This window comes from Lepidochelys kempii, chromosome 9 (assembly GCF_965140265.1).
Source record: "Lepidochelys kempii isolate rLepKem1 chromosome 9, rLepKem1.hap2, whole genome shotgun sequence".
NCBI lineage: Eukaryota > Metazoa > Chordata > Testudines > Cheloniidae > Lepidochelys > Lepidochelys kempii.
The window spans coordinates 54206368-54277692 of NC_133264.1; the positions used below are offsets into that span (position 1 = coordinate 54206368).

At 46.0% G+C, this 71325-nt stretch overlaps 2 protein-coding genes across 11 annotated transcripts; one reads left to right on the forward strand and one right to left on the reverse strand.

Annotated features, from left to right (window-relative positions):
• Window positions 1-623: 623 nt before the first annotated feature.
• On the reverse strand, window positions 624-15857 carry PIGX (phosphatidylinositol glycan anchor biosynthesis class X). Of its 2 annotated transcripts, none has more exons than XM_073360383.1 (7): window positions 15554-15857; window positions 13484-13586; window positions 11983-12046; window positions 11306-11447; window positions 9799-10012; window positions 8304-8404; window positions 624-2127 (listed from the first exon to the last, which is right to left on the reverse strand). In XM_073360383.1, the coding sequence occupies exons 1-7, from the start codon at window positions 15680-15682 to the stop codon at window positions 1969-1971; spliced, it is 912 nt and encodes a 303-aa protein (XP_073216484.1). In that variant the 5' UTR covers window positions 15683-15857; the 3' UTR covers window positions 624-1968. The 2 variants fall into 2 exon arrangements, with proteins under 2 accessions (XP_073216484.1, XP_073216485.1); XM_073360384.1 differs by lacking the exon at window positions 15554-15857 and adding an exon at window positions 15400-15546.
• On the forward strand, window positions 15039-32969 carry CEP19 (centrosomal protein 19). 9 transcript variants are annotated; one of them, XM_073360386.1, is made up of 5 exons: window positions 15057-18087; window positions 20517-21121; window positions 21949-22176; window positions 25549-25749; window positions 26108-27144. In XM_073360386.1, the coding sequence occupies exons 4-5, from the start codon at window positions 25620-25622 to the stop codon at window positions 26467-26469; spliced, it is 492 nt and encodes a 163-aa protein (XP_073216487.1). In that variant the 5' UTR covers window positions 15057-18087; window positions 20517-21121; window positions 21949-22176; window positions 25549-25619; the 3' UTR covers window positions 26470-27144. The 9 variants fall into 9 exon arrangements, 6 of the variants coding, with proteins under 6 accessions (XP_073216487.1, XP_073216488.1, XP_073216491.1 ...); XR_012160848.1 differs by lacking the exons at window positions 25549-25749; window positions 26108-27144 and having other exon boundaries at window positions 15039-15821; window positions 17981-18087; window positions 21949-22778; XR_012160847.1 differs by lacking the exons at window positions 25549-25749; window positions 26108-27144 and having other exon boundaries at window positions 15040-15827; window positions 17981-18087; window positions 21949-22778.
• The last annotated feature ends 38356 nt before the right edge of the window (window positions 32970-71325 follow it).

Genomic DNA, 71325 nt, shown 5'->3' on the forward strand with positions numbered 1-71325 from the left:
TCCTACTCCAGTTTACCACTGTGAACTTTGTTTTCCATTTTTATTGTCACCTCTGTACATTTCTCAGCCACTCACTCATTAAGTTCCACAACTAGCAGTATTTTCCTAATTTGTCCCATGGAAATTCAGTTTTCTTTCTCTAGGCAATGATATGAGGTGGGCTAATCACTTTAAATAGTTCACACTGAACGTTATCTAACTGTCTTCGAGATTAATATAACCTTGAACAAGGGGAGGGACTTCAAAAGAGAACTATCTGCCAGAGCTGGGGGCCACTTGTGATGGCACAGTTCCAAGGTTCAGCACGCAGGATGTGTTTGGACATAACACAGCAAAAAAACCCAAAAAACTCAAATTTGGAAATTAAAACAAAAAAAACCCATCCCAGGACAAGTTAAACAACAGACACTCACAACTGATCTCATCATGGCACAGCTGCTCAGACACAGCTAAATAAGTAACAAATAAAGTCTATCTGAATTTTTTTTTAAATATCTCCCTTCCCCCAAACAGATGCAGAGGAGTCAGAAACTGAGGTAGTGGATGAAGTACTGGTGCAGCCATCATCATTCTGCACTTTGTCAAGGGAAAACAAGAGACCAGAGTCAAATCACTTTCCAATCTGCGGTAGAAGTCACAAGACAAGCTCTTTATTGAGTTTCAGAAGGAGATGAACAATGCCCAGGAATTCCAGAAGCTGTAACTGTGGAGGAAGAGGAAAGGCCAATTCTGCTGACAGAGGAAGGACTAGGCTGCGCAACTATAGGCCACGTAAGAAGGGTATAGGAATAGAATTTGAAAGACAGGACTTTTGCTTTTTATTGCATCTGTAATTTCATAAACAGAATCACTTATATTTAATATCCTCTAGATATATGGGAAATAAAACAGTCTTCTGCACAAATCTGCTTTAGGAGTTCATAAAGCTCATAATGCCCCCTACTGACAGACAACAGAAACACAAGTTATATTTGGGGCAGCTCAGTTTTTCCATTAATGAAGCAATTTCCTCCTTGTTTCCTTGTATTTCTTAATAGCTCCGATGATTACCTCCAGTCTTCCAAGTATTCAATTCCAGCTTAGCATCATTTCATAGATTCATAGATTCCAAGGCCAGAAGGGACCTCTGTGGTCATCTAGTCTGACCTCCTGCATAACACATGCACAGAACTTTCTCAAAATAATTCCTATTTGGATGAGGCTCTATTATTTCACAGGCTCTATTATCCTCTGAAAAATCAGAATTATTAGTCCAGCTTCTGATTTACTCATTAAACACCTGGAAGTTTCTTCCAAATTTGTAAGGCCTCTTTAAAATCATATAAATCTGGCTGCCTCCTGAAAGTCAATGTTAATAAAATAGGGACCATTGTGTCTTTCCAATGCTTGGAAATCCTTTCCTGTTCCAGGTTAAATGTACAGCCTCACAAACCAAATTCAAATACAACAGAGCTTAATTATGTAACAGTTTAAAATTCAAACGACCAGGGAACTTCTTTATCTGATAATAATCAATCTACCAAGTCAGTTTGTTTAAAATCTTGGAAGAAGAATGCGTAACGAGAGGCAGTGTGGTCCAGAACGTAGGGCACACTAGATTAGGAGACAGGAGACCTGAGTTCTGTTCCCAGCTCTGCCAATGAATTGGTGCATAACCTTGGGAAAGTCACCTCATCTCTCTCTGTCTTTGTTCTCCCTCCCATCCTTTGCCTGCTTTGTCTAAATAGAATGCAAGTTATTTAGTGCAGGGATGGTCTCTTACTAGGTGTATGTACAGTGCCTGGCACACGAGGGTCATGATCTCAGATGGGTCCTCTAGGCATTACCATAATACAGGTTATAGATAATAAACTGCATTCCATTTATGGAACCCTAAATGGAACAGACTAGGTTTGCATTCAGTTAAATTTAATGCATGGTACTCATCATTGTTTCGTACTGACTCCAGCTATAAAGTCTTTCTCAGTTTCATTCTGAGCAGTGCACCAAGGAGAAGTGTCCATATTTGTATACAGCTGCAAGAACCAGACCGGAGCACAGGACGGTGGTAAGAAAAGTCACTGCACATACCAAGGCACCGTGTTGTTTGAGTCCCACTGGAACCTGCAGTATCACTTCCTTATTTACCTATGAAGAGAGAGTTGGATGTTAAACCCGAGTAAAAACATATTCTTGAGCTATTATTCCATTTTCAATAGCTTTTGTTTCTCGTTTATATATGGTAATTAAGCAAGCTTCACAGCACAGTCTATTTAATGTTAGTAAACAGCCTTCAACATCATTTAACCACTCTAGTTGCTCAGGCACTCTCCATTCATTTACAAGATTTATCCTTTCATACAGTATTGGAGTTCAAAAGTCAAAGGGGGTGGGGGGGAGAGACATTTCCATTTAGTCTGTCTGCCCATCTTGAGAACTGGCTTCTTCTTGAACTTCTGGGGCATTTATCTGGTACACAGTACCAGAGGCACTGTACTGTTCATTTATTTTCTCTACAGCTTTGCTCTTATATTAACCTTGACATTAGGGACATTATGCAACTCCCGCACACTATAGGACTGGAGAAATAAGCTTATGGAATGAATACCTGGATAAATAACTCTCATGTAACTATGACCTGCAAAGACAAAAAAAGGGCTTGCATCCTTTTATGCTCCTTATTATTAATGAAGTCCTGAAGATTTTTGTCAAGAACAGTAAACAAGAAGTCCTCCAGTAAAAGCAGGTGACCAGACACGATATTCCCGATATTTCCGTGTGGAAAAAAGCAAAAAGACTTTTTTAAAGAACAAAACAAAAGAAAAACTGACCAAAAGCTTCCATGCCGTCTTTATATATAAAGAAGCAAAAAAGGACACAAACACCACCTTCTTTAAATCCTTTGCAGGTCACCTTTAATGTTCTGTGGCCTCCAAAGATTTCCGAGATGCAGAGTTGCTCAAATTACAGTGCCAGGTCACTCTAATTTCAGAATCTCTGCACTACTGCAGCACTGTTGAGTTTCAAATCAAGTGCTGACTGTATCAAGGACTTGAATCCAGAACCAGTGTAAATGAAATTAAAAAAAAAAAAACTTCATCAGAGACATAAGCCATAGGTTTGCATCCAGATTGGCATGAAAGGCCTTTCTCTTTATCGTTCTTTAAACTTTTCTCTAAAAATAATCATCCAACACAAAATGTATAAACCCAAGAACATTCACATTCACCTTCCTCCTTTTGTTCTTCAAACTAGGAGTAAAATCCTTATGCATAGGCTTGGAAGGATTAGATTTTTATTGTTAAATGTCAGTAAGCGGCTATTTCACACCAGATGAAAAAATATTTCCATAAATGGTAATAAAAATTTACAGAGAAGTAAAGTAAGAAAAATGATGCTTGAGAACTTATTAGAATAAGGATATTTACTTTGTATATTCTGACATGTGATGTTGACAATTTGTATTTCAGTGGTTATAGAGCTTTAACTTTTTGAATCTCAGCATCTCCTATAATTAAATAATTATTGTCTGACCCTCAATTTCCCACAACTGTGAAAATTTAAATTGGTAAAAACTGAGAAAATGTTTAAAAGTAAACATCTATATTATCCATCAAAATTATATATATAAAAAAATAGAATTCTGCCCAGCCTAGTTATGAAGACCAATGCATAACATCAGTTATACCTCAGGGCTCCAGGTAAACCACTACAGGAGGGGGAAAGGTCCAGAGACAGCAACAGTCATCAAGGAAACGGACAGCACAGAATGTACAGAGGGAGCAAAAGTGGAAACTAGGTAAAATTATGAAGGATGAGTATTAAAAAACAACACATTTAGGAACAAAATTAGAAAGGTCAAGGCACAAAATGAGATTAAACTAGCTACGGACATAAAGGGTAACAAGAAAACATTTTACAAATACTTTAGAAGCAAGAGAAAGACCAAGGACAAGGTAAGCCCGTTACTCAATGAGGAGGGAAAGACAATAACAGAAAATGCAGCAATGGCAGAAGTGTCAAATGACGTTTTTGTTTTAGTTTTCATCAAAAAAAGTTAGCAGTTATTAGACAACGAACATAATGAACATCAGTGCAAATGGGGTAGGATCTGAGGCTCATATAGGAAAACAACAAATTAAAAATCAACAATATAGATGTCTTCAAGTCAGCAGGGCCTGATGAAATACATTCTAGAATACTCAGGGAACTGGCTGAAGACATCTCTGAGCCATTAGCGATTATCTTTGAGAACTCATGGAACACAGAAGAGATCCCAGAGAACTGGAAAAGGACAAATATAGTACCTGTGTATAAAAAAGGGGAATAAGGACAACCCAGGGAATTATAGACCAGTCAGTTCTCGTAAGGGGATATGCAAGAAAAATCCTTTAATGGAAGTAGAGCATGAGTTGAGTTGTTGGATCATATTAAAGAAGTTCTGTATTAAAATCACAAATGAGTTTGATTCCCCACAGTTTAAATTCCAGGGTATTACTAATTAAGAGGTCTCTTGGTTTTTGGTACTGTTTCTCTCCCTCTATGTGTGAAACTTGCAAGCTGCTAATTGCATTAGTACATTCTAAGACAGAGTCTGTTCTCAAAGCAATTCACACAGAGAGAGACTCAAAGCAATACTCTGTAACAACAGAAACAACACCCAAAGACTCCCCACCCTTTTGTTGTATTAACAATTGTGATTAAAATAGAGATAGAGGATGTATGTGGATGGATGCTTGGTGTGGATAATAACTGAATGATCAGGGAGGTGCCAGCCTAAGAATCCAGTGTCCACCGACTGAAGAAGGCGTCAAGTGGAAATAACCAGAGGACCCCCCCCCCCACCGGAGGGCAGACTGGAATCCACCCAACAGCCTCAAGAATGGGAGAACCAAAGAACAAGATAACATCTAGCAGCACGGAGCCGTCAGGAATGTGCTATCGGCTGATTGATTCAGCAACAGCATGATGAAGCAATTCCCATAGACTGGCATAGGAAGAAATTCCTATAAAAATAGACTCTAAAAAGTGAGAACTTTGGGGTCTGATTCTGCAAACCAACTTCCAGGAGCATCAGATGAGCATCTGACAAGGCCCTGCTCCCTCCTCATGTCCAGGCCACCTGGCCAGTGGCTTGGCATGAGCAACTCTAAGGCTGGTAACTATGATAACAACCTTGCAGAACCTGTGTGTGTGTGTGTGTTTGTATGATTGAATGTGTGAATAAATATGAGATTGAATGGAATGTTATAGCTATAACTAACTTCTTACTATGATTCTTTCTGTTTTCACAATAAATGTGGTATTTTGCCTTTTCCTCTTTAATAAGATCCTGCTGGTTTTTATTTTATTGGTATAACAGAGTTCCACCATTTTTCCCACTCCCCACTGACCCCAGCACCAAATATGCTAGACATTGTTAGGAGTAGTTATGGGCAGATAAAATTAAAGAATAATCAAATAACTATGTCTCATTTAAGCTGGGGGCTCATCAGTTGAAAACACAGAAGAGGAGAAAGACCTAGGTGCATAAGCTGATCGCAGGGTGACTATGAGCACCAATGCAATGTGGCCATTAAAAAAAGGCAAATGCAATCCTAGGATGTATCAGGCAAGATATTTCAAGTAGACATTGGGAAGTATTAATGCCATTGTGCAAGGCACTAGTCAGACCTCACTGGGAATACTGTGTACTGTTCTGGTCACCCATTTTCAAGAAACATGGATTCAAACTCAAACAGATGCAGAAATGATTAGGGAATGTAGAGTCTATCTTACAAGAGGAGACTAAAAAAGCTTGGCTTGTTTAGATTAGCAGAACAAAGGTTGAGAGGGAATATGACTGCTCTCTATGAATACAAGAGTTGGGTAAACACCAGAGAGGGAGACAAGCTATTCAAGAAAAAGGACAACATTGGCAAAAGAACAAATGGGGACAAACTGGATGGGAACAAGTTTAGGCTGGAAATTAGAAGGTTTCTAACCATCAGAGGCATGAGGTTCTGGAACAGCCTCCCAATAGGAGTAGTGGATGCAAACAACCTACCTAGTTTTAAAATGAAGCTTGACAACATAATAGAGGCTCAACTTAAATGCATACCCCAAATTAAAAAAACATAGAGAATCAAAAAAGTGCCACCGTGGCTAAACCACAAAGTAAAAGAAGGAGAGAGAGGCAAAAAGGCATCCTTTAAAAAGCGGAAGTTAAATTCTAGTGAGGAAAAAAAAAGGAGCATAAACTCTGGCAAATATAAAATTAGGAAAAATATAATTAGGAAGGCCAAAAAATATAATTAGGAAGGCCAAAAAAGAATCTGAAGGACAGCTAGCCAAAGACTCAGAAAGTAAAAGCAAATTTTTTTTTAAAGTACATCAGAAGCAGGAAGCCTGCAAAACCACCAGTGGGGCCACTGGACGATAGAGATGCTAATGGAGAGCTCAAGGACAATAAGGCTATTGCGGAGAAACTAAATGAAATCTTTGCATTGGTCTTCACGGCTGATGATGTGAGGGAGATTTCCAAACCTGAGCCATTCTTTTTAGGTGACAAATCTGAAGAACTGTCCCAGATTGAGGTAACATTAGAGGAGGTTTTGGAACAAACTGATAAATTAAACAGTAATAAGTCCTCAGGACCGGATGGTATTCATCCAAGAGTTCTGAAGGAACTCAAATGTGAAATTGCAGAACTATTAACTGTGGTTTGTAACCTATCATTTAAATCAGCTTCTGTACCAAATGACTGGAGGATAGGTAATGTGACGCCTATTTTTAAAAAGGGCTCCAGAGGTGATCTCAGCAATTACAGACCAGTAAGCCTGACTTCAATACCGGGCAAACTGGTTGAAACTATAGTAAAGAACAGATTTGTCAGACACAATGGATGATCATAATTTGTTGGGGAAGAGTCAACATGGTTTTTGTAAAGGGAAATCATGCCACACCAATCTACTAAAATTCTTTGAGGGGGTCGGCAAGCATGTGGACAAGGGGGATCCAGTGGATATAGTGTATTTAGATTTTCAGAAAGCCTTTGACAAGGTCCCTCACCAAAGGCTCTTGGGCAAGGTGGGCTATCAAGGGATGGGAAGGAAGGTCCTCTCATGTATTGGTAACTAGTTAAAAGATAGGAAACAAAGGGTAGGAATAAATGGTCAGTTTTCAGAATGGAGGGAAGTAAATAGTGGTGTCCCCCAGGGTCTGTACTGGGACCATAAATGATCTAGAAAAAGTGGTAAAAAGTGCGGTGGCAAATTTTGCAGATGATGCAAAACTACTCAAGAGCTGCAGAGGGATCTCATAGAACTGAGTGACTGGACGGCAAGGTGGCAGATGAAATTCAATGTTGATAAATGCAGAGTAATACACATTGGAAAGCATGATCCAAACTATACATATAAAATGATGGGGTCTAAATTAACTGTTAACACTCAAGAAAGAGATCTTGGAGTCCTTGTGGATAGTTCTCTGAAAACATCCACTCAATGTGCAAGGGCAGTCAAGGAAGCTAGCAGAATGTTGGGAATCATTGGGAGGGAAATATATAGGAGGACAGAAAGTGTCATATTGCCTCTATACAGATCCATGATATGTCACATCTTGAATACTGCGTGCAGATATGGTCACCTCATCTCAAAAAAGGTATATCGGAAAAGGTTCAGAAAAGGGCAATAAATATGATTAGGGGTATGGAACAGCTTCCATATGAGGAGAGATTAATAAGACTGGGACTTTTCAGCTTGGAAAAGAGATGGCTAAGGGGTGATATGATAGGGTCTATAAAATCATGACTGGTGTGGAGAAAGTAAATAAGGAAGTGTTATTTACTCCTCATAACACAAGAACTAGGATGCACCCAATGAAATTAATAGGCAACAGGTTTAAAACAAACAAAAAGAAGTATTTCTTCACACAATGCAGAGTCAATCTGTGGAAATCCTTGCCAGAGGATGTTGTGAAGGCCAAGACTATAACAGGATTCAAGAACTAAATAAATTCATGGAGGATAGGTTCATAAATAGCTATTAGCCAGGATGGGCAGGGATGGTGTCCCTAGCCTCTGTTTGCCAGAAGCTGGGCATGGGCGACAGGGGATGAATCACTCGATGATTACCTGTTCTGTTCATTGCCTCTGGGACACTTGGCATGGGCCACTGTCAGAAGGCAGGATACTGGACTAGTTGGACCATTGGTCTAACCCAGTATGGCTGTTCCTATGTTCTTACAAGTTTATGAATGGGATTATATGACAGGGCTGTCTGCAATAGCAAGCGACTAGATTAAATGATCTAGGAGGCCCCTTCTGGTCTGAAGTAGGAACTTACAGGTTTGTACTTCACATTGTTCCAATGACAGATATGCCGGTTTCTCACTGAACATGGAGCTTCCACTTCAGAATACTTCCAACATTCAACTGATGGGAAACCTAGGAAAAGCAGAAGTATGTTACACCAAGAATCAGACCAGGATGAAGCAATATATGGAATGCAAAATCATTTCAAAGGGGATATCTGTCTGTCATGCAGTTTAGCAGTCTCTACTCACTAAAAGCTAAGGGGCGAAAGAACATCAACACTGGCAGAACTTCGCTGGGAAACCTGCAGATTCAAACTAGTGCCGTCAGTTCCTTTCATAAATCCTTAAACTCAACAAATTTTTGGATATATAAGAAAGTCTACACCAGTGGTGAAATCCTAGCCCCACTGAATAACAAATGGGGATGAAATACGATTCAAATGGCACCAGGATTTCACCATTGGTCTACGAGCTGTCTCCAATTTCCAGCCCTGCTGCTATGGTTCCTGCCTCCACCATACCCCATAATAACCTATTTTAACATTTCTCTTTATGGACTCCTGTTGTATCTCTGCAATGCTATTTTTTAAATTTAGTCTATTACTAGGAAATGTGGATCCCTACCATTAAAGTTTACTATAGGTGGCAGGGAGACAAGGGAAGGCAAAGAGTCTTGAGATCCCATCATCAAAGTATATAGAACCCCCCTACAGTCCCAAAGATGTAAGAGTGAAAATAATCCATCAAATAATGCCTGAGTAAAGACATAAAGGTGAGAAACGTATTCACATATCTGGTTTGGCGGTGAGCTAGGGAGAGTCTGTCTCTTGAAAAGAAACACATTTGTAGTAGGAGTGGGGACTTGATTGTTTATAAGATTTTAAATGATTATTATGAGATATTGGATTTTTTTTTTAAATAGTCGCAGGCCCCTATCATTCCATCTGTCAGAAAGTCAAGAGTCCCTACAAAGATTTTCCTACTTGAACACTGTGAGGGCTGGAAAGCACCGGAATACTTTTGATTGATACAGTTCAGCTTTCCTTTGTATAGGCTAAGCCATGAACTGCATCAATTGCAAGGTAGAATGCTGTGGAAACAGGTGGGCCATACAAACCTTCATCAGTCCAGATTCTACAGGGATTCTAAGGAGCAGGCCAACTGTCAACACTCCCATCTTAAAGACCCATATTAGGGGATACAATCCTCCTTCCCCTGGGGTTGGGGGAGGGGGGGGTTATTTTAGAGGATAAAATGGGTATAACTGGGATTTCCAAGAAGTTTATTAACAACTAAATTAGCCCTTTGTCAGGATAAAGTAGCATTGATCCAAATAGATGTAAAAAAATAATTTGCCCTTCATTTGCAGTCACTATTTTCCCAGTTTTTAAATGACTATCCACATACCTCTCTCCACCAGTGATTTTCCCCAAAGTCTGGATTTCACACTCTGTATGGTAATAATTATTTCTCTAATCCCTCCCTATTTCATACAACAAAGTAGGAGTTATGTGTATTTCTCACTTTTATGGCAATGAATCAATATTTCTGGACTCTTCAGAAGAGAAAGTGCTTCCCCATCATCCTCTGTTGGCCGGTGATACCGGCAGTGCACAGGCAACATGGCTTTAAAACACCGAGCACACTGAGGGTCAGATTTCATGTAAACAACAATGGCAAGGTCTGTGGCTAAGTACTCAGGAGATTCCACATCAACAGTATCTGGAAACATCAGAGCCTGTGGAAAACACAGACACAGTCAATACAGAAGAATGAATGTCATGAAAAACACACTGATATTGTTATATAGGGAATACAGGATTAAAATGACTAAAACAGTCAACCTGTCAAGGTACCCTACTACAATGTCATGAGGGAGACAACAATTTAATTCCCAGACTAGAGATCTTTTTCCTCAGGATGACTAAAATAAAATGAGCCATGTTCATTCTGTGTCTGTCCTATTCATATAGCGCCCATCACAGTTATGCTGCTAACTTCAGTGACGTTACGGTAGTTACCTGAGGACTACACTTGGGCCAATATTTTAAATCTGTATTACAGTACTGCCTAAAAATTCCAATGGAGTTTGGGGTCCCATTGTGTTCAGCACCATATCTACACATAGTAAGAGACAGGTCTTACAACCTAAATAGACAAGATAGACAAAGGATGGAATAAAGAGATCATCATCTCCACTTTACAGAGGAAGAACTGAGGCACATAGATTAAGGAACTTGTCTGAGATCACACAGACTGTTTGTGGCAGAGTCAGGAACCTGAACAAAGTCTCCCAAGTCTCAGTATAGCACCTTAAACACAATGCCATCCTTCCTCAGAAAGTGATTTTCATTCCCAAGCATCCCAAAGTGCTCCTACAACTACTTTGCATGCATTTCCTGATACTTCTTGTTTCTCAGTAGGCCTTGTGTGAAGAACCTGGAGCATTTTGAAGAAATGCTTTAGTAGAGTCCCATAAACTTTTTCTAAACTATAAGGATAAATTTAGCTTCCAGGGCCTCTTTCCTACAGTTCCCCAGGTCACTGGTGTCACCATAAACCGTAATACCACCATCCTCCCCTGCACTCTGTACAAGTCTATATTGCTCATGAGAGCCAATATATTCACACCCAATATTCTGAAAAACACACTACCTATATAACTAATAAGAGAATCCTATAGAAGTACCCTACATGTCTTCCAACTGCACTATAACCACATCTTCTGGGGGAGTTCCTCAGAGCCTCAGGATCATCTTCCCTAACAACTCCTGGACAGTTACTTCAATCTAATGCAAGCTGTTTTCCCTTCATTCTAGTTTCCATCCATGACTGTGCCCCTACATAGTAGAAAGCTCTGACATAAGAGGGAAGGGTCAAATCGGAATGGCTGATGAAAGTTCATCTTCATGCTAAAGGAGTTTCAAATTATAGACACTGGATATTTACTCACAAATATTCAAATCATGATATGTTTTTTATTGTTTGAACCACTTCCAAACAATTCAACATGACCACTTGGACATCGTACCTCTGTTAGGTTGTGCTGTTGCAATGATGCTAACTCATAGGGATCCACATAAAGTCCTGTTGGTAGGTGTTCTTTAATTGCCACAGTGCAGCTTCCTATGGCTTCATCCCCTGCACCAAGTTCTACCTTTGTTAGCAGGTCTCTTAAAAAAAAAAAAAATGTTAGCATAAATTTCAAATAACTGCACAAAAATTTAAACTCATCATCTCAAATATTAGATGTGGCTCTCTGCTATTTGTAGGATGCTCTGAGAATATAGAAAACAACATTTATCTATCTAGAATCTGACCTTTTCCTTTTAGGAAACAATATTTTATTGTATTTCCATATCTGTGAAAACCAACATCTCTCTTTTTTGTTAATTCCCCATTCATGCACCAGTATTAATGAAAATACTCAGAAATACATTTTCGTGTTGGCTTCATGTCCTTGCCGTGATATAACTAATAGGTGGCCACTAAATATTTAAGCACTGATCCTGCCAACACCTACATATATGCTTACCCTTACTCATAAGTAATCCCACTGAATACAGTGCAGTGCATTTGTTCAATTATGCATTAGTTCAATGAGCTACTCACATGCATACAGTTAAGTACATGCATGTTTGCAGAACAGGGGCCCTGAGTAACTAGCAACTGATGCATTGCTCAAGTACATGGCTGTCATCAACTCACCTATGAAATCCCTCTTTCAGAAGCTGTTGAGTCACGGTGATATCAGGACAAGTGGCCTGTGCAGCTGAAAACACCACAAAATAAACTTTTACAGTGTTTATAGTATTGCCTCATTGTTAGGACTAACAATGATGAGCTACTTTAACTAGCTACAGCAAATTCTGAATTTACTACCTGTCTGGAAGAAGCGACTGTAGAATCAGTGATGGTAAAGATGAGACAGGCCTCAGTTTGCGGTCAGTATAAAGGGGATTTTAAGTCACTGGACACAGCCAGAACCCTGCCATTCTCTTTGGCTCTCCTGCTCTCAGACGTAAAACCCAGACCTACAAACAAATATGTGCTTAAAGTTAAGCGTGTCTATAAGTGTTTGCAGGACTGGGTCCTAACTAAACACAGATTGTGTTACTTAATGTCACCACCAAGGGCCTTCAGATGTTTCCTGCCTAGACTAAGCAGTTGTGGCAAGGACAGCTGAATACGCTGTAAGCAATCAAAAATGACAAAAACACTTGACCAATTACAATACTTCTGTGTACATAAATCTAGTTAATTCTAATAATCTAATGACATTTGATACCTAGTCCCACACTGAGTCAGTTTTTAACTAAGCAAAATACATTTGCTCGCTGCACAAGATAATATAACTTTTCTTGATCTCAGAAAAGTTCAATTGACTTACTCTTGTCTTTTGATTTCTGTAATCATTTGCAGTAGCGAGCGTAGAAAAAGATTCAAGGAACCATGCATAGGAACCACACATTGCTTTTGGTTATACTAACATTTCAAACATTCTTAACAAAAATTTATTATAACTGATGTTGTTTAATAAAACCTACAAAACTTTTCAGTGAGAAGGGTGGGAAATGTTCAGAACATCAGAAAAAAAATGAATATTTACAAAACTGAAAATTATTGCTTCTATTTCAGATGATTTAACATTTTGAAGGCTTTATTCCAATGTAAAATAAAAAAAACTGCAAATACAGTGGGTTTGTTTTGTGTCTTCTCCTATCATAGGTGATACCTTCAAAAGCTATAATCTTAAATATTTTACCTTTTCTTTCAATACTGCCCAATACATAAACAGCATTCTATGATTACGTAGTAAAACCACAAGCATCTCTGTATTTCTGCATTGTTTATCAAACTATAGATCCAATTCACTGCTAATATAAGAAAGAGTAACTCCAATAACTATAATGAAATTGCACCTGCTTACACCAACAATTATTTTGGTCCCACATGCGTTCATTCTTCCCTGAAATAAAATGTTTGATTAGCACAGTATTATTTGAAACTAATCTCAGGATTTATGGATATTCTACAATGGAAAGTTTAATAACCTCTCCCACACTTCTTACTTCACATCCCTTCTCATTTCATAGTATGCGAGGAATTCACAAATTATCTCTTAACAGTTTCAATTATCAGTTGCTTAGAAAGTTTATTTGGCAGCTTGCTCAGTGAAAGCTTAAATATTTTAATTTGTTTAACTTACACAAATTTTCTGCTGTGCAAACAAGCAAGGATACTCTAAAGGTGAGAATACTTTTCCAAAGAAACACTTTCTCCATCCACTGCCACTGCATTTCCAAATGCAACTGCAAAAAATCACAGTTCCTATGAACATGGGATATTTCATCAACAGTTTTTCAATTCAAATCAGACCTTCAGAAACTCTGTGTATCATAGTAATTATGCACACCAATGACACTTCCCATGTCACAAAGCCTATCAGCATCCTTGTCCTTATCTGTCCATGTGGGCTTGAATCAATGTCTTGGTATCTGTGTTAGCATCAAGACTTGTGTCTGGGCATATCTACACTGCTGCTGGCAGGGATTTGGGGCTCTGGTAGACATATGCCTGCTAGCTCTGATTGCTACTCTAAAAATAGCAATGTGGCCATAGTGGTGGGTCAGGCTACCCATCTAAAGTATGTTTTTAGCATTTCGGACTGTACTCGCGTGGCTAGCCAAACCCGTCACCCATTACACTATGCATACTACTATTTCTAGTGTACTAGCTCAACCAGAACTAGCACATGTGCGTCTACCCAACCTGGGAATTACCCCTTCCAGCTGCAGTGTAGCTGTGTCACTGTCAAGTTCACTGATACACGAGCTATGACACATGGATAATAGTAGAGACAGAAAACATGTGTACACCACACACACAAAAAGTGTGTGCTCTTAACACAGCTCACCCGGACTAGTTGATTTGATTAAAATTGCAGCAAAGACATGTCAACTCATCTTTTAACATGAGTTAATAACTTGAGTTCAACTCCAAGCTCTGCAACAGGCTTTAATTTGAGCTAACCCAAGGTCCGGTGTCTTCAGTGATATGTTCACCAGAGCTAGCATAGAAACTACCTTATTTTTGCAGTGTACACACCCTCAATGCATAGGGGAGACAGTGGGTGTATGGGTGGGCGTGTGCATGCATGGGTCTTTGTCCTGATCACAGACATAGGAGTACTGGTAGGGCCTCCGTATGTCTCAGAGTCCCCATCTTTCCCAGACATGGGTGCCAGAAGGACTGCCAACATGTGGGGACCAAGGAATCATAAAGGGGCCGGCAGGGGTGAAAGTAAGGTAGTACAGGCTAGTACGGTGTACTGGTAAATAGTAGCCGCAGGTACCGGCCCCTACTGCCTTGCTTTAAAGTGTTGCTGCGTCAGCGCTTTAACATCGCCGCCGATTTGCGCTCCCCATCAGCGGCCCTGGCGGGTCCCTAGCAGCAGGGCCGCCGATGGGGGCGTGCGAAAGGGGCAGCGACGTTAAAATACTGCAGGGTCCTTAAGCGCTGCCACGGCACAGACCCTACTTAAGGCACTGCCGCAGCAACATTTTATCGTCCCTGCCCCTTTTGCACCCCCTGGCTGCCAACGGGGGGGGGGGGGGAGGAGAAGCAGCTGCCCCGGGGCCAGTGATTTAAAAGGGCCCTGGGCTCTGACCGCTGCTGTGGTAACGACAGCACCGGCCGAAGCCCTGGGCCCTTTAAATCGCCCGTGGATCCCGCGGCGGCGCGGCCTAGGGAGACGCTGACCCCCCAGCCCCGCCCCTTCCACTGGGGCCGGAGCAGGCCCTGTGCCGTTAAGTTTTCAATTTGATTTTCACTCCTGGGGGCCAGGCACATTCGCTTTGGCCCGGCCGCCAGGCCTGTGGAGATAAATTTGGGGACCTGGTACTTCATGCCGGCTGAGGCCCCACTCCCGCCCTATGCACTTAATGTACACAGACGCCTTGGGGGGCTCCTGAGCATGTCCCTCCGGGCCCCGTCAGCGCTGCGGCCACCCCGCCCCATGCCAGCACAGAAGGGGCTCTGCAGTTACGCTCGCAACTCGGGGCAGGGCGCCCCGCCGAGGTCAGGCTCTGAGAAGTGACGGGGGGACAGGGCCCGCAGACACACGGGCAAGGCGCCGCCACCGTCCGCACGAGTCTGCGCTCCGCACGCAGCCGGACCGCCACACGGATTGCGGGCGCTGGGGCCTGGGCCCTGCCCGGACGGGCCACAGCGGCGGAGGAGGGGGGACACCGACAGCCAGCCCCCACCCCACGCTTACCGCCGCGCCTGCCTCGCACTCTCTCCAGCACAGGGCCAGGCCCCCGCAGAGGCGACTGCCGCGCCTGCCTGAGTTCGAAGGGACAGGCTGAGCCCGCCACCAACAACCGACCGCGAGCCGCGGTTTCATTTTCTATGGTTCAGGCAACGTGTTGGGCAGCCCCGCTGGGGGCCATACAGCCACTCCTGCTGCAGAGGGGGCGCGGGGCGGTTGTCATGGTAACCGAGAGGCCAGGGCGGCGTATGGGGCCCCGGACGTCTACGCCGAGGTTAGGGTATGTGGGTTGGGGCTCGAGGCCTGCCATCCCCCGGACCTGCCTGCAGCCAGGCCGCTGTCCCAGTCTGTCGGCAGGGAGCGGTAGTGGGGGCAGAGCAGGGGGCTGCCTAGGCGCTGGCTACTCCCCCGCCCCCTGGGACTATAGCTACCTTCCCTGCCCCGGCCTCCCTGGGGCTATAGCTACCTCCCGTCCCTCTGCCTGCCTGCCCTGGCCTCCCTGGGGCTATAGCTGCCTCCTTGGGGCTATAGCTACCCCCACCCCGCCTCCTTGGGGCTATAGCTACCCCCACCCCGCCTCCTTGGGGCTATAGCTACCTCCCGTCCCTCTGCCTGCCTGCCCTGGCCTCCCTGGGGCTATAGCTGCCTCCTTGGGGCTATAGCTACCCCCACCCCGCCTCCTTGGGGCTATAGCTACCCCCACCCCGCCTCCTTGGGGCTATAGCTACCTCCCGTCCCTCTGCCTGCCTGCCCTGGCCTCCCTGGGGCTATAGCTGCCTCCTTGGGGCTATAGCTACCCCCACCCCGCCTCCTTGGGGCTATAGCTACCCCCACCCCGCCTCCTTGGGGCTATAGCTACCTCCCGTCCCTCTGCCTGCCACCCCCCCCCACCTCCCTGGGGCTATAGCTACCCCCACCCCGCCTCCCTGGGGCTATAGCTACCTCCCGTCCCTCTGCCTGCCTGCCCTGGCCTCCCTGGGGCTATAGCTACCCCCACCCCTGCCTCCCTGGGGCTATAGCTACCTCCCATCCCTCTGCCTGCCACCCCCCCCCACCTCCCTGGGGTTATAGCTACCTCCCCCACCCCTGCCTGCCCCCAGTCCCTCTGGGGCTATAGCTACCCTCGCCCCCTGTCTGCTCCATAGGTGTTGGAACTAGGGGTGAAGGGGGTGCGGCAGCACCGCCTGGTTTGAAGTGGTTTCCCTGATTTATAGCAGTGGTTCTCAAACTGTGGTCATCCACAAGCTCCATTCAGGTGGTCACAGATAGTTCCGTCTTAAGGTGCGTTCCTGGGCGGCAGCACGCAAGAGAATGAAGGGCCACCCACAGGGCCATCCTTTGGCATACGCAGCTGTGTAAGGCACCACGTAATTTGGGGCTGAATATGCGGCACTGGCTCTTTCATCCCCCGGCTAGGCCTCCTGCCCCTTCCCCGCCCTGCCCCATTGACCCCTTCCCCCAAGCCCTCACCTCTGCTCCGCCCAGCCCCACCTCTTCCCGCCCTTGCTCCACCCCCACCCCCCCCATTCCACCCCTTCCCCCAAATCCCCTTCCACGGGCGACGTGGCCCATGGGGGTACTAGAACTGGCAGAAGGGATCGGGCCCGGCCCTGCTCTCACCAGTGGCGGCGGTGGGAAGCAGAGCGACCTGGCTCCAGCCTGTTCTGCTGTGCCATCTCCAAGCCTTGTTGCTCCGCTTCCTGCTGCTGCCGCTGGTGACTGCAGGGGCGGGCCTGACCCCTTCCTCCAAGCCCCCTTCCCCAAGAGACAGGGCTGGGAGCTGGGGGAGTGGAGCAAGCTGGAGCCAGGTTGCTCTGCTTCCCGCTGCCATCCGTGAGTGCAGGCCTGACTCCTGCTGCTGGGGTCAGGCCCCCTGCTAATGCCCTGCACTGCCCTGGGCATCCCTACCCTGCTGCTGCCCCCGCAGCATCTGCCCCTGTGGCCCTGCAGCCCTTGAGCGCAGCTCCCGCCGTGGAGGGGCCAGCCCCACAGTAGAGCAGCTGCTCCCCCACAGGTGCTCGGGCTGCGTGTGGCACCACCATAGTTAGGGGTGGCCCTGGTGGAGCCACACAGGCATGGCTAATTAGGTGCCTAGATCCTGCAGAAGAATCATAGAATCATAGAATATCAGGGTTGGAAGGGACCTCAGGAGGTCATCTAGTCCAACCCCCTGCTCAAAGCAGGGCCAATCCCCAATTTTTGCCCCAGATCCCTAAATGGCACCCTCAAGGATTGAACTCACAACCCTGGGTTTAGCAGGCCAATGCTCAAACTACTGAGCTATCTCTCCCCCCCCGCACATGTAAGGTGAGATAGTGGCCTTGGGGGGAATAGGAGGTAGGTAGGAGGAGGCAGTGGGGCGAAAAGATGGGGTGGGGGGAATTTGGGACAGGCAGGGCTGCGTCAGCCTGAGAAAGAGGTGACTTTCCCCAGCACCAGGGCTGCAGCTGCCAGGGAGAGACACCCTCCACCTCCTTCCCAACTCCAGCTCAGGGGCTGCCGTGGCAAGGGAGAGAGGGTACATCCATCACATTAGAAAGGTAAGACTACTGGTATTAAAATATGAGTTGTGTGCTTTTATTTGTAGAACAAAAAAATGTTAATTATTATTACGTCTTTTTAATATAGCACTTTTATCCAAAGCACTTTATAATAGTTAGCTAATGGTACAAACAACATTTGGAAAGATCATTAAGTGGTCCGCTGAGACCCTCAGCAATTTTCAAGTGGTCCTTAAAAAAAAAAGTGTTTGAGAACCACTGATTTACAGGGTTTACAGTTTTGTTTAATGGCTTTCAGCCCCCCCACTATAAAAAACTGTTCCAGCACCTATGGCCTGCCCCACACCTCACTGGGGTTATAGCTACCCCCACCCCCTGCTTTCTGCCTGTGGCTCTACCTGCCCCCATGTGCCCCCATCTCACTGGGGCCCATTGTTACCTACACACATACTGGCTGCACCCTAGGGTTGTCAACTCTGTCTGAAGCTATTCCGGGAAAAAAAAATTTTCCCCAACATGATGTAATGTCATTTTCTTAAAATATCCTATTAAAATCACCCGGATTGCTTTCAGTAGTCACAAGGAGATCAATGCCAATTCCAGGAGACTCCAGGCCAATCCTGGAGGGTTGGCAAGCCTGCTGTACCCCCACAAAAGCACTCGCTGCACACTGGCTGCCCTCCGGCTCCAGGGAGGATCCAGTCAGAGCGATCCCTAGCTATTCTGGGGCCCTCCGCAGCCCCTCGATGGGGGCAGGGGGCGGCTGGCCCCAGGCCTCCGTGCGGAGGGAACTGGCTTTTGGGACAGGGGAGAACCACCCCCCAACACTCACCAGCGGCTGGAGCTGGGCCGCTGCATTTCCCACCACTGGTGAGTGCGGGCCCGGCCCTGCTTCAGTCCTCAGGGGAGTGGGGCCCAGACTGGGACGGGGAAGGGGCGGGGCAGGAAGAGGCTGTGTGGAGCAAGGGCTTTGGGGAAGGGGTGGAGTAGGGGCGGGGCTGAGGCAGAGCAGGGGCTGGGGCTGGAGCAGCATACAGCTGCACAGGGCACCAGGAAATTTGGTGCCCCAAATTTCCAAAATTTCCTGGTGCCCTATGCAGCTGCTTACTTTGACTATGGGTAACGACAGCCCTGGATCCAGTCCTGAAAACAATTAAAGATCTCCAATCTTTAACAATGTCCCACCCAGAGGATGGGAGCAGCGGACTCCATAGGGACACTCCACGCTGGGCAATGCCCTGCAGCTCTTATTCAGAGGTTAAAGTAAGAGGGGCTTAGGGAGCAGAGTTCCCTCTCCTGTTCCTGGCTTAGCTAAACAGTGCTCCCCCACAGCTGCTCCTCCTCCTCAGCTTTTACAAAGGGTTCCTCTCCTATTTCAGGTTAGTTTAAGTGCCAAACCAGGAACTGGCAATGGGTAGTACTGATGCTGCTTCCCACGCTTGGCTACTGCTCTAGAGCCACTAGAGGCAAAAACAAAGCTGCCCTGATAATGCACCCTGTGAGCTCGTGTTTCTCAGCCAATAATCTAGGAATAAATAAAGGAGGGAAATGATAGTCTTGTGGCACTGGACTGGGACAAAGGAAATCTGGCTTCAGATTCTCTGTCACACTGCTACATTATTAGCTGGGCGCAATAAGATAAAGGAAGCTTTTAGCACTGGCTCTGTGGACTGGCACACAAAGACAACTTGTGTTTGTCAGATCTGGAAAATGTTCCTCACTAGCCTGCCCAAACTGATCACCAATGTCCTTTACACTCAATGTCTTGCATTCTGGTAACACCCATTGTTTCATGTTCTCTATGTATATAAATCTGCCCACTGTATTTTCCACTGAATGCATCCAATGAAGTGAGCTGTAGCTCACGAAAGCTTATACTCAAATAAATGTGTTAGTCTCTAAGGTGCCACAAGTACTCCTTTTCTTTTTGCGAATACAGACTAACACGGCCGCTACTCTGAAACCTGTCATTCTGCACTGTTATTTCCTGCCTTAATGGTGTAACACTAATATCCCCAGTTTGGTATCCAGCAAAGACAGAACCTAGGAGGCTCCAACAAACACACCATTATTGGCGCCTACTCAAAGATCACGCTGTATACCTGCACCACCACCCTCTTATCTGGCCACTTAGCCCTGGTCTACACTACGAGTTTAGGTCGAATTTAGCAGCGTTAGATCGATTTAACCCTGCACCCATCCACACGATGAAGCCATTTACTTCGACTTAAAGGGCTGTTAAAATCAATTTCTGTACTCCTCCCCCGATGAGGGGATTAGCGCTGAAATCGACCTTGCTGGGTCCCATTTGGGGAGGTGTGGTTGCAATTCGACGGTATTGGCCTCGGGGAGCTATCCCAGAGTGCTCCATTGTGACCGCTGTGGACGGTGCTCTCAACTCAGATGCACTGGCCAGATAGACAGGAAAAGGCACGCGAACTTTTGAATCTCATTTCCTGTTTGGCCAGCGTACCAAGCTGCAGGTGAGTGTGGATCTCATCAGCAGAGGTGACCATGATGGAATCCCAGAATCGCAAAAGAGCTCCAACATGGATTGAACAGGAGGTACAGGATCTGATCGCTGTATGGGGAGACGAATCTGTGCTATCAGAACTCCATTCCAAAAGACTAAATGCCCAAACATTTGAAAAAATCTCCAAGGGCATGAAGGACAGAGGCTATAACAGGGACCCGCAGCAGTGCCACATGAAACTTATGGAGCTCAGGCAAGCCTACCAAAAAACCAGAGAGGCAAATGGCCATGCAGGGTCAGAGCCCAGACATGCCGCCTCTATGGTGAGCTGCATGCCATTCTAGGGTGTGCAGCCACCACTATCTCACCCCTGTGCTTTGACTCCATCAATGGATTATCACGCAACAGGGATGCGCATTTTGGGGACAAGGAGGAGGAGGAGGAGACTGAAGATGGCACACAGCAAGCAAGCGGAGAGCTTGCAGGGAACCGTTTTCCCTGAGAGCCAGGAACTGTTTCTCACCCTGGACCTGGAGCCAGTACCCCCCGAACCCACCCAAGGCGGGCTCCCGGACCCGCCAGGCGGAGAAGGGACCTCTGGTGAGTGTACCTTTGTAAATATAATACATGGTTTAAAAGCAAGCGTGTTTAATGATTAATTTGCGGCCAATACAGCTACTGGAAAAGTGTGTTAACGTGTCTGGGGATGGAGCGAAAATCCTCCAGGGACATCTCCATCAAGCTCTCCTGGATGTACTCCCAAAGCCTTTGCAAAAGGTTTCTGGGGAGGGCAGCCTTATTCCGTCCTCCATGGAAGGACACTTTACCATGGCAGGCCAATAGCACGTAGTCTGGAGTCATTGCATAACAAAGCATGGCAGCGTATGGTCCTGGGGTTTACTGGCATTCAAGCAACATCCGTTCTTTATCTCTCTGTGTTATCCTCAGGAGAGTGATATCATTCATGGTCACCTGGTTGAAATAGGGGAATTTTATTAAGGGGACGTTCCGAGGTGGCTAGGGTGAGGGGGTTAGTTGAGTTTGTGCTGCATGTTAACCTGAAAATCGCAGCCCCTCCTTTTAAATGGCCAACCCATTTTAAAGAGCCAACCCAATGGCCATTTGGTATGTGAAATGAGGGCACTGCTGTTTGAAACCATTCCCACATGTTAGGAAGTTTAAAGAAGCCAAAAGACTGTGGCTTACCATGGCTGCCTGCAAGCCGAATTCTGTTGCCCGCCGGCCCTGCGTGTGTAATCTCTCACAGCAAACCGGCAGACCCTCAATATAAGAGGCAAAATGCGACCTTGTACCGAATGCACATGTGCTATGTAATGTTAACAGCAAGGTTCACCCTGAAAGAGTCTATCCATTGTTCTCTAAAATGTCTCTTTAACTACTACTATCCCTTTTTTTCCCTCCTGCAGCTGCAAATGTTTCAACGCTCCCCCTATCATCTCCATCCCAGAGGCTAGCGAAGATTAGAGGGCGAAAAAACCGCACTCGCGATGAAATGTTCTCTGAGCTCATGCAGTCCTCCCACACTGAAAGAGCCCAGCAGAATATGTGGAGGCAGACAATGTCAGAGTCCAGGAAAGCACAAAATGAACACGAGGAGAGGAGGAACGAGCGAGAGGACAGGTGGCGTCGGTGTGGTGAGAGGAGGCAGGATGCAATGCTGAGGCTACTGGAGGATCAAACTGATATGCTCTGGCATATGGTTGAGGTGCAGGAAAGGCAGCATGAGCACAGACCGCTGCTACAGCCCCTGTGTAACCATCGGCCCTCTTCCCCAAGTTCCATAGCCTCCTCCTTTCCATTTTTTACTTTTAAATGTCCTACTATTCAATTAAATTGAGAGTATCTTTGTTCTTGTATTATGAGAAAAAGTAAATAGGTGGGCCCAATTTATTTTCTCTATCTAGCATTGATTATTTTTATACTTCAGTTGGTGTGCAGGAGGCGCTGGGAGGGAGGGAGAGGACTTGAGCAGTGGGGCAGCTGGCAGGCAGGAGGCGCTGGTGGGAAGAGGAGAGCTTGGCTGCCGGTGGGTGAGTCGGCACCTATGCCAGTCTTTTCAGTCTCTTGTCATATGGAAGTCTTTTGGTGCCTCTATTTAATTTTTGTCCCCCATCTCTGACTCTTCCTCTCTCCTATGAGTTATTAACAATCTGCTATATAGATATAACTCACAAAATTTTGGCAGGTTTCTTAAGATGTCCAGTAATCTATTCTGGAAATTAGGGCTGTCGATTAATCGCAGTTAACTCATATGATTAACTAAAAAAAAATTAATTGCGATTTAAAAAATTAGTTGTGATTAATCTCAGTTTTAATCGCACTGTTAAGCAATAGAATACCAATTGAAATTTCTTAAATATTTTGGATGCTTTTCTACATTTTCAAATACATTGATTTCAGTTACAACACAGAATACGAAGTGTACAGTGCTCACTTTATATTATTTTTGATTATCATTTTTAGAGTGAAAATATTTGTAAACAAAATAAATAGTATTTTTTCAGTTCACCTCATACAAGTACTGTAGTGCAATCTCTATCATGAAAGTGCAACCTACAAATGTAGATTTTTTTTGTGACATAACTGCACTCAAAAACAAAACAATGTAAAACTTTAGAGCCTACAAGTCCACTCAGTCTTACTTCTTGTTCAGCCAATCACGAGGATAAACAAGTTTGTTTAAATTTACGGGACATAATGCTTCCTGCTTCTTATTTACAATGTCACCTGAAAGTGAGAATGCGTTCACATGGCACTTTTGTAGATGGCATTGCAAGGTATTTATGTGTCAAATATGCTAAACATTCGTATGCCCCTTCATTCTTTGGCCACCATTCCAGGGGACATGCTTCTATGCTGATAACACTCGTTAAAAAAATAATGCATTAATTAAATGTGTGACTGAACTCCTTGGGGAAGAATTGTATGTTTCCTGCTCTGTTTTACCCATATTCTGCCATATATTTAATGTTATAGCAGTCTCAGATGATGACCCAGCATGTGTAGTTTCTTTTAAGAACACTTTCACTGAAGATTTGACAAAACTCAGAAAAGGTACCTGTGACGGGTTGGATCACAGAAATTGCCTTAGGGCTGCCAACTACTTCTGCCCCTGCTTTTCCTGCCAGCTTGAGACTCCAGCACCCTGTCTTGTTGAGCCAGACACGCCAGTCTGCTCCAACACAAACTCAGGGTCTGAACCACGTGCCCCAAAGCTGCAGGCTTAACTGAAAGCAGCTTAAGAAATGTTCATGTCTTTAACACTCAGATGCCCAACTCCCAATGGGGTCCAAACCCCAAATAAATCTGTTTTTTATTCAGATATTTTATATATTTATACTCATAAATTGTTCGCCCTCTATAACACTGATAGAGAGATATGCACAGATGTCTGCCCCCCCCCCCAGGTATTAATACATACTCTGGGTTAATAAGTAAAAAGTGATTTTATTAAATACAGAATTTAAGTGGTTCCAAGTAGTAACAGACAGAACAAAGTGAATTCCCAAGCAAAATAAAATAAAACATGCAAGTCTAAGTCTAGTACAGTGATAAAACTGAATACAGATAAAATCTCACCCTCAGAGATGTTTCAGTAAGTTTCTTTCACAGACTGGATGCCTTCCTAGTCTGGGCACAATCCTTTCCCTTGGTACAGCCCTTGTTTCAACTCAGGTGGTAGCTAGGGGATATCTCATGGTGGCCGCCCCCTTTGTTCTGTTCCACCCACTTATGTATCTTTTGCATACGGCGGGAATCCTTTGTCCCACCCCTCCTTCTCAATGGAAAAGCACCAGGTTAAACATGGATTCCAGTTCAGGTGACATGATCACATGTCTGTAAGACTTCATTACCCACTTGCCAGCCCACAGGTATACAGGAAGACTTACAAGTAAAATAGAGCTATCTACAGGTAATTGTCCTGGTTAATAGGAGCCATTAAGATTCCAAACCACCATTAATGGCCCACACTTTGCATAAGTACAATAGGACCTCAGAGACATTGTCCTAAAGTAGGTCTAATACTTAGACCCAGGTATCAGCAATTTCAGCTCTGCAGTGTGTAACAAGACTCTCAATTGAATCTAAATTAGCTCTTTTATTATACCATGGAGAGCAGAAAGATCAAATGATGTCCAGGACCCACACCACCCTCTCAACTCATTGAGCTTTGGAACCCATGTCCCTTGCTTAGCGAGTGCCATTCAGTTGAGGGTGAGCCCCTCCATTGGGGTATGCCAGGTACAGTTCTGCTGCCCTTGTTTCACACAACAAGGAAAACAACACTTTATTACTCCTGCCCCAATAACAAGGAGACTGGAGAATCCAGCCACAAGTGATCATATGGGCAAGCAATCCCATTATGCTGAGCACCTAGGCAGGGTGGGTGTATCCATGCAATCGAGATCAGCTTCTGAAGTCTTTATCTTTAGCTCACCACTAGATGTCAGGGGAGAGCTTATTCAGACTTTGCTTACACAGACAAGTTGTCTCCTCCCCTTAATTCAAACCTTGTGCCCTGGTTTTAATCCAACCGGTCATAAATAACAAGAAATTGGTGAAAAAAGGGTTTTTTAATGGTTAAATAACTGTGAGCTTTTCCAGATCAGTGGCTGTAATTTGCAGCGGAGTATCGTTTATGAAAAAGTCTCTAATGCACTGATGCGTTGTATGATTTTTTCCATTTTTTAAGTAAAAAGAAATGTTTGGGCCTCCATTTGGTTATGGGGTACCCTCGTCGAGCCTGGAACACAAAAACTATGCCATGTATACATCAACCAAACAACCCAGACTCAGAGGTAGAGTTGACAAATCTGGAAATCAACAGTTGGGTGTCATTGTACCCCCCATGGCACTGATTGAGCAAAGGCTTTAAGCACATATTCAGACTTATACAGAGAGTTAAGTGCTTTTCTGAATCAGAACTGCTATAACCCTGATCAGAAACCATCCTTAAAATAAAGAGCAGCATCAGTTTCATTCATGTTTTCCTTTTTCTTTTGCAGTGAACATTGAAGCACACACCTAGTAGAGCTCTGTAAGGTTTCATTTTGTTCAGCCAGTAGCATGAGCTGGGATGACTTATGTTGCAAAAAAGTGTGGCATTCGTTTTCAGCCTCCATCCATTATCTTGATCTATGAAGATGAAAATAAGGATAGAGCACGCCAGCGCATCATGCCTATCCGAAACTTCTCCAAGTTCTCAGGTACAGTATTCTTAATTTTGGCATCCCACAGCCTCCTTCCGCAAAACAGCAATGGGGTAGGAGTGGGAGAGATGGCAGCTGGGCACCTCTTCAGGGACTGGTAGGTTTCTTCTCACCAGCTCTGTATGGGAGGTTGTGTAGTAGGACTACTCTCTGGAAGTGGAATGCCCAATGTTCTCCAGGCTTGGAGCTCAAGCCAGGAAGCTTCCCAGCCTGACCTGTCTAGTTTATAAATGAGTAGTGGGACTCCTAGGGCAGCACCTCACCCCAGAGAATCTTTGGATAAAGATCATTTATTTATTTATTTAAGAATTGTGTGCTTGAGGACAATTCTTGGGAGGGGGAACTTTTTTTCCAGATTGCAGCAGGGCTGCAGAACAGCTGAAGAATAACCCTCGGCACAAGGCTTACCTACAAGGGGTCTCACTGCGGCAGCTGCAGAAATTATACAGTTTGCTAAGAGGCCACTTGCAGGGACAGAGTTTGGCCCAGACCTTGGAGCAGATTCATCAGGAAGAGACCATTGACCCAGAGGAGGACCTGAACAAACTGGATGACAAGGAGCTGGCAAAAAGGAAGAGTATCATGGATGAGCTGTTTGAAAAGAACAGGAAGAAGAAGGATGACCCAGATTTCACCTACAATGTTGAGGTTGAGTTCCCACAAGATGAGCAGCTGGAATCCTGTGGCTGGGATGCAGAGTCAGACAATGAGTTCTGATAATGGACAAGGCCTCCTAGATAATCAGTATGGAGAGACAAAACCCATATTCTCATTACACAGAGAGCACAGTTACTGTGTCCATCATATCGCATCAGTCTACAGAGCTTGACTGACCGTGTTTACAAGCCATACAACTGATGCATTTTACATTGATAAATAAGAGATCAGTGCCTGTGGTGTTTTAACAGTTTGGGGAATAGACAAATAATTTTAAAAGTCTTACGTGAAGCTTGATAAAAAGGGACATGGGGATATTGAAAATTATTTTTAAATGGTTAGATTTGTAGCTGTTAAGTAATTGAAATAATTTTAAATCTCTGTCTTTCAGCATTTGTTTGTTTACATTTCATTCATCTTTGGCAAGGAAACTAGACTGGTTATTTTTGTTTCTATTCAATTTTATTTTAGTCTTTAAAATACAGCATTAAAGTTGCAAATCTTTACATCTAACTCAGAAGAAGAAACATTCAGATTCTTATTGCAAATATCTAGTATTTTGTTATTAGTTAGGCTGTTGCAAGTGTTTTAATCTATACTCTGTAGACAAATCAATATTGCAGTGAAAACTTTACCTTTAGATTTCTTGAGTTGTGTTTAAATCTACAATCTCAGTGTTCCATGAATGTACGTTTTCGTATTTAAGAAATAAAATATTTAGAAAACAGATTAACCTTGGAGAGATCATTGACAACTTAGTGATTTGGAATTCATAAGACAACAGTGATTTGTCTCCCTTAACTGTCCAGTGTAAATGGTCAGATTTGGGGAAGTTTGCTTTAAAATGGCTGAGCAACAATTTAGGAGAAGGTCACAAGAGTTTATGATACTTTTGGAGTGAAACAAGGTCTTTAGCTGTGCTGCCTTATCAGACTACTACTCCAAAATTGTTCTGAGAACTGCTAGATGGCAGCTCCTTCCAGTAGCTTTTATGTGAAGCCATGGCATCTAAGATTCTCCAAATAGCAATTTGTTCTCAGAAGAGGGCTAAAAGGCCTCCTTTATGCCTCCTCCCTCCCCCCCCAGCCACTAAGTGTAAAGATGGTAAAGAAGATAGTGAAGGAAAAGGCCACAGTGATTATAAATCATCTTATTAATTCTCAGGCCTTAGCTCCCAGACCTGATTTAAATGTCACTGGAATGTCTCAAATCTCAACACACATACAAAATGTAGTGCAACAGGGACCTATCCTGAACCAAAATCTAGTGTTGGCTAACCAGTCATCTGGGAAGCTGAGAGGAAAAATTTGCAATTCCTCTTTCTAAGGTGATAAACATCCTCCTGGCAAATTGGGGAGGAAATTCACAAATGCTGTCTATGTTCTACTTGAAGTTTCAATGTTGCTGTTACAAGGGACACACATCAAGGCAAAGTCAGCTGCAACTAAAGACATTCTAGTGTTTTTACAAGATGGCCTAACTATGGGGCCAAAGGCCAACACTTCTTGGAAAGACAAGTCAACAGCTAAAGGCATATTGCACTGTAAGGAAGCCATGAGGTCTCTTTCATCACTATCACATAACAGATTTCTGAGGAACATCACTCTTATCATAATAATAATTAATGGTACAGTCACTCTTTACAGAGCATGGTGTATGCGCCGATGAGTTCTTTGATGGCTGCTGAGTCTGATGAGCAAATGACAGTCCCATCCACAGGTATAGAATCATAGAATATCAGGGTTGGAAGGGACCTCAGGAGGTCATCTAGTCCAACCCCCTGCTCAAAAGCAGGACCCATCCTAGGGTCTAGGGCACAACCACGCACTAGCTATGCTCTGAATCCAAGCAGCAGATTCTTTCTTTCTCTGACATTGGTCATCACAAAGCTCGATCCTGTCCGCCTCGCAATGCGTCCCTCCATCTACAAGCTAACTCTGCCAACTAGAGCGGCATATTGCCCTCCTTTCTCAGTCATCCACAGAGATTCCAAAGGATACTAAGTCATCATTGCAAGCATCCCGAAATCTGTGCAGTAGTCTGCCTCTCTTTCTAGATCCTTCATGAGCTTCAGAGTACAGCACACTCTTTGGGATCCTGTAATCCAGCATTCACTTGACATGTCCAAGCCACCTGAGTATTTTCTTACTAACCAGCATTCCCATGAATGGCAAACCAGCACGATTTAACACTTCCACATTTGTCACCCTGTCTTCCGATCTTATTCAAAGAATTTTACGCAAGCATCTGATATGAAAGCTGTTTAATCTTTTCATAGAATCATAGAATATCAGAGTTGGAAGGGACCTCTGGAGGTCATCTAGTCCAACACCCTGCCCAGAGCAGGACCAATCCCCAACTAAATCATCCCAGCCAGGGCTTTGTCAAGCCTGACCTTAAAAACTTCTAAGGAAGGGGATTCCACCACCTCCCTAGGTAACGCATTCCAGTGTTTCACCACCCTCCTAGTGAAAAAGTTTTTCCTAATATCCACCCTAAATCTCCCCCACTGCAACTTGAGACCATTACTCCTTGTCCTGTCATCTGCTATCACTGAGAATAGTCTAGATCCAACCTCTTTGGATCCACCTTTCAGGTAGTTAAAAGCAGCTATCAAATCCCCCCTCATTCTTCTCTTCCGCAGACTAAACAATCCCAGTTCCCTCAGCCTCTCCTCATAAGTCATGTGTTCCAGGCCCCTAATCATTTTTGTTGCCCTTCGCTGGACTCTCTCCAGCTTTTCCACATCCTTCTTGTAGTGTGGGGCCCAAAACTGGACACAGTACTCCAGATGAGGCCTCACCAATGTCGAATAGAGGGGAATGATCACGTCCCTCGATCCGCTGACAATGCACCTACTTATACACCCCAAAATGCCATTGGCCTTCTTGGCAACAAGGGCACACTGTTGACTCATATCCAGCTTCTCGTCCACTGTCACCCCTAGGTCCTTCTCTGCAGAACTGCTGCCTAGCCATTCAATCCCTAGTCTGTAGCGGTGCATTGGTTTCTCCGTCCTAAGTGTAGGACTCTGCACTTGTCCTTGTTGAATCTCATCAGATTTCTTTTGGCCCAATCCTCCAATTTGTCTAGGTCCTTCTGTATCCTATCCCTACCCTCCAGCGTATCTACCACTCTTCCCAGTTTAGTGTCATCCACAAACTTGCTGAGGGTGCAATCCACACCATCCTCCAGATCATTAATGAAGATATTGAACAAAATCGGCCCCAGGACCGACCCTTGGGGCACTCCACTCAATACCGGCTGCCAACTAGACATGGAGCCATTGATCACTACCCGTTGAGCCCGACAATCTAGCCAACTTTCTACCCACCTTATAGTGCATTCATCCATACTTCTTTAACTTGCTGACAAGAATACTGTGGGAGACCGTGTCAGAAGCTTTGCTAAAGTCAAGGAATAACACGTCCACTGCTTTCCCTTCATCCACAGAACCAGTTATCTCATCATAGAAGGCAATTAGATTAGTCAGGCATGACTTTCCCTTGGTGAATCCATGCTGACTGTTCCTGATCACTTTCCTCTCATCTAAGTGCTTCAGAACTGATTCCTTGAGGATATGCACCATGATTTTTCCGGGAACTGAGGTGAGGCTGACTGGCCTGTAGTTCCTAGGATCCTCCTCCTTCCCTTTTTTAAAGATTGGCACTACATTAGCCTTTTTCCAGTCATCCGGGACCTCCCCTGATTGCCATGAGTTTTCAAAGATAATGGCCAATGGCTCTCCAATCACATCCGCCAATTCCTTTAGCACTTTTGGTATGTTTGACGTAAGTCATCCATGTTTCTGAGCCAAATAGAAGAGTGGATAAAACACGTCTCATAAATATGCATTTTCACTTTAATTAACAATTTGTTGTTGTTCATGGCTCTGTCTTGCAAAAAAACAAAGTTCCTGGCTGCTTTGCCAATTCTTCTAGTGAGCTCAGCATCAAGATTTACATTCCTGGTAACAGTAGAGCCAAGGCAGCCAAATTGGTCAGCAACATCCAGATGAATGCCATCTAAGTTGGATCTGGTTCTGAAGAGCCTTGCTGCATGATAACAGTCTTCTTCAAGCTTATTGCTAGCCCAAAGATTTTGCACAAATCAAAGTACTTGGTAATAAGATGTTGTAGAGCAACAACACTGTGAGCCACAAGGGCTGCATCATTTGCAGACAAAAGGTCCCTTATGATGATGATCCTCACTTTCATCTTAGCTCTTAACTCTTATCAGTCTTCTGGCAATATGCAGATTCCTGTCATGATCTTGATCTGTCAGTTACAAATCCTAATAAAACTACCTTTCAGCTTCACATTTGGTAGATCTCTTCCTCTTTTCACTGAAAGTATTTTGCCTACTTGCCACCTCTCTGTCCAGGGGGATTTCAGAGCTTAGCATGCTTTCAGTGACATCTCAATTACATGTATATCACAAATGATAGTTCTGTGAACGAACCAGCCTTCATTCCTAAGGTCACTACAATCTTCCTCAGCCCTGGTCGACACTAGGACTTTAGGTCGAATTTAGCAGCGTTAAATCGATGTAAACCTGCACCCGTCCACACGATGAAGCCCTTTATTTCGACTTAAAGGGCTCTTAAAATCGATTTCCTTACTCCACCCCTGACAAGTGGATTAGCGCGTAAATCAGCTTTGCCGGGTCGAATTTGGGGTACTGTGGACACAATTCGACGGTATTGGCCTCCGGGAGCTATCCCAGAGTGCTCCATTGTGACCGCTCTGGACAGCACTCTCAACTCAGATGCACTGGCCAGGTAGACAGGAAAAGAACTGTGAACTTTTGAATCTCATTTCCTGTTTGGCCAGCATGGCAAGCTGCAGGTGACCATGCAGAACTCATCAGCAGAGCTGACCATGATGGAGTACCAGAATCACAAAAGAGCTCCAGCATGGACTGAACAGGAGGTACGGGATCTGATCGCTGAATGGGGAGAGGAATCCGTGCTATCAGAACTCCATTCCAGTTTTTGAAATGCCAAAACCTTTGTCAAAATCTCCCAGGGCATGAAGGACAGAGGCCATAACAGGGACCCAAACCAGTGCTACGTGAAACTTAAGGAGCTGAGGCAAGCCTACCAGAAAACCAGAGAGGCGAATGGCCGCTCCGGGTCAGAGCCCCAAACATGCCGCTTCTATGATGATGCCACTTCTGCATGCCATTTTAGGGGGTTCAGCCACCACTACCCCAGCCGTGTTGTTTGACTCCTTCAACAGAGATGGAGGCAACACGGAAGCAGGTTTTGGGGATGAAGAAGATGATGATGATGATGAGGTTGTAGATAGCTCACAGCAAGCAAGCGGAGAAACTGCTTTTCCCGAAAGCCAGGAACTGTTTCTCACCCTGGGACCTGGAGCCATACCCCCCGAACCCACCCAAGGCTGCCTCCTGGACCCGGGAGGCGGAGAAGGGACCTCCGGTGAGTGTACCTTTTAAAATACTATACATGGTTTGAAAGCAAGCATGTGAAAGGATTACTTTGCCCTGGCATTCGCAGCTCTCCTGGATGTACTCCCAAAGCCTTTGCAAAAGGTTTCTGGGGAGGGCAGCCTTATTGCATCCTTCATGGTAGGACACTTTACCACTCCAGGCCAGTAACACGAACTCGGGAATCATTGTACAACAAAGCATTGCAGTGTATGTTTGCTGGCGTTCAAACAACATCCTTTCTTTATCTCTCTGTGTTATCCTCAGGAGAGTGAGATATCATTCATGGTCACCTGGTTGAAATAGGGTGCTTTTTTTCAGGGGACACTCAGAGGAGCCTGTTCCTGCTGGGCTGTTTGCCTGTGGGAACAGAAATGTTCCCCGCTGTTAGCCACGGGGAGGGGGGAGGGTTGAGGGGGTAGCCATGCGGTGGGGGGAGGCAAAATGCGACCTTGTAATGAAAGCACATGTGCTATGTATGTAATGTTAACAGCAAGGTTTACCCTGAAAGAGTGTAGCCACTGTTTTATAAAATGTGTCTTTTTAAATACCTCTGTCCCTTTTTTTTTCTCCACCAGCTGCATGTGTTTCAATGATCACAGGATCTTCTCCTTCCCAGAGGCTAGTGAAGATTAGAAAGAAAAAAAAATGCACTCATGATGAAATGTTCTCTGAGCTTATGCTGTCCTCCCACATTGACAGAGCACAGACGAATGCGTGGAGGCAAATAATGTCAGAGTGCAGGAAAGCACAAAATGACCAGGAGGAGAGGTGGCGGGCTGAAGAGAGTAAGTGGCGGCCTGAAGACAGGGCTGACGCTCAAATGTGGCAGTAGCGTGATGAGAGGAGGCAGGATTCAATGCTGAGGCTGCTGGAGGATCAAACCAGTATGCTCCAGTGTATGGTTGAGCTGTAGCAAAGGCAGCTGGAGCACAGACTGCCACTACAGCCCCTGTGTAACCAACCGCCCTCCTCCCCAAGTTCCATAGCCTCCACACCCAGACGCCCAAGAACGTGGTGGGGGGGGGCCACCAGCCACTCCACCACAGAGGATTGCCAAAAAAAAGAAGGCTGGCATTCAATAAATTTTAAAGTTGTAAACTTTTAAAGTGCTGTGTGGCATTTTCCTTCCCTCCTCCATCACCCCTCCTGGGCTACCTTGGTAGTCATCCCCCTATTGGTGTGATGAATGAATAAAGAATGCATGAATGTGAAGCAAAAATGACTTTATTGCCTCTTCAAGCAATGATCGAAGGGAGGAGGGGAGGGTGGTTAGCTTACAGGGAAGGAGAGTGAACCAAGGGGCGGGGGGTTTCATCAAGGAGAAACAAAGAGAACTTTCACACCGTAGCCTGGCCAGTCATGAAACTGGTTTTCAAAGCTTCTCTGATGCGGGCCGCGCCCTCCTCTGCTCTTCAAACCGCCCTGGTGTCTGGCTGCATGTAACCAGCAGCCGGGAGATTTGCCTCAACCTCCCACCCCGCCATAAACTTCTCCCCCTTACTCTCACAGATATTGTGGAGCACACAGCAAGCAGTAATAACAGTGGGAATATTGGTTTCGCTGAAGTCTAAGCGAGTCAGTAAACTGCGCCAGCGCGCCTTTAAACATCCAAATGCACATTCTACCGCCATTCTGCACTTACTCAGCCTGTAGTTGAACGGCTCCTGACTACTGTCCAGGCTGCCTGTGTACAGCTTCATGAGCCATGGCATTAAGGGGTAAGCTGGGTCCCCAAGGATACACATAGGCATTTCAACATCCCCAACAGTTATTTTCTGGTCTGGGAATAAAGTGCCTTCCTGCAGCTTTTGAAACAGACCAGAGTTCCTGAAGATGCGAGCGTCATGCACCTTTCCCGGCCATCCCACGTTGATGTTGGTGAAACGTCCCTTGTGATCCACCAGAGCTTGCAGCACTATTGAAAAGTACCCCTTTCGGTTTATGTACTCACCGGCTTGGTGCTCCGGTGCCAAGATAGGGATATGGGTTCCGTCTATGGTCCCACCACAGTTAGGGAATCCCATTGCAGCAAAGCCATCCACTATGACTTGCACATTTCCCAGGGTCACTACCCTTGATATCAGCAGATCTTTGATTGCGTGGGCTACTTGCATCACAGCAGCCCCCACAGTAGATTTGCCCACTCCAAATTGATTCCCAACTGACGGGTAGCTGTCTGGCGTTGCAAGCTTCCACAGGGTTATCGCCACTCGCTTCTCAACTGTGAGTGCTGCTCTCATCTTGGTATTCATGCGCTTCAGGGCAGGGGAAAGCAAGTCACAAAGTTCCATGAAAGTGCCCTTACGCATGCGAAAGTTTTGCAGCCACTGGGAATCGTCCCAGACCTGCAACACTATGCGGTCCCACCAGTCTGTGCTTGTTTCCCGAGCCCAGAATCGGCGTTCCACAGCATGAACCTGCCCCATTAGCACCATGATGCATGCATTGGCAGGGCCCATGCTTTCAGAGAAATCTGTGTCCATGTCCTGATCGCTCACGTGACCGCGGTGACATCGCCTCCTCTCCTGGTATCGCACTGCCAGGTTCTGGTGCTGCATATACTGCTGGATAATGCGTGTGGTGTTTAATGTGCTCCTAATTGCCAAAGTGAGCTGAGAGGCCTCCATGCTTGCCTTGGTATGGCGTCCACACAGAAAAAAGGCGCGGAACAATTGTCTGCCGTTGCTCTGACGGAGGGAGAGGCGACTGACGACATGGCTTACAGGGTTGGCTTCAGGGAGCTAAAATCAACAAAGGGGGTGGCTTTACATCAAAGAGTATTTCAGGCAGGAGTTCACGGAGAGTTCCAATAAGAAATGGTGCACCTAAGTTATTGTTCTTATTGGAACAAGGAGGTTAGTCTGGCCTCTGATTGATACATGGCTAAATTTACCTCGCTGTGAGTGACTGCAGTGTGACCTAGAGGAATGAGTCCCCTAGACGGGGGAGGGGAAGGAAGCAAAGGAATACAAAACAAATCTGGTCTATTTCTTGTTTTGATCCACTCCATCTATCTTTTACATCTTTGGCTGGCAGCAGATGGTGCAGAAGGACTGCATGCCATCCACACCTATGGCTGCCCGGCAGAAGATGATGCAATGGGACTGCTAGCAATCCTCATCTCTTGCCTGACCGGCAGAAGATGGTACAATATGATTGCTAGCCATCCTCATCTCTTGCCTGCCTGGCAGAAGATGGTACAGTACGACTGCTAGCAATCTGTATGACCTGCCTGCTCACCATAAGACAGTTCAATAGGACTGACTGCAGGACTAAAGAGAATGACCCGGTCAAGTCACTCCAAATTTAGTCCCTGCGCCCATGTCTGTCCAGGCGCTCCCGGCCGACGTGGCCAGGAGCACCTCGGACATGACGATGATGGCTACCAGTCGTATTGCACCGTCTGCTGCCACAAGGCAAGGGGTTGCTGCTACTGTGTAGCAATGCAGTACCGCGTGTGCCAGCACCCAGGAGACATACGGTGACGGTTACCTGAGCGGGCTCCATGCTTGCCGTGGTATGGCGTCTGCACAGGTAACTCAGGAAAAAAGGCGCGAAACGGTTGTCTGCCCTTGCTTTCACGGAGGGAGGGAGGGAACGGGGGCCTGACAATATGTACCCAGAACCACCCGCGACAATGTTTTAGCCCCATCAGGCATTGGGATTTCAACCCAGAATTCCAATAGGCAGCGGAGACTGCGGGAACTGTGGGATAGCCACCCACAGTGCAACGCTCCGGAAGTTGACTCTAGCCTCGGTACTGCGGAAGCACTCCGCCGAGTTAATGCACTTAATGCGCTTAGAGCATTTTCTGTGGGGACGCACACACTCGAATATATAAAACCGATTTCTAAAAATCCGACTTCTATAAATTCAACCTAATTCCGTAGTGTAGACATACCCTCAGATAATAGGATTCTATTAAAGAAGTATTCTCCTTCTGGGTGAATACAAACATCTTAAGGAAGTAAAATGTATGAGTTAGATATGGACAGAGTCTTCAGGGGCATAAAGGTACAAGGCAGAGCCATCATAGCTTCAGGTGCAACTCCTTTCATTACTATGCACTCTGTGAACAGAAGAACAATTTTTGTGGACAGACAGATCACACACCTCTTATGAGGAGATCTGTAGACTACTTACAGGGCCTTCCACCCACACTTTCTCAAGCACTAGAGAGTTAACATCCTAACCCCTGCTGATGCAGCATTTGGTTAGAAGGGTGTTGTGGAACGGGGTGTCCTAGTAACCTGTGAGTTCCTTTTCAATTCTCCCTGGGCAAGCAGAATCATCCCAACCTCTCTAGGGATGATTTACTGCTTTCTACATCCCACTGGGTAGAGCGTCTGACATGGAGAGGCCTGAGAAAGGGAAAATTCTGCTGAGACTAATCACTCATTCACTTGATAACCCTTTCTAAGTGTTCTGTGAGTGTAGTTCTCAGTATTTTTATAACTCACTGCTCAGTGGGGTCCTTTGAAGGGAGAGCAGTGCAGCTTGTGATTGGATAGGCCAGTGATTACAGGCAGCTGAGTCAGAGGGGCTCAGTCACACATTCCAGTTGTGTGTTGGGTGCAGGCTTTAAAAAGCACACAGGCTGCTGGTGGCTGTTTAGACACGTGGCTGGTGAGGCAAAAGCAGCTGGGAAATTAAGGGACTTAGCCAGCCAAGGGAGGTAGGGTTGTATGTTGTTTTTTGTTTCCTTAACTTGCAGATACTGTACAAGGAAGAACCCATCATGGAAGGAAAACAGCATGTCTCCACCACCAATGCTAGTTCTTCCTGCACCCATCGTGTCCTCCACCAGACAGGCATACTGACTCTGGAAGCTTCCACCCAGCGCTGGTCTTGATTGCTGAAAATGTGGCTTGCATATCCCCACCAATGAAAGCCAGCCAGGAGAATCACGAGGTGTGAGAGGTATCTGTTGGTGGAGTCCCTCTGGAAGCAGGTAAGAGAGCTACAGGAGAAGGTGGCTTGTCTGCATAGCATCTGGGAGCACAAGGACTGCATCAACAGGATGCACATGGAGACATCTGGGATGGAGCATGCTAGTCAACTACAGATGACTGCAGCAGCACCAGAGGAGGAAGGAGAACTGGCTGATCTGCGAGAAGGAAATTGGCTGCTGGCCATGTCGGGCAGTAGACAGTGCTCCACCCTCCACCCAGGTCTCTTGTCCATCAGGGTGAAGAACTGGCATGTTATATTGGCAACTGGAGGTGAGGAGCAGACCCCAATGGCTGAGGGGAAGGAGCTATTTGCTTCCAAGGCTGGGAGACTCACAGCCACTGCAGGAGGAGGTGTAGAGTGCTGGGGATAGGGGACTGTCTTCTGAGGGGAATAGAGGCATCCATCTGCCAAACTAATACAATGTCCCAAGGGGGGTACTGCCTACCTGGAGCCCACCTCAGACACTACAGAAAGGCTGCTGAGGCTCATCCATGCCTCTGGTCACTACCTCATACTGCTCATCCACATGGGCACTAATGATACTGCTGAGTCTGACACTGAGCAGATCAGCAGTGACTACAGGGTTCTGGGAGCTAGCGTGAAGGGGTCAGGAGTAGGAGGGTGAACCAGAACACAACCTGCAGTTGAGAGTAAGGGCACAAGCAGGGACATGCACATCCTGGAGATGAATGCATGGCTGTGCAGATGGGGACAATGGGTGGGCTTTGGCTTCCTAAATTATTGGATGAAGTTCTGGGAAGACGGTCTGCTGGGAAAAGATGGATTCCATCTGACCAAGAAGGGAAAGAGCAGCTTTGTGCACCGACTCTCCACCTCGTGAGGATGGCTTTCAACTAGGTTCAAATGGGGCAGGTGACAAAAGTCTACAGCTAAGTATGAAAAAGGCAACCTTAACAGAGGGTTAGATGTTGGAGGGGACATGGAAAATTACAATAGGGTCATAGGAGCAACAAAAGGGAAATCAGTGGGGGAATATGCTAAACATCTTAGATGTCTATACTCAAATACAAGGAATATGGGGAATAAACAGGAAGAACTATATGTATTCATACATAAGCTAAATTATGACTTAATTGGCATCACAGAGACTTGGTGGGATAAGTCTCCTGATGCAAAGGAAAGATAGGAAGAATAACAAGAGGCCAATATGGCTCCATCAGGAGCGCTTTATTAATGACCTAAAAATCAAAAAAGAAATCCTACAAAAAGTGGAAACATGGATGAATTGCTAAAGACGAGTACAAAAGAATAACACAAGCATGTAGAAACAAAATCAGAAAGGCTAAGGCACAGAATGAGTTACACCTAGCAAGGGATATAAAAGGCAATAAGAAGAGGTTCTTTAAATACATTAGGAGCATCAGAAAGATGAAGCAAAATGTCGGTCCTCTACTTTATGGGCAAGGAGAGCTAATAACTGATGACATCAAGAAAGCTGAGGTGTTAATGACTATTTTGCTTCAGTCATCAAAAAAAAGGTTAATGGTGACCAGATATTCAACACAATTAATATGAAAAATAAGGAGGAAGGAATGCAGGCCAAAATAGGCACAGAACAGGTTAAAGAATATTTAGATAAGGTAGATGTATTCAAGTCAGCAGGACTGTGAAATTCATTCTAGGTTACTTAAAGAACTAGCTGAAGCAATCTCATAACTGTTAGCAATTATCTTTGAGAACTCCTAGAGGACAGGTGAGGTCCCAGAGGACTGCAGAAGGGCAAACATAGTACCTAGCTTTAAAAAGGGGAACAAAGAGGATCCAAGGAATTATAGACCAGTTAGCCTAACTTTAATACCTAGAAAGATACTGGAACAAATTATTAAACAATCAATTTGCAAGCACCCGGAGGATAATAGGGTTATACGGTCTCCCACAATATTCTTGCCACAAAGTTAAAGAAGTAAAGGCTGGATGAATGGACTATAAGGTGGATAGAAAGCTGGCTAGATCGTCAGGCTGAACGGGTAGTGATCAATGGCTCCATGTCTAGTTGGCAGCCGGTATCAACCGGAGTGCCCAAGGGTCGGTCCTGGGGCCGGTTTTGTTCAATATTTTCATTAATGATCTGGAGGATGGCGTGGATAGCACCCTCAGCAACTTTGCAGATGACACTAAACTGGGAGGAGTGGTAGATACGCTGGAGAGTAGGAATAGGATACAGAGGGACCTAGACAAATTAGAGGATTGAAAGAAATCCAAAAGAAATCTGATGAGGTTCAACAAGGACAAGTGCAGAGTCCTGCACTTAGCACAGAAGAATCCCATGCACTGCTACAGACTACAGACCGAGTGGCTAGGCAGCAGTTCTGCAGAAAAGGACTTAGGGGTTACAGTGGACAAGAAGCTGGATATGAGTCAACAGTGTGCCCTTGTTGCCAAGAAGGCTAACAGCATTTTGGTCTGTATAAGTAGGAACATTGCCAGCAGATTGAGTGACGTGATCATTCCCCTCTATTCGGCATTGGTGAGGCCTCATCTGGAGTACTGTGTCCAGTTTGCCACCCCCATGGCACCACGGGGCTAAGCCAGGCTCCCTGCCTGCCCTGGCCCCGCGTTGCTCCCAGAAGTGGCTGGCACTATGTCCCTGCAGCCCCTGGGAAGGATGGGGGGCAGAGGGCTCCGTACGCTGCCCTCGCCTGTGCATACCTCTCCCGAAGCTCCCATTAGCCCCAGTTCCCCGTTCCCAGCCAATGGGAGCTGCGGGGGGCGGTACCTGCAGGCGACGGCAGCGCGCAGAGCCCTCTGCCCACCCCCCTCCCCTAGGGGCCACAGGGACATAGTGCCAGCCACTTCTGGGAGCAACGAGGGGCCAGGGCAGGCAGGGAGCCTGGCTTAGCCCCGTGGCGCCATGGGGGTGGCAATCCCATGGGCCAGATCCAAAGCCCTGACAGGACGGATCCAGCCTGTGGGCCATAGTTTGCCCAACCCTGATCTAGGAGTAACTCTTGCTCACACCCTTACCTACAAGGATCACCTCACCAAAACAGCTCAGAAGAATAAGAGCAGTAATGGGCTCCTAAATTGCTTGTGGGCTCAACGTAGAGAGTTAATGTGCAAACATTGTTCAGCTCAGCAATGGCTCTCTGTTACTCAATTGGAGAATACTATGTTCCTGCGTGATTCAATTCTACCCACACAAACCTACTTGATGTATGACTGAAACAAATGATGAAAATAGTAAGTGTGTCAATGAACACTATGTGGCTACCAGTTCTCTCAAATATCCCAGCTCCTAACACCGGGAGTCAGATTGCATCAGAGAATCTCCTGGACAAAATCCAGGTGATGCCACAACTGCCACTTTTCAAAGCTATACAGGAGGGGCCTTGCCGCCGACTCATCAGCAGAAAATCAACCTGGACTATGTTACCAACCAGCTCCACAGCAGATGCTGCTGTGTTGTGGCAAGCAAAATGGGGCAGAGCTGCTGCCTCTGTAAGAAACTCCTTCCTCATCACTCAATCTGAGGGGAGACTGCCTGGCTTCAAGCTGCCATGCTATCTCCAGCACAAATGCAGCCATTCCAGATGAGGGGTGTGGGAAATGACCACACCTGGGGACTCAGAAACAACCCTCTTTGTTGAGGATGCTGCACACTACTGGATGGCTGCTCATCTCATGCTGCTGTAACAGGAGGGCTTTGTAGACTCCACACTGTTGTCCCCAAGATTGAGGAATTGGTAAAACGTGGGATGCCTCCCTAAGCCCTTTTTGACACTTCTGACATTTTGAATTTATTCTATCTTTATTGTACCATTTGTGCACGCACTAATAATAGTGTCTTGTGAAATGAAACCTCTGCCATACATCCAAATCTTGTGTCAAACTCCCTTGGCTAATTGTGGGTGGTAAGACTCACTGTGCTCATCGGCCTCCTGCCTTTTCTATAGGTGTAATAATCTTCTAGCATGGCATTTGTAAATAATAGTTTGTCTGTAGTAACAATAGTTGTAGCCACAATCAAACGTGACTATTGTGTTGATCACAATAAAAAAGTTGTCAGTGATGAGCCCTGGATACATCACCACAGGATTTTTGTAGTCTGCTGCCTGTGTGATTTGGATGTGGTTATAAGGGTTTGCCAAGTCCTCGATTGGTCCCAGATGCAGACAGCTGAACCCTGCTACTGTAAGAGAGAAGGCTCTGAAGTCACCCTTTGCTATTAGTATTTATCGAGTGCTGTAAGAGTACCAGCTGAGAGACAAACTCAGCAGAACTGGCCCCTTCCTCAGATCCCTCACAGCTTAATGGTTTGGTGCACAGGTGTTTCTGACATGTACAGCAAACATCTCTGGCTGGAGTATGTTGGAAAATAGAATCTTACCAGAGAGGGAGACAATAAAGAGACCAAGGACAGAGCCTGGAGGACCCAGAGGAAAAGCCATCTAAGGGGGAAATGCTGGAAGAGAAATTGGAGTCAGAGGAAAACCAAACACAAACCAGAACATCCCACCAGGGGGAGATTGACTATGTCAAAGGCAGTGGAAATAAGAAGGAAAAGGAGAAGAGGGCCTCAGCCTTGTTCGGCAGTAATCCTGATTGCTAATAATAACTAAAATAAATACTTTGTTAGCTCTTGTACAGCATTTCTCATCCCTGGATCCCAAAGCGCTTTACAAGGAGGATGAGAATCATGGTCTCTTAGTATCAGGGGGTAGCCGTGTTAGTCTGTATCCACAAAAACAACAAGGAGTCCGGTGGCACCTTAAAGACTAACAGATTTATTTGAGCATAAGCTTTCATGGGTAAAAACCTCACTTCTTCAGATGCATGGAGTGAAAGTTACAGAAAGTTACAGTCCAGCCACTCCCAGTCCCTACTCAAGCCCAAATTAATGGTGTTAAATTTGCAAATGAATTTTAGTTCTGCTGTTTCTCTTTGAAGTCTGTTTCTGAAGATTTTTTGTTCAAGTATTTGGCTCGTTACAGAAGCAGCTTTGCCTCTCCTGGCAGACACCTCCTCATCTATTGTTGGGAGTGGACTACATCCACCCTGATTGAATTGGCCTTGTCAACACTGGTTCTCCACTTGTGAGGTAACTCCCTTCTCTTCATGTGTCAGTATATTTATGTCTGCATCTGTAACTTTCACTCCATGCACCTGAAGAAGTGAGGTTTTTACCCATGAAAGCTTATGCTCAAATAAAACTGTGAGTCTTTAAGGTGCCACTGGACTCCTTGATGATCTCTTAGGGTATGTCTACACTACAAAATTAGGTGGCTTTTATAGACATCGATGTTTAGAAAGCGATTTTTTACTGTCGATTGTGTATGTCCACACTAAGCGCATTAAGTTGGTGGAGTGTGTCCTCAATACCATGGCTAGCATCAACTCACAGAGCGGTGCACTGTGGGTAGGTATCCCATAGTCCCCGCAGTCTCCACTGCCCATTGGAATTCTGGGTTAAGCTCCCAATGCCTGATGGGGCAAAAACATTGTTGCAGGTGATTTTGGGTACATGTCGTCAGTCGCCCCTCCCTGCGTGAAAGCAACGGCAGACAATCAGTCTCCCCTCCCACCCTCCCTCCCTGTCCGTGAAAGCAATGGCAGCTAATCATTTAGTGCCTTTTTCCTGGGTTACCCATGCAGATGCCATAGCATGGCAGGCATGGAGCCCGCTCAGCTCACCGCTGCTGTTATGAGCATTGTAAACACCTCATGCATTATCCTGCAGTATGTGCAGAACCTGGCTAGCAGCCACCAGCACGAGGACAATTGTGAGGAGGACATGGACACAGACGTAACCGAAAGCACAGGATGTGGCAATTGGGACATCATGGTGGCAGTGGGCAGGTTGATACAATGGAAAGCCGATTCTGGGCCCGGCAAACAAGCACAGACTGGTGGGACCGCATAGTGTTGCAGTGGCTGCAAACTTTCGCATGTGTAAGGCCACTTTCCTGGAACTTTATGAGTTGCTTTCCCCCACCTTGAAGTGCAGGAATACCAAGATGAGAGCTGCCTGACAGTTGAGAAGCGAGTGGCGATAGCCCTATGGAAGCTTGCAACTCCTGACTGCCGACTGTCAGTCGGGAATCAATTTGGAGTGGGCAAATCTACTGTGAGGGCTGCTGTGATCCAATTAGCCAGTGCAGTCACTGACCTTCTACTAACAAGGGTAGTGACTCTGGGAAATGTGCAGGTCATAGTGGATGGCTTTGCTGCAATGGGGTTCCTTAAGCGTGGTGGGGCGATAGACGGAACTCATATCTATATCTTGCCAACGAGTACGTAAACTACATGGGGTACTTCTCAATGGTGCTGCAAGCACTGGTGGATCAGAAGGGACATTTCACTGACATCAACGTGGGATGGCCGGGAAAGGTGCATGACGCTTGCATCTTTAGGAACTCCGGGCTGTTCGAGCAGCTGCAAGAAGGGACTTACTTCCCAGACCAGAAAGTTACCCTTGGGGCTGTTGAAATGCCAATAATTATCCTTGGAGACCCAGCCTACCCATTTTTCCCATGGCTCATGAAGCCATACACAGGCAGCCTGGACAGTAGTAAGGAGCAGTTCAACTATAGGCCGAGCAAGTGCAGAATGGTGGTAGAATGTGCCTTTGGACGTTTAAAAGCTCGCTGGCGCTGTTTGCTAACTAGGTTAGACCTTAGCGCAACCAATATTCCCATTGTTATTGCTGCTTTCTGTGTGCTCCATAATATCCATGAGAGTAAGGGAGAGACATTTATGGTGGGGTGGGAGGTTGAGGTAAATGGCCTGGTGGCTGATTTTGAGCAGCCAGACATCAGGGCGATTAGAAGAGCACAGCTAGGTGCACTGTGCATCAGAGAGGCTTTGAAAACCAGTTTAATGACTGGCCAGGCTACGGTGTGACAGTTCTGTGCGTTTCTCCATGATGCAAACCCACCCCCTTGGTTGATTTTAATTCCCTGTAAGCCAACCACCGTCCCCCCTTCAATCTCAGCTGGCAAAGGAAATAAAGTCATTATTGTTTTGAAACTATGCATTCTTTCTTTATTAATTGAAAAAAAAGTGAGATAACTGACAAGGTAGCCTGGGTCGGGTGGGGGAGGAGAGAAGGACAAGGCCACATTTCTGATTTGCAGCCACACTACAAATCAAAACTGTTTGAATGACAGCCTTCTGTTGCTTGGGCCATCCTCTGTTGGATCATATTAAAGAAGTTCTGTATTAAAATCACAAATGAGTTTGATTCCCCAGAGTTTAAATTCCAGGGTATTACTAATTAAGAGGTCTCTTGGTTTTTGGTACTGTTTCTCTCCCTCTATGTGTGAAACTTGCAAGCTGCTAATTGTGTTAGTACATTCTAAGACAGAGTCTATTCTCAAAGCAATTCACAAGAGAGAGACTCAAAGCAATACTCTAACAACAGAAACAGCACCCAGAGACTCCCCACCCTTTTGTTGTATTAACCATTGTGATTAAAATAGAGATAGAGGATGTATGTGGATGGATGCTTGGTGTGGATAATAACTGAATGATCAGGGAGGTGCCAGCCTAAGAATCCAGTGTCCATCGGCTGAAGAAGGCGTCAAGTGGAAATAATCAGAGGACCGCCCCCCGGTGGGCAGACTGGAATCCACCCAACAGCCTCAAGAATGGGAGAACCAAAGAACAAGATAACATCTTGGAGCCGTCAGGAATGTGCTATCTGCTGATTGATTCAGCAACAGCATGATGAAGCAATTCCCATAGACTGGCATAGGAAGAAATTCCTATAAAAATAGACTCTAAAAAGTGAGAACTTTGGGGTCTGATTCTGCAAACCAACTTCCAGGAGCATCAGATGAGCATCTGACAAGGCCCTGCTCCCTCCTGATGTCCAGGCCACCTGGCCAGTGGCTTGGCATGAGCAACTCTAAGGCTGGTAACTATGATAACAACCTTGCAGAACCTGTGTGTGTGGGTGTGTATGTGTGTGTGTGTGTGTGTTTGTATGAATGAATGTGAGAATAAATATGAGATTGAATGGAATGTTATAGCTATAACTAACTGCTTACTATGATTCTTTCTGTATTCACAATAAATGTGGTATTTTGCCTTTTTCCCTTTAATAAGATCCTGCTGGTTTTTATTTTATTGGTATAACATTTTGGTGGAGAATTGCGAAAGGGGGAATATTGGTAAAAAACCTCAGTTATTGTAAATATTGGTGTGCACACCACCAGCTCTAGTGAGCTAGGCATTTCTATTAGGTTAACCAGACCTGCTGGCCTCCGAGAAGGTAGCAGGGGACCTGCTGGCCTCCAAGAAGGTAGCAGGAAAAACAGATTAAACCAGACCTGCTGGCCTCCGAGAAGGTAGCAGAGGACCTGCTGGCCTCCGAGAAGGTAGCAGGAAAAACAGATTAAACCAGACCTGCTGGCCTCCGAGAAGGTAGCAGGGGACCTGCTGGCCTCCGAGAAGGTAGTAGGGAAAACAGATTAAACCAGACCTGCTGGCCTCCGAGAAGGTAGCAGGGGACCTGCTGGCCTCCGAGAAGGTAGCAGGGGACCTGCTGGCCTCCGAGAAGGTAGCAGGGAAGAACAGGTTAACCAGACCTGCTGGCCTCCGAGAAGGTAGCAGGGAGAAATAGGTTAACTGGACCTGCTGGCCTCTGGGAAGGTAGCAGGGGACCTGCTGGCCTCCGGGAAGGTAGCAGGGGAAAAACGCATAGATTAAGCTATGATTTCAGAATCTAGGCTGTGTCACTTGCTAAGTAATACCAGCAGTGACAAAGAGATTGAAATATCCATGTTAAGATGTTTAAAAGAAAACAGGGTAAGCCAGTACCAGAGGGAGGAATGGAGTCAGAAGGAACTCCAACCTCACCTTTTGTTAAAGAAATTACACCTTTTAAACAAATCCTTCAAAAATTTGGGCACAGTCCTTGGACTAAACAAGCCCTAGCTGATGTCTGCACTATTTCGGACCTAGAGGATAGATTGGCTCAGTATATCCTCATATACAAACCTTCTAGTGCTGCCAAAAGAGATGCAGCAGCAATTTGGTTGTTGTGGGAGGCATGTAAGGATTCTTCCCTCCACTTGTCTTCATGTAAAGAGGAAAAGGCACAAATGGAAAAGGGAGCAGACAATTGGAAGGTGCTGGCTACAAATATCCAAAGCCAGCTGAAAATAGTGATAAGAGGCACTCCAGGAATACAAAAAGAGTGAAAAAGTTAACTCTGCAGAGGCTGGAGGGACGCAGGTAAAGGGGGAGAAGGCCCTATGTACGGCACCCCCAGGCATAATTACAAAGAGAAAAGAGAGTTAAAAAAAAAAAGTTAACTCTGCAGAGGCTGGAGGGAATTAAGCAGTTAAACTTTGTATTTCACCCAAACAACTTTTAACCGAAAATGTTAAAAAGGAAAAGTGTTAGAGAAAGAGCATTCTTGGTTTCTTTGCAGCCATTCTGAAAGAAAAATGGGCCCTTTTCCAAAGGAATGTCTGTAAATTAGCCAGGCAAAAATAAACTATCTGATTAAAATCATTTGACTGGACAATTTAGTCAAATTTGATAAAAGAACATAAGAGGGTTCTATTGGAACTTAACTGCCTCAAATGTATAAAGGGAATGTAAGATGTAAAAAACAGAGCAGTGTGGAAGGGATGTTAAGGAAAAGAAAACGTGTATGTATCTGTCTGTGTGTGTGTAAATATGTAAAGTTCTAAGGACCAGTTAGTTTTGTTTTTGTTTTAAATAATGCCACTAAAAATCCATTTGACTCTTTAATTCAAAGTTGCAAAACTGACAGACCTTTTTGCTAGACACAGGTAATTAGTGTTGTTTGGCTTTGGGATTTGGCATTTAACCCTTAAAAGGTAACTCAATGCTTTACAAAATTTAAAATGTTTTTAAGTTGTGGCTGCAGTCAAAATCAGGAGAATATAAAAAAAAATTTTGGATTCTTTTTGTTTGTTTGTTTTTTGTTTGTTTGCTTTTGTAACAAAATAGCAGATGAGAGTTGTAGTAAAAAAAAAAAATTAAAAAAAAGACAGTGCCTCTCTGAAGCAACAGCAGGGGTGAGGTGCACAAAACAAAAAGAAGCAATGTTAGAAACACTGAGTCTTAAAATGGCTCTGAGTAATCAGACTGTCACTTTGATAAAGGTACATGAAAACTCTGTAAGCAAAAAAAGAAATAGTGACACCTTATGTAAAAATGGATCTGGATAATGTTATAGAAGTTAAACTATGGAAGAAATGTGCATTTGCCCCAGAACATGTGCAGGGTATATTGTAGAAGGGGCAAAAGAAATGCAAACATACCATGCTACTTAATTAAAATGCTATTAGGGCTCCAAAGGGAGCCACAATAGGTTGGGTTTTCTTTTTCAGATTGCTGTGTGTTTTGGAAGCAGAAGTTAAAAGTAATCAAAACTCTGGTGAAAGTTGATTGTGTCCCTTTTAAGATAGACTCTCTGAGCTGCTGATGGCTTTAAATCCAAAAGCAGGAAGTTTCTGTGAAAATGCAAATTACCTAAATGATGAAGGAAAGAACTAGCAGCACAAAGGAGCTGCAGATAAAGGACATACCTGGTCAGCAAACAAATTGTCTAAATAAAAGGCATGGGATAACAAGATAATTTTAATAAATTTAATGATAATAAGTATCCCTGTAACAACGTATAGTGTGTATGATTTTTGGAAAAATCCTTTAAGGTCGTATGGTAATGATGCTTCTCAGTTATTACCTGTAAATAAAACTTAAAGCTTAACACAGCAGGAAAAACATTATAAACTTGGTCTGCTGTATAAGAAGGAAAACTCAGGGATTTAATGACTAAACAGTGGGATAATTTCCCCATAACCCTTAAAAGATAAAAGCCATTGAAACCTGGCCTGCCTATAGAACAAAAACAGGAAAATATGGGGGCAATTTCTCTGTTTTGCCTGCAATCAGCAAGGGTATTTGTAAAAGAAATATTTTAAGCAATAATCTGCCACCCCAAAAGGGGTAGAAACATGTTCTTTTTGTCTTTCAGAAAATCAGGAAAAGCTGATGCCAGCTGAAAAGCAACCCAATACCATGAATCTACTGTCACAATAGAAATTGTGTTCTGTGTTCTATGTTTTGTCTTGTCTTGTTGCTAGCACTGTTGTGTGTTTAAAAAAAAAATACTGAAGACCTGCAGGAACTTAAAAATAAATTAAGCTTTCTGTCCCAGCTACAGGACAGCCTGATACAAAAACAAGTACATGCCAATGTAGACTTGGTCCAAATTGGGCTGGGTAACCTAAAAGGCCGATGGAATCTTTAGTAATGGCTTAATACTGCCACATGGTTTATCCATAAGAAAAAAATATATATATTAGAAATAGGAAACTACACAGCCATAGCTATGGGATGCACTGAAATGCAGATACCTGCACTAGCTACTTTGGAACACAAAATGTTCTGGGTCATATTGGGAAATATTAAGGGTTTGATGCATTTGTTAAAAAAGAAAGAGATCATTGTTTGACACTTATCAATATGAATGGATGCAATATGTTTCCAGTATTGTAAACCAGACTTGTTAATGGGAGAAATTGTTGTCAAAATTGCACACCAACAGTCCCTGGAGGCAAAGGTATTGAAGGTTAACCCACTCCCCATATTACACATGGGATCCTTTTGGTTACCCTGGACCTTGAGCCAGTGAGCTGGGGAGGGAGGGAAGCTATTGAACACTAGAGGTTGTACCGAATGGACTCCTCAAAAGTGGGTGTGCCTCACCTTGCCTGTTTCCCCAGAACCTTGTAGTAAAGATACATCACTAGGATCATGTATGTGGCATGAATTGGAATCACAAACTCAAATTGCCTCACAGTACTTTCTCTTGAATAGGCTACATAGAAAGTGACACTGACGATTATAAATCTTAGTGTCAAAAGGGGGATTATGTTGGATCATATTAAAGAAGTTCTGTATTAAAATCACAAATGAGTTTGATTCCCCAGAGTTTAAATTCCAGGATATTACTAATTAAGAGGTCTCTTGGTTTTTGGTACTGTTTCTCTCCCTCTATGTGTGAAACTTGCAAGCTGCTAATTGTGTTAGTACATTCTAAGACAGAGTCTATTCTCAAAGTAATTCACAAGAGAGAGAGACTCAAAGCAATACTCTAACAACAGAAACAGCACCCAGAGACTCCCCACCCTTTTGTTGTATTAACCATTGTGATTAAAATAGAGATAGAGGATGTATGTGGATGGATGCTTGGTGTGGATAATAACTGAATGATCAGGGAGGTGCCAGCCTAAGAATCCAGTGTCCATCGGCTGAAGAAGGCGTCAAGTGGAAATAATCAGAGGACCCCCCCGGTGGGCAGACTGGAATCCACCCAACAGCCTCAAGAATGGGAGAACCAAAGAACAAGATAACATCTTGGAGCCGTCAGGAATGTGCTATCTGCTGATTGATTCAGCAACAGCATGATGAAGCAATTCCCATAGACTGGCATAGGAAGAAATTCCTATAAAAATAGACTCTAAAAAGTGAGAACTTTGGGGTCTGATTCTGCAAACCAACTTCCAGGAGCATCAGATGAGCATCTGACAAGGCCCTGCTCCCTCCTGATGTCCAGGCCACCTGGCCAGTGGCTTGGCATGAGCAACTCTAAGGCTGGTAACTATGATAACAACCTTGCAGAACCTGTGTGTGTGGGTGTGTGTGTGTGTGTTTGTATGAATGAATGTGAGAATAAATATGAGATTGAATGGAATGTTATAGCTATAACTAACTGCTTACTATGATTCTTTCTGTATTCACAATAAATGTGGTATTTTGCCTTTTTCCCTTTAATAAGATCCTGCTGGTTTTTATTTTATTGGTATAACACTCTGGGGTGGAGTGGCTGGGTGCCTGGAGCCTCCCACCACGTTCTTGGTTACTCATCGCTGCCTGTTCATAAACTGTGTATTACAAAAAGATCTGGGTGGAACAGAAGTCAGAATCTCTGATAAACCAGTAGCTGTTAATGCTGTAATTCCAGTGCCTTTATTCAACTGTTTTTATACTTGTTTAAAGTTTTAAAGTGCTCTTCCTGATCCATTTAACTCACAAATTGTACTACTAAAGTTTTTCAAGTAATATACAGATCATTCCGATTGTAATGGTCACAAAGTGCAAACTGTCCAAAATAACTCCCAGGTGATTCATTAAGAACTGATCCCTCATATATGCAATGTCTTATACAAAGATTGAACTCCCTCAGAGTTCATGTATGCTTCAGTATGCAGTTACTCATTAGAATATTTAAGGGGAGACTTTCAGACCCAAGGGGCAGCTAAACAGCCAGCTCCGTGTGAAGTCAGTGGTAGTTGTGCACCAACTCCCATCTGTGCTTTTGAAAATCTTCCCCATGTCTTATGAAGCTTACAAAGAAGGAAAGCTTTCCAATGCTATAATTGGTAAAAGTGGAGGAGCTTGGTTTGTCAGACTGATCAGCAAAGCCAGCGCTGACAAGCTACATGAAAAGGCAGCAAAACGCCAGGCCTCTGGACTGCATCAACATGCAGAAAGCCTTATAAGCCCACTTTCAAAGCCAATTTTAGAAGTACTTAATGAAGCTAGTAAGAATGCTGGAGACACAACACAGTTCATGCGAACAAACATGGCTGTGGCATCATACTTCCTATTTAAGCAAGAGATGCCACAAACTACAACGTTAAGTGCATTGTCACTTGTTCATCCTGAAGTTGAACACTGGTTCCGAACAAGACCAGCAAATGCTCACTGTCTTTCTGCAAGAAACTCAGCTGACTGGCTAGAAGCATGCGGTGCAACAGTGAAAGACTCAACAGTTGAAAAAGTGAAGAATTCTTGCACCATACTCAAAAAATTTGCATACATGGCTGATGAATGCACCAATGCAAATGGGCATCAAGTATTAAGTCGATTATCTTGATGTCAGTAGTAGGCCAGTAGCTGCATTTCTAGATGTTCAAATTATAGAAGACACATCGGCTGCATCTGTGACAACGCACATCTTAGAAGAGTTAAATGCTTGTCAGTTGGACCCCAAACAGATGGCTGCTTGTGTCTTTGATGGAGCTGCAAACTTCTCTGGAAGACATGGTGGAGTACAAGCTTTGCTTAGAGAAAAGTGTAACCCTAATCTCTCCTATACACACTGCAGAGGCCATCTACTTCAACTAGCACTAGTACGAGCTGCAGAATCTTCAAAAGACATTTAAAAAGCTATAAATTTAATATCTTCATTGTATTATTTTTTCAGCAAGAGTCCAAAAGGAGTGAATAACTTGGAAAATATAGAAGATACACTGGGACTGAAGTTCATATTAGTCCAACCTGGGAAAACCCTTTGGCTTTCTTGGCTGTTGTCTTAAAATTGTGATCCTTGTCTGTTGTCTTAAAATTACTCCAGCCATTATTACTGGCTTTGGAAAGTATCTACCAAGATAAGATGGATCTAAGTAGTGGGGCTGGTGGATTACTTTTGCTACTACGTTCAGAGAAGACTATTGCCATTCTCTCTCTCTCATAAGTCTACTGTTGAAACCACTTGGGTCATTAAACAATGTCATCCAGGCATCTGCTACAACAGTACAGTAACTCCTCACTTAAAGTAGTCTCAGTTAATGTTGTTTCATTGTTACATTGCTGATCAATTAGAGAACATGCTCGTTTAAAGTTGTGCAATGCTCCCTGTTAGGATGTAGATATTCAGGTCTGTCTGTAAAGGCCTATACTCTAAGAATTTAGATGTATTCTTATCACTTGGCTAGTTATAGAGGTATAAAAGAAAGAATCAAAACCACTGTCTGCTGGCGTAAGGGCCTTCTCTTACTGTGACAGTCTGAGGCCCTGTTCTTAGGCTAAGGCCTTTGTCTAAGCAGCAGAGGCAGCCATAAGCTAGGAAGTGAACAGTCACATCCTCACATTCCAAACTAGTCACATTGAAATAAGGTGCTATTGGGCTGTTAGGCACTATCAGGACAGGATTGTATTCCTATCACCTCCAGAGAAAGGGAAGTGCCTAGAAAATGTAAAAGGAAACTTAGTTTGACAGCATCCTGTCTGGCAAGAACTCACTTATCAATAGCTGGGATGTGAAATCCTCACTTCTGTATTGTTTTGTCATTGTCATTGTCATTTGTCATTGTTTGTCTGTATAATCTCTGTCTGGTTCTGTGATTGTTCCTGTTTGCTGTATAATTAATTTTGCTGGGTGTAAACTAATTAAGGTGGTGGGATATAATTGGTTACATAATCATGTTACAATATGTTAGGATTGGTTAGTTAAATTTCAGGAAAATGATTGGTTAAGGTATAGCTAAGCAGAACTCAAGTTTTACTATATAATCTGTAGTCAATGAGGAAGTGAGTGGGTGTGGGTGTGGGAGATGGGAACAGGGAATGGGGGTAAGAAAATTGGAATCATGTTTTGCTAAAGGGGGAAATGGGAACAGGGAATGGGAGTAAGGAAGTTGGAATCATGTTTGGCTAAGGGCAGGAATGGGAACAGGGACACAGGTGTAAGGCTCTGTGGTGTCAGAGCTGGGAAGGAGGATACTAAGGAAGGAAACTGGAATCATGCTTGCTGGAAGTTCACCCCAATAAACATCGAATTGTTTGCACCTTTGGACTTCGGGTATTGTTGCTCTCTGTTCATGCGAGAAGGACCAGGGAAGTAAGTGGGTGAAGGAATAAGCCCCCTAACACTCCCTTATAATGTTGTTTGGCAGCTGCCTGCTTTGTCTACTGCTTGCAGGAAGAACAGCCCGTTGCAGCTAGCTGGTGGGGGCTTGGAACCAGGGTGGACCGGTAGCCCCCATCAGCTCCCTTATCAGCTCCCCACTCCCCTAAGTTCCTTGTGCAGCAGCCGCCCAGCAGGCTATCAATTGCTGGTAGTTCAGCTGTCCCTCCCCCTACTGTCATGTGCTGCTCCTGCCCTCTGCCTTGGAGCTGCTCCCGGGAGCCTTCTGCTTGCTGTGTATGGGAGGGGACAGGAGGTGGGTTAATGTCAGGGTGTCCCCCTCCCCCCTACTCCTGCCCCCCTCTTACCCCTTCTCCATATAGAGCAGGGTGGGGACAGGACAGGGCTCAGGACGGAGAGAGCTTGCTGGCCACAGCTGCTGTCTCAACTTTCTGATCTTTTTAAAGGCAATGTACTTATAATGGTGTCAGCATACTTAAAGGGGCAATGCGCATCTCTCTCTCTCCCACACACAGGGTGTGTGTCTCTGTCTGCCATGCTGTCTCCCCTCCCTCCATTTGTGCTGCCTTGTTGAGTGTGAGCTACATTAACAACAATGTGTTAACCCTTGCGGGCTCAGCCAAGTGCCAGTTCATCATTTAGCTGTAAGGCATTCCCTGGGAAATATCCCACCCTCTTCCACCCTCTAACTTCACCACCTCAACCAAGCTTCACAATCATCATTGCTCTGTACAGTATTAAATTGTTTGTTTAAAACTTATACTGTGTATAATATAATATAATTTTTTGTCTGGTGAAAAAAATTTCCCTGGAACCACGCCCCCCCACATTAATTCTTATGGGAAATTGGATTTGCTTAACATCATTTCACTTAAAGTCGCATTTTTCAGGAACATAACTACAACATTAAGTGAGGAGTTACTGTAGTAGATCTTTGTCCAGCAATAGAAGCTAAATTTGGATCAATCAGAAAGCTATCCGTTGAAAAAGTACTGGAAGAAGCAAAGACTTCAGTCCAGAAGTTGACTAATGAAGGCATTTATATTGAATCCTTAAGTGAAGAGGACAAGAAGTGTTTGTTAAGACAACTGAAAAAGTACACAGACTTGATTCTTAAAAACCTACAACAGCGACTTCTAGATTCTACTCAACCTCTATGTAGCTTTTACAGATGCTTGTCCTATAAAACACCAACAGTTGAGTGGAGTGAGGCACTACCAGCTATGGGGCTGCCATGTGACCAGGACAGAATAGAGAATTTGAACACAGAGTGGAATATCATACGATGAATGAATGAAGGTTTGACTTCAACTTCTTTTTTATCGTCACCAGTGGCTTGACCCAATCTTTGTACTATGTTTCCTGGGATGAAAGAAGTAGGAATTCATCTCTTGCTACTCCCAGTCACAACAGCTACAGTTGGTCATTCTTTTTCATCATTGAATAAAGTTTTGTGTTCTGAAAGAAGTCGCCTTCTGCCTGATCATGTGAATGAACTAATGAGCATATCAATTGAAGGAATGGAAGTACCGGACACATGAGAAGCCACGAAAGATGAACGCATTGCATTCAAGAAGTTCGTTAGCAGAGTTGTGCAAAGTTATAACAAGAAACCAAGAAGGATGTAGACCTAGTGCTTCATAGAAGGCTTGAGTAGACAACTTTAATTTGTGTGATGATTTTGAAACATGAGTTAAATCTAATAAAATGGTCATGAAGCGTTTCAGTTTTTACTATGATGCCATACAGCCCACCTTCACCCTCACAGTCTCACCCCTCATCGGCCCTTACACACACACCCCTGTAAATTCGAACACCCCCCTAATTTCAATTCCTGGGGAAACCACTGCATTGGAGCACTCTGGGATAGCTCCTGGAGGCCAATACCATCAAATTGTGTCTGCACTACCCCAAATTCAACCCAGCAAGGTCGATTTTAGCGCTACTCCCCTCGCCAGGTAGGAGTACAGCAGTCAATTTTAAGAGCCCTTTAGGTCGATGGAACAGGGTTGCTTGTGTAAATGCATTGCTTATAAAATTGACCTAATGTGGCTAAATTCGACCTAACCTTGTAGTGTAGACCAGGGCCCAGTAGAGAAACAGTCATAGCAAGATACTGCTTCCAATAGACATTCATCCCAGCACCAGCACCAGAATTTGAGGTTCTAGAGAAGGTATAACAAACTCTCTGCCCCACAGAGAAAATAAAGTCAGAAGTAAATTTGCTGTCCTAGTCCAGTTACCTGCCCCATGCATGGCTACAGAATATTAATGTATTAATGTAGACAAAAGAGCTCTTCCACATAAAGGATTTGTGAGGAGTAACAGCATCTAGACTCTTTACTACTCATTCCTGTAGGGGTCACCAAAGCAGCGTCATAACCTCAGGCAGGCTACCTACAATGCCAAGAGAAGCGAGGCGGCCATAGCAGGAGTCAGGTGTCATGCTTAGGAAAATTTTGACCCAGAGCTGTCTCTGCCAGGGACATATGACCTCCAGGCTGTTGAGCAGTTAGTCTCTGTCCCCCTGCCCAAGGGTGCTGATACTGATGGGGCACCATGTCCTGTGTAGAGCTGGTCGGGAAATTTTCAACTATAAATTTTTTCACCAGAAAATGCAGGTTTGTTGAAACTGGAAAGTTCATGGGAAAGGATTGGTGTTGGTGATTTTTTTTTCTACTCAACATTTTTTTGAGAAAGTTTAGAAATTGTTGTAATGTTTTGTTCTGGCACTTTCTAAATGAAAAATTCTGGGTCTCTGGTTCAAATCAACTTTTGGTTTAGAAATTTAAGTGAATTATAATTTAAAAAAAAAGTAAAATAAATAAAAAATGGTTGAAATGAAAATGAAACATTTAGATTGACCCAAACAAAAATTATTTTGGATTTTGTTTCTGAAAATTTTCTAGACTTTGCTTTTTGTCCCATTTTGGGATAGGAAAACCAATTGCCACCCAGCTCCAGTTCTGGAAGCCAGCAGAGGAGATGGAGTCACTTCTGGGGACATGCCAATTGCTCCCTCTAGTTTTAACACACAGAGAGGACACCCCCTCTTCCTATACATGCACTGGTATGTCCCTCTCTTGCTCCTCCCATATTCAGACCCCCTCAACCAAACTTTTGTCCCAAGGATTTTCCAGGTGAACCTTAAAAAAGAAGAGCTCAGCTCAAGCCCAAATTTCCCTAACTACAGCATAGCTCAGCAGTGACTGCCCTAGTGACTCCACCTCTTATTTACATGGACGGAAGGAATCAGAGACCGAAGTCTTGTGTTCGGTCTAGCCTGTGGGGTTGGGACCTGCAAGTTACAGAACAAGAACAAACAAAACCAAAATAGAACTTCTCAAAAACCAAATAGGAGGAAAGGCTCAAACCAGTTGTCAAAGGTTGTCCATGTAAACATTTATCGGATGACCTCAAGCAATAAACCAACCCCAAGATCAGCCTAAGGATGAAACCTGACTTCAAGGTGAGGGGCCAAAATCTATTATTTGCAGCCCATTGTGATTCTAGGGGTGGGCGCAGATGGCACTGTTTACTCAAGAGCCTCATCTACACTACAGCACAACAACGTAGAGCAGTGCAAGTTGCAGTGGTCCACAGTATCCATGCTAGGCATCCTGTGCCCTACTGGCCCACTCCCACACCTTGCAATTGTTGCCTAGCCTGTGTAGTATTGCATCTCTTCCCACTTTACCTGGTACAGCTCCCTGGAGCTTCCCCGCAGCAGACAGATAATGTCAGTGGTACAGAATGTAAAGCTGCCATTGCACTGTTTATGTTTGTGGCTGATTCCATTGCCTGCTCCAGGTGCATGTGAGATATGGGATGTAGTGGGATGATTACCTCACTCCTGGGATAAAGGAGTGAGAGCAGCTGAGGGAGGCTGGTTAGGTAGCTGGTCACAGGTGTGGCCAGCTCAATCAGGGCACATCTGGCCCTGATAAGAGGCCTGTGAGTAAGGATCTGTGACAGTTTCATTCTAGATCTGGAGTGAGAAGGACCCAGCTGCCTGGGAGAGACAGGGTACTTTTGACAGAGCAGTGCTAGGGAAGGGGCAGGCTGAGCTGGGGAGGTCTGGCCTGGCCTGGCTACCTCCCAGGCTGAGGCCTGGCAGGAAGGTCTAAGGAAGTATTGGGGCTTCAGGGAGACAGCTGGGGGCTAGAAAGGCAGCAGGTCCAACCCTCTTGCCAATGATGAGTCCATTACAGACTGTAGTTTGCCCCAGAGAAAGGGGGCTAGATGACAACTGGCAGTAGCCACTGAGGCAAGGTAGGCATAGGGGGAGGGGGCTCACCTGTGAGGGGAGACCCAGGGTGTGGGGCAGCACTCCAAGGTAAGGGGCACTGGGGTCTGGGAGGGACACGGGGCCAGAGGTAGGGGAAATGAGGAAGCAGGTACAGGTAGGGAGAAACCGCCCAGCAGGAGGTGCTCTGAGGCTGGAAAGAGCTAATTTCTGGACGACTAGCAGGAGTTGTGCCGGTGAGTTGGCGGTCTGCTACACATGGTGGAGAATGCGGGCAAGTACAGTTCACCCCTGATACAAGGGGAACTGTGCGGACAGGGCAAGTAGTGCCACTATTGAGGGATGATGGATCCCGGATACACAGAGATGTTCTTTGTGGAAGGTGCTTATGCCATCCTTAGAATCATAGAATATCAGGGTTGGAAGGGACCCCAGAAGGCCATATAGTCCAACCCCCTGCTCGAAGCAGGACCAATTCCCAGTTAAATCATCCCAGCCAGGGCTTTGTCAAGCCTGACCTTAAAAACCTCTAAGGAAGGAGATTCCACCACCTCCCTAGGTAACGCATTCCAGTGTTTCACCACCCTCTTAGTGAAAAAGTTTTTCCTAATATCCAATCTAAACCTCCCCCTTGCTTGGGCCCTGGTGGAAGGGGGCAGATGACCCACAAAGGAGACGGGAGTCTCTGCTGCAAGGGATCTGGGAAACCCAAGAGGGACTATGGGAGGTGCAGTGGGCCCTCCAAGAGCAGGTGGGGCAGCTGGCAAGGGAGCAGCAGGCCCCGGTACCCCTCCTGAGAAGGGAGTTCAAGAAGAGCCGCCAAGAGCATGATGAAAAGCTGAGCACCAGGAGGCCCACGGCAGAGTGCAGGGTTTGTTATGCCTGTGGGATGCAGGGACATTTGAGACGGGACTGTCCCTACTAGGTTGGGGGCAAGGAGTGTCACCCAGAATGGAGGAAGGGACAAGACCCTGGGAAGGGCTGTTGGGTGAAGAAACCCAAGAGAGGATGGAGTGTTGGGCCTGTGGGCAGCAAGGGCACCTATGGAGGGATTGCCCAGACCCAGGGAGCACAGCCCAGGGCAGACCAGGGAGGGCTTGGCCCAGGAAGGAGTGGGAAAGGCCCGATGCTGGGAGGAGGCAAGGAGCTTGCCTCTTGTGCCAGGAGAGGGGCCATATTAGGAGACACTGGCCCCTCAAGGGAAGAGATATCTGAGGACCCCAGAGGGTTGAAGGCTGGCAGGGACGACACTGCAATAGACCTGCCAGGAAGCTATGCTCAGTGGAAGGTATCCAATAGAGGTACTGGGACAGAGGGGGCCCAGCAGAAAGTGGGGACCCATGCTGTCAGGGAGCAGGCTACAATAGGAACCCAGACCCTGAAGTTAGAGGGTCTGGGGGACATTAGCCTATGTATGTGACTGATGGCCGCAGAACAGGCCTGCTGGATGGTGGAGGTGGAGCTGCAAAAAGCCCACAAGGAGAAGGAAGACCTGGCCCTAAAGTTGAAAGAAAGTGAAGAGAAGCAAGAGCGACTGACAGGACACCTCTGCGTCATGTAGGCTAGGAGACCCTCTACCCCCAGAGGTGGGATTTTAAGGTGGGGGGTAGCAGGGCGGTTACCTCACTCCTGGGATAAAAGGAGTGAGAGCAGCTGACACAGGCTGACTAGGTAGCTGGTCACAGCTGGCCCTGATAAGAGGACTGTGAGTAAGGAGCCGTGAGAGTCTCACTCCAGCCCTGGAGTCACTGCCAACTGGACTTTTAATGGCCAACACGGCAGCCCTGGAGTGAGAAGGACCTAGCTGCCTGTAGAGAGAAAATCCTGAGACAGAGAGGTACTGGGCAGGATTAGGGGAGCATGCGGAGCTCCAGCCTGGCTGGCTTCCAGACTGTGACCTTGATACAGGGGCCACTAGGTGCTGGGACTATGGGGAAGTGGCCCAGGGAAATCAGGTAGTGGTGGAGAGGCAGTGAGCAGCTGCCAGCTATAGGGTCCCTGGGTGGGGGCCCAGAGTAGCAGGTGGGCCTGCGTAACCCCCCCCCACCCCTTTGCCCCACTGGCTGCCAAGGGAAGTGGCCAGTCAAAAGACTGCAGTTTGCCCCTGAGCAAGGGGCTGCAGTTTGCCACTGTGGCGAGAAGCTGGGTGAAGGACTGCCAGTTCAGAGTTGAGACACAGCCAGAGGGCTGTGTCCTGAAGAGGACACCATGGTCCGGGAGTAATGCAGGTCCCCATAGACAGCAGAGACGGTGGAGAAGTAGTGACAGAGAGTGAGACACCACAAGAGGAGGGTGCCCTGCTGATGGACACAGCTAATTCCAGGATGACCAGCAGGAAGTGCCATGCCGGTAAGTCATCACCTTGCTACAGCGGCAAGAGCTACCATCCCACTGCAAATGTGGATGCTAAGGCTGAGAGTCACCAGCTAGCTCCTTGACCCAAATGCAGTCTGGGCTTGTAACTGTGTGCACTGCTGCCTTTGGAAGTAGCCCAGGTCCAGATCTGGTATGATTGAATGGGATACTACTCAGTGTCAATAGGTGTAATGGGCCTGTCTTGTCTTGTGTAGCACTGCAACTAGGTTCTGCTACTGTCTATTCTGTGGATGAACCAGGGTCACATTTCACCAACATTCAGTGAAGTTTTGCAGTTTTGGTTAGAAGTGATCAGGGGCCAAAGCACCAGCTGAGTCAGTCATAACTTCAGAAAGACCAATGAAGGCCTAAAGTCATTAGTGCCAGGGGTGATTATTTCCCAGACACACCTACCAGATGCAATTCCATTAATTGGCTTGATTCTTATGTTGACCCCTCACTTCCCTATATTGATAATTGGCAAGGGGAGAAAAGCTAACAGCTGGTGTTATCCTGGAGAGCATAGGAAAGGCAAAGTGAGATGGATCCAAAGTGAATGACTTCAGCCCTCTGGTATAAACCAGTGAGCTGCATGGGGGAGTTTCTGGGCACTATCCCAGGGTCTGCAGGCACACAAAGCAATGGAGCATTTAGCAAATGAGATCTTAGCTATCTTTGCAGAGTGCTTGACACGCTATAGGAAAAGCTCCAGCCATGATGTTTGATCAAGGACTGTGCAAACAGCACTAAATACTGGGGTTTCAGCCTTGCACATGCAGCAGATCAGCAGTTTAAAGGGAAACAGGATTAAGGTGCATGCACTACGGGAACAGTATCTAAGTTAGGATTGTCAACCCTCCAGGATTGGCCTGGAGTCTCCGGGAATTAAAGATTAAATCTCCAGGAACATGTCCAACCAAAATTGGCAATCCTAAACTAACCAGCTCTCTAAGGGGTGCACAGTGGGACTGACAGCAGGCACCTTGACCTGTGAACAAAAGGTGTGTCTACGCTGCAATTAGACACCTATAGCTGGCTTGGACTAGCAGACTCAGGCTCCCAGAGCTCAGGTTAAGGAGCTGTTTAATTGCAGTGTAGACATTCAGGGCTTGGGCTGCTGCCCCTGCTCTGGGACTCTCGCACCCACAGGGTCCTAGAGCAACAGGTGTCAGTCTTGAAGGGGTTAAAAGGGGAAAGTCCAGCCAGCTGGGGAGCTAGGAAGAAAAGAAAACCTCCCACTCTTTATGAGAAAGGTCTGGCTGGGGCCAGAAACAGCTTGACAGACTGTGGCCTATCAGAGCCTCCCAGAGGGAAGGTCGGCCTGGGGTGGACTACTATCACGATTTTTGTTGTAGGTGAGACTCTGGTTGCTACAAGTGTTTTGTTGTGGGTGAGACTGATGGAGGTGAAGGGGGTGACAGCCAGACAAAGACCCTTTGGCTGAGGGGACCCATCCATGGCTGGCTGTGAGTCATGGGGTAATCATATCACATGTGATGGGGAACGTGGGCACAATCTAGCTCTGGTAGGAGGGAGAGGCCATAGCAACTGTAGCCATCAGCTGCCCCAGGGCTTGAGGGGGCAGTTGACTGTGCTGAGGCCAGACAGACCTAGACTGAATGTCTAGGAGCGGCGGAGAACCAGCTGAGCAGCGGGGACAGCAGAGCAGCACACAGCAGGAGTTTGCCTGGGACTGGTAAGTATCCGAGTCTGTGTTTGTTTGCTTGCTGAGGAAGTATCCGAGCGTGTGTTTGCTGGGGGGGCAGTGTGAGAGCCTGAGTGAGTGTCTGATTGGCTGCTAGCCTGCAGGGGGCGGGCAGTAGGGTGTCTGTTTGTTTGCGACAGGGAAGCCTGGCTGTTTAAAAATAGCCAGAGCTTCGCGAACCAGCTGAGCGGCGGAGAACCAGCTGAGCAGGGGACAGCAGAGCAGCACACAGCAGGAGTTTGCCTGGGACTGGTAAGTATCCGAGTCTGTGTTTGTTTGCTTGCTGAGGAAGTATCCGAGCGTGTGTTTGCTGGGGGGGCAGTGTGAGAGCCTGAGTGAGTGTCTGATTGGCTGCTAGCCTGCAGGGGGCGGGCAGTAGGGTGTCTGTTTGTTTGCGACAGGGAAGCCTGGCTGTTTAAAAATAGCCAGAGCTTCGCGAACCAGCTGAGCGGCGGAGAACCAGCTGAGCAGGGGACAGCAGAGCAGCACACAGCAGGAGTTTGCCTGGGAGTTCGCCTGGAGGGAGCCCAGTGAGGCTTACGTCTTGCAAACTGCTCTGAGGAAGCTCATAGTAGGAAGGTGATATGGAAGGGGGGGGTTCAGCTGTTGTGACCTGCACTGGATGTGCCATGTTTGTCTTTCTTCCACAGGACAGAAGCGACTTTGTCTGTACAAAGTGCAAGCTGGTCTCCATATTGGAAGAGAAGATTGAAGGTCTGGAGCAACAGATAACAACCCTGCGTTGCATACGGGAAACTGAGGATTTCCTGGACGAAACTCAGGATAGGCTTCTAGGGGCACAAAGCTCTACAGATATAGAGCAGGTTGCACAGAGGAGCCAAGAGGCTAGTGAAGAAGCTTGGCAACATGTGACCTCCAGAAGAGGTAAGCGGAATGTCCGGGTTCCAGTAACACAGACACAGGTAACTAACCGCTTTCATGTTCTCTCCACAGGTATCGTTGCGGAGAGTGGACCAGATGATATGTCTGGGGCGAGAAAGCAGAAGGAGACTCTGCTGGTTGGAAGGCATGAGATGCGCTGTCCTGAGGTTGGGGGTTCCACGACCACCACCCCCAAGAGGAGAAGGCGGATGGTGGTGGTCGGGGACTCTCTCCTCCGGGGGACTGAGTCATCTATCTGCCGCCCTGACCGGGAAAACCGAGAAGTCTGCTGCTTGCCAGGGGCTAAGATTCGTGATGTGACGGAGAGACTGCCGAGACTCATCAAGCCCTCGGATCGCTACCCCTTCCTGCTTCTCCACGTGGGCACCAATGATACTGCCAAGAATGACCTTGAGCGGATCACTGCGGACTATGTGGCTCTAGGAAGAAGAATAAAGGAGTTGGAGGCGCAAGTGGTGTTCTCGTCCATCCTCCCCGTGGAAGGAAAAGGCCTAGGTAGGGAGCGTCGAATCGTGGAAGTCAACGAATGGCTACGCAGATGGTGTCGGAGAGAAGGCTTTTGTTTCTTTGACCATGGGATGGTGTTCCATGAAGGAGGAGTGCTGGGTAGAGACGGGCTCCATCTTACGAAGAGAGGGAAGAGCATCTTTGCCAGCAGGCTGGCTAACCTAGTGAGGAGGGCTTTAAACTAGGTTCACCGGGGGAAGGAGACCAAAGCCCTGAGGTAAGTGGGAAAGCGGGATACCGGGAGGAAGCACAGGCAGGAATGTCTGTGAGGGGAGGGCTCCTGCCTCATACTGGCAATGAGGGGCGATCAACAGGTTATCTCAAGTGCTTATATACAAATGCACAAAGCCTTGGAAACAAGCAGGGAGAACTGGAGGTCCTGGTGATGTCAAGGAACTATGACGTGATCGGAATAACAGAGACTTGGTGGGATAACTCATATGACTGGAGTACTGTCATGGATGGTTATAAACTGTTCAGGAAGGACAGGCAGGGCAGAAAAGGTGGGGGAGTAGCACTGTATGTAAGGGAGCAGTATGACTGCTCAGAGCTCCGGTACGAAACTGCAGAAAAACCTGAGTGTCTCTGGATTAAGTTTAGAAGTGTGTGCAACAAGAGTGATGTAGTGGTGGGAGTCTGCTATAGACCACTGGACCAGGGGGATGAGGTGGATGAGGCTTTCTTCCGGCAGCTCACGGAAGCTACTAGATCGCATGCCCTGATTCTCATGGGTGACTTTAATTTTCCTGATATCTGCTGGGAGAGCAATACAGCGGTGCATAGACAATCCAGGAAGTTTTTGGAAAGCGTAGGGGACAATTTCCTGGCGCAAGTGCTAGAGGAGCCAACTAGGGGGGGGTGCTTTTCTTGACCTGCTGCTCACAAACCGGGTAGAATTAGTGGGGGAAGCAAAAGTGGATGGGAATCTGGGAGGCAGTGACCATGAGTTGGTTGAGTTCAGGATCCTGACGCAGGGAACAAAGGTAAGCAGCAGGATACGGACCCTGGACTTCAGGAAAGCAGACTTCGACTCCCTCAGGGAACGGATGGCCAGGATCCCCTGGGGGACTAACTTGAAGGGGAAAGGAGTCCAGGAGAGCTGGCTGTATTTCAAGGAATCCCTGTTGAGGTTACAGGGACAAACCATCCCGATGAGTCGAAAGAATAGTAAATATGGCAGGCGACCAACTTGGCTTAATGGTGAAATCCTAGCGGATCTTAAACATAAAAAAGAAGCTTACAAGAAGTGGAAGGTTGGACATATGACCAGGGAAGAGTATAAAAATATTGCTCGGGCATGTAGGAATGTTATCAGGAGGGCCAAATCGCACCTGGAGCTGCAGCTAGCCAGAGATGTCAAGAGTAACAAGAAGGGTTTCTTCAGGTATGTTGGCAACAAGAAGAAAGCCAAGGAATGTGTGGGCCCCTTACTGAATGAGGGAGGCAACCTAGTGACAGAGGATGTGGAAAAAGCTAATGTACTCAATGCTTTTTTTGCCTCTGTTTTCACTAACAAGGTCAGCTCCCAGACTGCTGCGCTGGGCATCACAAAATGCGGAAGAGATGGCCAGCCCTCTGTGGAGATAGAGGCGGTTAGGGACTATTTAGAAAAGCTGGACGTGCACAAGTCCATGGGGCCGGACGAGTTGCATCCGAGAGTGCTGAAGGAATTGGCGGCTGTGATTGCAGAGCCACTGGCCATTATCTTTGAAAACTCGTGGCGAACCGGGGAAGTCCCGGATGACTGGAAAAAGGCTAATGTAGTGCCAATCTTTAAAAAAGGGAAGAAGGAGGATCCTGGGAACTACAGGCCAGTCAGCCTCACCTCAGTCCCTGGAAAAATCATGGAGCAGGTCCTCAAAGAATCAATCCTGAAGCACTTGCATGAGAGGAAAGTGATCAGGAACAGCCAGCATGGATTCACCAAGGGAAGGTCATGCCTGACTAATCTAATCGCCTTTTATGATGAGATTACTGGTTCTGTGGATGAAGGGAAAGCAGTGGATGTATTGTTTCTTGACTTTAGCAAAGCTTTTGACACGGTCTCCCATAGTATTCTTGTCAGCAAGTTAAGGAAGTATGGGCTGGATGAATGCACCATAAGGTGGGTAGAAAGCTGGCTAAATTGTCGGGCTCAACGGGTAGTGATCAATGGCTCCATGTCTAGTTGGCAGCCGGTATCAAGTGGAGTGCCCCAGGGGTCGGTCCTGGGGCCGGTTTTATTCAATATCTTCATAAATGATCTGGAGGATGGTGTGGATTGCACTCTCAGCAAATTTGCGGATGATACTAAACTGGGAGGAGTGGTAGATACGCTGGAGGGGAGGGATAGGATACAGAAGGACCTAGACCAATTGGAAGATTGGGCCAAAAGGAATCTGATGAGGTTCAATAAGGATAAGTGCAGGGTCCTGCACTTAGGACGGAAGAACCCAATGCACAGCTACAGACTAGGGACCGAATGGCTAGGCAGCAGTTCTGCAGAAAAGGACCTAGGGGTGACAGTGGACGAGAAGCTGGATATGAGTCAGCAGTGTGCCCTTGTTGCCAAGAAGGCCAATGGCATTTTGGGATGTATAAGTAGGGGCATAGCGAGCAGATCGAGGGACGTGATCGTTCCCCTCTATTCAACATTGGTGAGGCCTCATCTGGAGTACTGTGTCCAGTTTTGGGCCCCACACTTCAAGAAGGATGTGGATAAATTGGAGAGAGTCCAGCGAAGGGCAACAAAAATGATTAGGGGACTGGAACACATGAGTTATGAGGAGAGGCTGAGGGAGCTGGGATTGTTTAGCCTGCAGAAGAGAAGAATGAGGGGGGATTTGATAGCTGCTTTCAACTACCTGAAAGGGGGTTCCAAAGAGGATGGCTCTAGACTGTTCTCAATGGTAGCAGATGACAGAACGAGGAGTAATGGTCTCAAGTTGCAGTGGGGGAGGTTTAGATTGGATATTAGGAAAAACTTTTTCACTAAGAGGGTGGTGAAACACTGGAATGCGTTACCTAGGGAGGTGGTAGAATCTCCTTCCTTAGAGGTTTTTAAGGTCAGGCTTGACAAAGCCCTGGCTGGGATGATTTAACTGGGAATTGGTCCTGCTTTGAGCAGGGGGTTGGACTAGATGACCTTCTGGGGTCCCTTCCAACCCTGATATTCTATGATTCTATGAATGTTAAGATGGATGGTTGAGAAACAACAGCAGCAACTGAGTCTGTAGCTTAGCTAAGCATCAGTGGCCAGTTCCTAGCACTAGTACCCCCACCTTTTCCTCCAACCCCTTAAACGTTTTACCTATAACTTCTCTGTGACTCGGTTCCAGAAACCTCAGCATCTGGACCACATAGTTCCTGCTGATTGGGTTCCAGAGTCTCAGATAACAGGGTCTCAGGCTGTCCTTGTGTCCATGTTCACGATCAGTTACCATGGTTGCACAGCTTTCCTGGCATGATTCAGAGGTCTCAAACAGCACTTACACGAACCATTTTGTTGTTTCTTTGTTTTCTCACAATCTCTCTCATGTAGTATCTCTTTATGAGCCACTTGACTGTGGGTGGTGGCAGGGATAGATTCAAGGGTGTCTCCTTTAATCAACAGGCCATTTCAAATGACACGTCCTCCATTAGATGCTGGTTGTAAAATACCTGCCTAGCTAATAACTCTGGGACAACTCTTCAAAAGTCTATTGGCTTCCCTTGCTAGATAGAAAGTCATAGAGTGGTGTCTTAACCCAGCTCCCTTCTCTATTTACATTTGCACATTTAGTTTTGTGTATTATACTTTATACAATGTAATGAGGTGCATTTCATCCAAAACTAAGGTTAAGGTCTGCTCCTCTCACAAAGGCCACGTATGTTTGTGTGTAGGTAGGTATGAAGTGATGGTGCGGCTGGAACAGTGTGAAGTGGTACTGGATATCCTCAGTTTGCCCTTTGAAGGGAAAGTACAAGTTATCAGTAAAAACTTCTGTGACACTCTATACCTTGGGGGAATGCCCTAGAAACCCCATATTCATCATCAGTATATAATTGTGATATTTCATATAAACCCTGTCATGTGAGGTATCGTGGGAAAAGTTATGATCTGCTGAAACCCACTGTTCCATCTGAATATGTGTCATTAATGTATACGAACTAATGAGAACTGTGTTGTATGATTGGGCACTTCCCAAACCCACAGCATGTTTTAGTGACAGATACTAGCTCTCCAGAGACAATGACAAGGGAGGTAAGCAACACGCAGGTGGGTGCTGAACAGACTTCAACAGCCATTGTCCAGCAAGAAAGCTACAGTGCAATGACTCATTTGCACAAGGCCACATCAGGAAATTGCTCAACCTCAAGTGACTCAACAATACCCACCAGACATGCCTGGATTTATGTTCTCTAAGCACATGGACTAAGGGTATAAAACAGAACACAGTGACCCCTGTACTAGGCCTTTTCTCCTTTCCCCCTCCTATACTGTAAGCAACAAGGACACTCAGAAGACTGAAGACTCCAAGAGAGAAGACTGATCCAGGTTTCAAGGATGAAACCTGGGTACTATGAACTGCAATATCCAGTGGGTGAGAAACTGCTTAATCTAGATGTTGCCCAGTCTAATAGGGTTGATCGTTTAAACTCTCTGACTTTTTGCCTATCACTTAAAATCTATCTTTTCATAGAATATCAGGGTTGGAAGGGACCTCAGGAGGTCATCTAGTCCAACCCCCTGCTCAAAGCAGGACCAATCCCCAATTAAATCATCCCAGCCAGGGCTTTGTCAAGTCTGACCTTAAACTTCTAAGGAAGGAGATTCTACCACCTCCCTAGGTAACGCATTCCAGTGTTTCACCACCCTCCTAGTGAAAAAGCTTTTCCTAATATCCACCCTAAACCTCCCCCACTGCAACTTGAGACCATTACTCCTTGTCCTGTCCTCTTCTACCACTGAGAATAGTCTAGAACCATCCTCTCTGGAACCACCTCTCAGGTAGTTGAAAGCAGCTATCAAATCCCCCCTCATTCTTTTCTTCTGCAGACTAAACAATCTCAGTTCCCTCAGCTTCTCCTCATAAGTCATGTGTTCCAGACCCCTAATCATTTTTGATGCCCTTCGCTGGACTCTCTCCAATTTATCCACATCCTTCTTGTAGTGTGGGGCCCAAAACTGGACACACTACTCCAGATGAGGCCTCACCAATGCCGAATAGAGGGGGACGATTACGTCCCTCGATCTGCTCACTATGCCCCTACTTATACTTATACTTTCAACAATATATGCTTTTCTTTGCAGCTGCAATATTTTCTCTGGGTGCTTCCTCCACTCCAGCACAAAGGCTGCCCCAGGGCTTGGTTACACTTGAAAGTTAGAGCGCATTAAAGCAGCCCCAGGCCCCCTAACTCACAACCCGTCCACACTGGCAAGGCACTTAGAGCGCCTGGACTCTGCAGCTGGAGCGCTCCCGGTAATCCACCTCCAGGAGAAGCATAACTCTTGCTGCGCCTCGGTTGAAAGGTCAGTGTTAACGAGGTGTTGCATTACTGCGCTATGATCGGCCTCCGGAAACGTCCCATAATCCCCTTAAGTCAAGTGGCCACGCTTGTCATTGTTTTGGAATCGGCTGCAGAAATATGCCCTTTCAAAGCTCTGTTTCTGACAGCTGGCTCTGTTTCTGATGCTTATCTGCTCCGGGACAAAGCAACCATTAGTGTGGAATACTGCTTGCTGTGAGTGTAAGAGAGAGAGGTGGGGGAACAAGGGGGTCTGCTGCTGTCTGAACTTACAAGACAGCATGCTGACATGCTCTCAGCCCCCCCCAACCCACTCTCTCTCCCCCCACATACACACAACACCCTCCCACATTTGAAAACATGTTGCAGCCAGTTGCATGCTCAGATAGCTACCACAGTGCACTTCTCTCTGTGGCATTGCAAGAGCTGCTAATGTGGCCTCGCCATTGTGTTTGAATCTGACAGTGTGAACACACTGCAGCACTTTCCCTACTGTGCTCTCCGAGGGTTGGTTTAACTCACAGTGCTCTACATATGCAAGTGTAGCCATGCCCCCAGATTAGAAGGCCAAAAAAAAAGGACAAGGGAAGACATGTTCTGTGATTTGATGCGTTCCTCCAAGGCTGACAGGGCCCAGCTGCATGCATGGAGGCTCACACTCTCAGAGACCATGCGCATCGACCAAGAGGGCACGAAAACAAGCAGGGAACAAGAGCGTAACACAGAAGAGAAGATGATGTGGCTCATGGGGGAGCAAACAGATGTGTTAGAATCATAGAATATCAGGGTTGGAAGGGACCCCTGAAGGTCATCTAGTCCAACCCCCTGCTCGAAGCAGGACCAATTCCCAGTTAAATCATCCCAGCCAGGGCTTTGTCAAGCCTGACCTTAAAAACCTCTAAGGAAGGAGATTCTACCACCTCCCTAGGTAACGCATTCCAGTGTTTCACCACCCTCTTAGTGAAAAAGTTTTTCCTAATATCCAATCTAAACCTCCCCCACTGCAACTTGAGACCATTACTCCTCGTTCTGTCATCTGCTACCATTGAGAACAGTCTAGAGCCATCCTCTTTGGAACCCCCTTTCAGGTAGTTGAAAGCAGCTATCAAATCCCCCCTCATTCTTCTCTTCTGCAGGCTAAACAATCCCAGCTCCCTCAGCCTCTCCTCATAAGTCATGTGTTCTAGACCCCTAATCATTTTTGTTGCCCTTCGCTGGACTCTCTCCAATTTATCCACATCCTTCTTGTAGTGTGGGGCCCAAAACTGGACACAGTACTCCAGATGAGGCCTCACCAATGTTGAATAGAGGGGAACGATCACGTCCCTTGATCTGCTCGCTATGCCCCTACTTATACATCCCAAAATGCCATTGGCCTTCTTGGCAACAAGGGCACACTGCTGACTCATATCCAGCTTCTCGTCCACTGTCACCCCTAGGTCCTTTTCCGCAGAACTGCTGCCTAGCCATTCGGCCCCTAGTCTGTAGCGGTGCATTGGATTCTTCCGTCCTAAGTGCAGGACCCTGCACTTATCCTTATTGAACCTCATCAGATTTCTTTTGGCCCAATCCTCCAATTTGTCTAGGTCCTTCTGTATCCTATCCCTCCCCTCCAGCGTATCTACCACTCCTCCCAGTTTAGAATCATCCGCAAATTTGCTGAGAGTGCAATCCACACAATCCTCCAGATCATTTATGAAGATATTGAACAAAACCGGCCCCAGGACTGACCCCTGGGGCACTCCACTTGACACCAGCTGCCAACTAGACATGGAGCCATTGATCACTACCCGTTGAGCCCGACAATCTAGCCAGCTTTCCACCCACCTTTATAGTGCATTCATCCAGCCCATACTTCCCTAACTTGCTGACAAGAATACTGTGGGAGACCGTGTCAAAAGCTTTGCTAAAGTCAAGATACAATACATCCACTGCTTTCCCTTCATCCACAGAACCAGTAATCTCATCATAAAAGGCAATTAGATTAGTCAGGCATGACCTTCCCTTGGTGAATCCATGCTGGCTGTTCCTGATCACTTTCCTCTCATGCAAGTGCTTCAGGATTGATTCTTTGAGGACCTGCTCCATGATTTTTCCAGGGACTGAGGTGAGGCTGACTGGCCTGTAGTTCCCAGGATCATCCTCCTTTCCTTTTTAAAAGACTGGCACTACATTAGCCTTTTTCCAGTCATCCGGGACTTCCCCCGTTCGCCACGAGTTTTCAAAGATAATGGCCAATGGCTCTGCAATCACAGCCGCCAATTCCTTCAGCACTCTCGGATGCAACACGTCCGGCCCCATGGACTTGTGCACGTCCAGCTTTTCTAAATAGTCCCTAACCACCTCTATCTCCACAGAGGGCTGGCCATCTCTTCCCCATTTTGTGATGCCCAGCGCAGCAGTCTGGGAGCTGACCTTGTTAGTGAAGACAGAGGCAAAAAAAGCATTGAGTACATTAGCTTTTTCCACATCATCTGTCACTAGGTTGCCTCCCTCATTCAGTAAGGGGCCCACACTTTTCTTGGCTTTCTTCTTGTTGCCAACATACCTGAAGAAACCCTTCTTGTTACTCTTGACATCTGTTGCTAGCTGCAGCTCCAGGTGCGATTTGGCCCTCCTGATATCATTCCTACATGCCCGAGCAATATTTTTATACTCTTCCCTGGTCATATGTCCAACCTTCCACTTCTTGTAAGCTTCTTTTTTATGTTTAAGATCCGCTAGGATTTCACCATTAAGCCAAGCTGGTCACCTGCCATATTTACTATTCTTTTGACTCATCGGGATGGTTTGTCCCTGTAACCTCAACAGGGATTCCTTGAAATACAGCCAGCTCTCCTGGACTCCTTTCCCCTTCATGTTAGTCCCCCAGGGGATCCTGGCCATCCGTTCCCTGAGGGAGTCGAAGTCTGCTTTCCTGAAGTCCAGGGTCCGTATCCTGCTGCTTACCTTTGTTCCCTGCGTCAGGATCCTGAACTCAACCAACTCATGGTCACTGCCTCCCAGCTTCCCATCCACTTGTTGAGGCATCTGGTTGAGGTACAGGAAAGGCAGCTAGACCTTAAAGTCCTGCTGCACCCAATGACGAACCAGCTGCCCTCCTCACCAAGTTCCATATCCTCCATTCCCAGAAGTCCTAGAATGCGGGGGGTGGAGGTGGGGAAGCTCCTTTATCCCTTGAACTCAACTCCAGGGGATGGTTCATAAAGCAGAAAGCTCTCGTTCCCACAGCTTTGATTGCTAGACAGTGCAATTGTAATAAGATATGTGTCATTGCCCCTCCCTCCCTGTGTTATCAGGCCCTTACCTGGTTATCCACTGCTATTCATTGCTGTCTCTGTTCACTGTTTGTTAGCATAATAAAAATGCATGAATTGAGGACAAGAGGCTCTTTATTCACTGTGGTTGGTGGGGGTTTAATTTACAGGGCAGTACATGCAAAAAAGGGGGCAGGCTGGTAAGGAACAACACAGAGAACTGTCACATCAGTGTTGGATCATTCATGAAACTGGTTTTCAAAGCCTCTCGGAAACACAGCATGCCTCGATGTGCTCTTCTTATCGCCCTGGTGTCTGGCTGCTCATAATGGGCAGCCAGGCAAAGCCAGGCAATCTGCCTCAAACACCCCCCCACCCCACCCCCAGAAAC

Bases quoted from the DNA above. Each gene is read 5' to 3' on its own strand.
- PIGX (XM_073360383.1), bottom strand. From the start codon at position 15,682: ATGAAACCGCGGCTCGCGGTCGGTTGTTGGTGGCGGGCTCAGCCTGTC. The intron at 13,587-15,553 runs GTAAGCGTGGGG...GATTTTTTGCAG, and splicing joins AGTGCGAGGCAGGCGCGGCG to TTGCATTTGGAAATGCAGTG. The intron at 12,047-13,483 runs GTAAGTTAAACA...TGGTGTTTTCAG, and splicing joins TTGCACAGCAGAAAATTTGT to CTGCACAGGCCACTTGTCCT.
- CEP19 (XM_073360386.1), top strand. From the start codon at position 25,620: ATGACTTATGTTGCAAAAAAGTGTGGCATTCGTTTTCAGCCTCCATCC. The intron at 25,750-26,107 runs GTACAGTATTCT...CTTTTTTTCCAG, and splicing joins AAACTTCTCCAAGTTCTCAG to ATTGCAGCAGGGCTGCAGAA.